Source organism: Berghia stephanieae, chromosome 2 (assembly GCF_034508935.2).
Source record: "Berghia stephanieae isolate SIO BIC M18660-M18661 chromosome 2, UCSD_Bste_1.3, whole genome shotgun sequence".
Classification (NCBI taxonomy): Eukaryota; Metazoa; Mollusca; class Gastropoda; order Nudibranchia; family Aeolidiidae; genus Berghia; species Berghia stephanieae.
In genome coordinates, this window is record NC_088361.1 from 88,900,563 (window position 1) to 88,972,651 (window position 72,089).

General features: G+C 36.4%; 3 protein-coding genes across 6 annotated transcripts; 1 reads left to right on the top strand and 2 right to left on the bottom strand.

Moving 5' to 3' along the window:
• Positions 1 to 4,111: 4,111 nt before the first annotated feature.
• LOC144965770 (uncharacterized) lies at positions 4,112 to 8,125 on the bottom strand. Its single transcript, XM_078901454.1, has 2 exons — positions 7,101 to 8,125; positions 4,112 to 4,618 (listed from the first exon to the last, which is right to left on the bottom strand). Exons 1-2 carry the CDS (start codon positions 7,479 to 7,481, stop codon positions 4,439 to 4,441), a joined length of 561 nt encoding a protein of 186 aa, XP_078757580.1. The 5' UTR covers positions 7,482 to 8,125; the 3' UTR covers positions 4,112 to 4,438.
• A 669-nt stretch (positions 8,126 to 8,794) lies between these two features.
• On the top strand, positions 8,795 to 29,426 carry LOC144965771 (uncharacterized). Of its 2 annotated transcripts, XM_078901455.1 has the most exons (11): positions 8,795 to 8,989; positions 15,412 to 15,521; positions 17,159 to 17,305; positions 17,624 to 17,776; positions 18,867 to 18,961; positions 19,406 to 19,529; positions 20,538 to 20,639; positions 21,456 to 21,524; positions 26,663 to 26,803; positions 27,228 to 27,303; positions 29,270 to 29,426. In XM_078901455.1, exons 1-11 carry the CDS (start codon positions 8,947 to 8,949, stop codon positions 29,344 to 29,346), a joined length of 1,137 nt encoding a protein of 378 aa, XP_078757581.1. In that variant the 5' UTR covers positions 8,795 to 8,946; the 3' UTR covers positions 29,347 to 29,426. The 2 variants fall into 2 exon arrangements, with proteins under 2 accessions (XP_078757581.1, XP_078757583.1); XM_078901457.1 differs by lacking the exon at positions 17,624 to 17,776 and having other exon boundaries at positions 8,829 to 8,989.
• A 5,927-nt stretch (positions 29,427 to 35,353) lies between these two features.
• On the bottom strand, positions 35,354 to 52,646 carry LOC144965772 (succinyl-CoA:glutarate CoA-transferase-like). 3 transcript variants are annotated; one of them, XM_078901458.1, is made up of 14 exons: positions 52,502 to 52,646; positions 51,104 to 51,200; positions 50,321 to 50,387; positions 49,687 to 49,760; positions 49,150 to 49,235; positions 48,054 to 48,104; positions 46,454 to 46,574; positions 44,593 to 44,684; positions 43,324 to 43,467; positions 42,275 to 42,370; positions 40,126 to 40,197; positions 39,309 to 39,412; positions 38,066 to 38,168; positions 35,354 to 37,237 (listed from the first exon to the last, which is right to left on the bottom strand). In XM_078901458.1, exons 2-14 carry the CDS (start codon positions 51,192 to 51,194, stop codon positions 37,013 to 37,015), a joined length of 1,326 nt encoding a protein of 441 aa, XP_078757584.1. In that variant the 5' UTR covers positions 51,195 to 51,200; positions 52,502 to 52,646; the 3' UTR covers positions 35,354 to 37,012. The 3 variants fall into 3 exon arrangements, with proteins under 3 accessions (XP_078757584.1, XP_078757585.1, XP_078757586.1); XM_078901459.1 differs by having other exon boundaries at positions 52,584 to 52,625; XM_078901460.1 differs by lacking the exon at positions 35,354 to 37,237 and having other exon boundaries at positions 37,850 to 38,168; positions 52,502 to 52,636.
• Between the last annotated feature and the right edge of the window lie 19,443 nt (positions 52,647 to 72,089).

Here is a 72,089-nt window from a genome sequence, read left to right on the forward strand (position 1 = left end):
TGGAGGCCAAGAATTGCTTCTCTTAAACATGAAGACATTGATGATGCTAGACTTGACATATCTATTTGGCGTCGATTGTTTCGTGTTCCAGTGTCAAAAATGAGAGTTTTATTAATCTTGTCAGCAAATGACTGAAGGAGGAGAAAGATGCCTGTATCAGGGGATTTGATAATTATTCTTTTTATAGCGTCCTGATTTGAAATATATGAACAATGGAGAATTATTCGAGTATCTGCTGCCTCTTGTGAAGAAAACAGATCTTGAATTGGTCTTGAAATCACTGATCTTCCATCTTCACTTGTGATAAATTCGCACCTATTTTCACATACATAAAAAATTTCTCTGTCTAAGTCGGGGGCATAAAGATCCTTTTGAATTTCCGAGAGAAGAAAATTGGTCAGTGTCTTCTTATTTGCATCACTAGCCAAAAATGCTTTCCAATTCGATGGTATTTTCATGGCAGGTCATTTGTTCGCCCCCTTCTGTCTCATTCACTGCTCTTTATAGAGTCTGATTTGTATGTGTCTGTAATAAAATGTACTGGTGTTCTCTGGGGTAAAGTGTGTAAAAATTTCTTTGGGAGTTCTCCAAATGTGCTAGGTATATCTGTAAGACTATGAAAAAAAGCCATTCCGTCTATGACATGAACTGTGCCTTGCATCTTTGAGAGGTCTTCCGTGACAAGAAACTCCTGTTTTTTAATGACACTTAAGAGCTGTGCTTTATTTGTCTTGAGTGGTAAGCCATCGGGCGAGGCCAAGGACCATGGAGTTGGACTCAGTGGATAGCTTAGAACCTTTTCCATGTCTATGTCATGCTCGTGTGACAAAACCAGTAGCTGCCCAAAAAGGTTTCGTTGAACTTTCATTTTTACTTCCTTGGTTTTACTTTTGACCGTGACAACATTTGCGGCAGAGGCAAAAGTTTTAATTCCTGATTTTGGTAGGGGATGTTTGAACGCAACAGATTTATCTTTTAGTCTTGTGTCAACAAAGCTCTCGAATCTTTCCTTTCCATATTTATCTACTTTCATTGGGTCATTTGTAACATCTTCTGACACTTTCTTCCCAGATGACAAGCAAACCAATGTATCAGCACTCAATTCAAAAGGGTTGGTGAATGCTGAAAATGCCCTTACAGTACTCCTAACACGTTTCTCACTCAGCTGCCTTTCTGAAACATTCATGTCTTTGTGACTATCAAGGACTTTGAATCCATGTTGGTAATCTTTTGCAAAGCCGAAACATACTGAGATCTATTGTGACGTGTCACACACCACCTGTAATATGTGGGAAGGCTTCTGCTAAACCCAACTATGCCTCCTCTTGTTTTTGCATCCTTGTTTATGGTTTGTTCTATCGTCATATCAATAGCACATCTTCCAGCAGGTACATATGACCTGGACACACTGAATCCTTTGTTTTTAATCAAACATTTTGCCTCGTCTGGTAGATTGAGAAGCCTTACATAAGACTGAGGTATTTTGCATAATTCTGGTTATTCATGCAAAACAGGAGGGGGCACAGCTTCTGCAAGGATGAGACATGCATGTCAAAGTTGTTGGTACTTGTTGCCACTGAAAAGTGGAATACATTCCATACCTTTTCCATGTAGTCAAACCAAAACTTTGCTGTATTTCCATATTTTCCACACTTTACTTGTTCCTTGAAAAACTCATATTGTGCAAAAAGAAGGTTAAAATTTTCCGATCTGACAGCATTGTCAAATGCACCATGGCATACATTAGATTAAAGGCTTTTTATTTCCGATGTTAGTTCTACAACCAATTGATTTGAACATGTTTGAACAAAAGAGGTAAAAAGCAATCTTTCCACAGCCTCTACCATACACGCATGAATCCTCATTGCTCGATTGTAATGTCTACCCAGTGTGTCTACCTTTTAAAACACTGTCCAAAGAACCACTTGCACAAAATTTCTATCTATGACGACGTATACATCTGTAATAAATATGTATGTTGCTGAACACTTGGAATACATTTCAATCAATTGTGTCCTATCTCTCTCACACACATTCAAGTAAAAGTTGAAAACACTGTTGAATTCCCGTTCATTGTGAGGGGGCTATGCCTTTATATATATATATATTTATATATATATATATATATATATATATATATATATATATATATATATATATATATATATATATATATATATATATATATATATATATATATATATATATACAAACCATACATAACTGCTTCAGCAATTAATATTAAGAGGTATTCGTGAAATAAATATGTTTCTTAATGGTTGAGGTATGCACAGTCGATTGAAGAGACTAAATATTTGTAAACAACAGGTAAACAGCAGCCATTTTGTATCGCACAAATTGCACGTGATTCAGTATCGATACCAAGTTACTAGCATAGTATCGAGTGAAGAAATTAACTAAACCAAAGGAAAGGATAAAACCATGGGGAATTATATTCTGTATTTATATTATTTGCCTGGAAATACTTTGATTATACCACAAAGCCAAGGTTTCAAAAAATATTCTAATTGTACTAAATCTTCCGAGTCCCTCAATTAACCTACCAAGGCAACACTGGATATTAACTGTCTACTCCATGCCCAATTTTGATAACACTCTTTTTTACAATAACAGAAGATCAAATTCAACAATAACTACAGTTGAAATAACTTGCCAATGCTATCAAACTGGGTTTAGATAGTATTCATTATACTTTTGAGAAAACTGCTGTTGAAGTTTGTTTTTTCTTATGTAAGCCATGTAAATTAATAAAATAAAATGCTCATAAAACATAAACTTGATTATTTTTATAACTAAAAATGACTGGGAATGATTTTGTCAATACTGTGCATTGCTTATGACCTAAAAAAAAAAAATTCAAAATTTTAAAAAAATTCTGCACTCAATGACCTTCAAAGGGCCATAACTCGGGCAGGCGACACTGGATTTTTGCATAACAAGTGGATTTAGGATCGGGCTAAGATACACTTCAATCTGGTATAGGTTTAAAATTTCCCCCAGGGGGGGGGAGGGTTTCGAACCGTGGCCCATCGACTAAACAATGGGGCCAGTAGAGCCGAAGTTTATATCTCGGTTTCAATAGCACTAAATGGACAAAAGCAATTGTTTTGTTTGTTTGTTTTTAAGGGTTTTACGGTGCTTGCGACACGTTTAGGTCATATCAGCGCCAATTAAAAAAAAAAAGAGGGCAATGGGATAGTAATAAAACTATTCCAGATTTACAATCTAAGCACCCAAGAAAAAGTAAGACAAAGGGGAATTGGTTCAAATAGGGAACAGATGTAGATTCCAAGAACACACCATAAATGTACTTAGTTTGCGGTCACATCAAAGTCTCATCCAGACACCAGCACAGGTACCCGCTAAGAGGAACACACTAAAATGTTTACAGAATACATAACAGAGATGATTTCCTAGGAAAAAATACTCCCAAAACTATACATAGTTTGACTGTTTCCCTCCAAGTAAAGGACTCCAGCCAGGGCAGCGACAAAAGGAAGTAATCCCATTCCAAGACAAAGACAGAAAGCAACTCGGGAAAACAGATATAAGGGGATAGAAAACACAGCGTGACCTCAAATTACCCCGCCCAGCCCACGGCTTTCAACTCTCTGGAGAGAGAGAGGGGGGAGAGAGAGAGGAGAGAGAGAGAGAGAGAGAGAGAGAGAGAGAGAGAGAGAGAGAGAGAGAGAGAGAGAGAGTTTTATTTTTTTAACATGAAATCAAATGTAACTGGTTATGAAATGAAAAAGTCTGGGAATGGGTTAATAATTTGTTACTTTTATATTTAATAACAATAATAATATCAACAACAACACCATCAACAATGATGATAATAATAATAATAATAATAATGATAATAATAATAATGATAATAATAATAATAATAATAATAATAATAATAATAATAATGATTAAAGACAACATTAATGTTAATGTTACTACTAAAATAACAGTGCTAACTAAATTTCTCATCGGTAAGAGTTAACTTTTTAATAAGAAAATCTATGTATATTAAAATGAACCAGGTCCTGATCAATCTTCAGGTGGTCATTTGTAATGTGTTACCTTTATCTTTAATTGTAATAACAACAACAACAACAACAATAATAATAATAATAATAATAATAATAATAATAATAATAATAATAATAATAATAATAATAATAATAATAATAATACGGTAATAATGATAATAATAATAATAAGAAGAAGAAGAAGAGGAAGAAAAAGAGGAATAATAATAATAATAATAATAATAATAATAATAATAATAATAATAATAATAATAATAATAATAATAATAATAATAATAATAATAATAACAACAACAATTTAAAGACAACATAAGCATGGTGGGGTTACTAAAATAGCTGTGTTAACACAATTTCTCATCGGTAAGGGTAAATAACTGTTTCTAAGAAAAAGATTCACTCTCTGCATCAAAATGAACGAGGTCATAATCTATCTGCAGATGGTCAAGAAGCTCCTTGAATGAGGGACGGGGAGATGGGAGGAGTTCCAGGAGATCTTGAAGCGATTGTTGGCAGACATCGCGCCACTTATCAATTAGGACTCCTAGTTCCTCAAGGTTATTCTGGAATAATATAAATAATTAAACAAATAAATCAAATTAAAAAAAATAAAAATTAAGAAAGAAGTTCTTAGTGATGTGATACACAACCGCATGCACATATTAATACATATTTACAACATTCATGCATATCGCCTACCCACTTGCGTGCGCACACACACTCACAGACACTCATAATTCACAGCTAAACACAATGCCTGAGCGTGAGAGAGAGAGAGAGGGAGAGAGAGAGAGAGAGAGAGAGAGAGAGAGAGAGAGAGAGAGAGAGAGAGAGAGAGAGAGAGAGAGAGAGAAGAGAGTTGGTTTCTTTAAGTGTAAGAAAACTAAAACTTCCTAATTATTTTTTAAACTTTAATTTGGCGTGACATCAGTTTGAGGCGGGCTGATCTAATGAAAAACTACCTACTGACATCATTCATGACACAGTTCTGAAGCTGAACACTCAAAAATAAAATGGTGAAAAAAAAGCAATAGAGAAATAGATAAAAAACAAAACAAAACATTACAAGTTTTTATAAAGAACAATAAAAGGAAGGACATTGACGTCACTTGGATCTTTGTTATTATTTTCAGACAGCCTGTTAATGATTCGTTCTCACTAATTTATATATCATTCAGATTATAAATGTTAAAGACTACAAAATAGTTTTGTGTGTTAGTATTTTTAATATGGCTGACATATGTTGTGAGTATTTTACCTGAATGCCTAGCATCAATATGAATGAAATATATATGGTGCTTTACAAGAGACTCTATGCCAACAGTCATATTTAACATGTCATTGCAGGACGAGACCTGACACTTGTCTAAAGTGCTGTGACAAGTTTTTTTCAACAGAGACTTTGCAATTACCAGTCAGGTACTCATTTTATATCTGAGTATTGTGAGACTGTGAGTGTGAGTAAAGATCATTTTCAAACTTTGCACTGCCCACAATGGGACAAACTGGGGACTAGAGGTCAGGAGACAAGTGTCATAGTAACAAACAACAAAAGCAATGTTTTTTCAAGTATGAACACAATAAAAATAACAAATCCACAACAAGATATAAAGATACCTAAGATATTGCCATGGAGATAAGATTAAACTATATGAAGATACAGTGAAATCCGCATGAAGTTATAATTCTTAAAGTCAACTTCTGCTTAAAGTTAAAGTCAATATCATTTTCTGGTCCCATCTTGTCCATTCTTTATCTAAGTGTGTTCCATTGATAATGGATAAAAACAACCTTACTTAAAGTCAACCAATATTTCTAGTCCGGTGGTGTTGGTTTTATCAGGATTCCACTGCAATGGTAAAAGTCATTCTCAGTCATTTGGGGGAAACATGCATACATCAATGATAAGTAAGTATGATTCACTCTTTTTACTTTTTACAACGACTGAGCTTGAGTCTAGCACCAACTGTAGATAAGAATGAGGCCTAAATCTATATTCAAATTCAAAACGAAAAAATAGAATTTAAATGTATAAAAGAATAACTCCCCTTTCAAAAAAACAACCCCAAAAAAGTTGAACATATATACCGCTCAAAGCACTTTACAAGGGGCCCTAGAATACAACATAAATCATGTCACAAATGACAATTCACTAATTAGTGACAAAACAGATGTTAAACTAGGATGATTACAGACTACATTATAAAGTACAACTGTTGCTTTACTTTTTTACGCGGTGAAGGAGTTAGTTTGTAGGTAGTTTCTATTTCTAGACTATTTGAAGTTATGGAGTTCAATTTTTGTTTTAAAAAAATGGAAATGGTAAAATTGCAATTACTTAACTTAAAAAAACCTACTTTATGAAAACCATGATTTCCACTTTATCAAGGTTAGGAGGAGGGGGTTTTATCTACTCACGCTATATAAATCAATATAAGAGAGTGCTGTTACTGTGAATGCCAACCTGGTTTCAAATGTATTATTAAAAAGATAATCAAAGCCTTGCATACATTGTGGCTTTGTGATCTTGTTTTATGACACTTGCCTTCAGACCTGTGGGCTTCGGGTAAAAGTCCCTCTCTGAGCAGAGTCACTAACTAGAAAAGGACTTTTATTCATATTGTCTCACCAGATGTAAAATGAGTACCTGGCTGTTAACAGTGTCGTCTCTATCAACAACAAATTATAAAATCGCCTTACAGGTGTCTCATCTCGTCATATGTGCCATATGTTGCCGTTGGCCAAGGACTCTCCTTGATAACTCTAAGGTTTAGTGGGTATTGCGGAACATACATGCTCAAATTTTATTTTTTTTTACAAATGAAACAACACACCACTATTACAAGACTCTTGATGATTAATCAGTCTAGAGTAAAATCAAAATGTTTGTAAATGTACGTTAGCTAGGGACCCCTTGTAAAGCGCTTTTTGAGCACATTTAGTAGATATTGTGTTTTCCAAATGCCCATGTTTTTAAAAAATGTAAGATGGTGGTAAGGATTGGACACATACATGACATTATCATTGACTAATATAAAATCATACTTTCTCTCTATACATCTTGACCATGCTCAGCTTTCGCAAACGTTCCTCTTCTTTTCGTAAGTCTGACTGTAACTGTTGTATTACAGAACCACGATCATTATGACTGAATTTAGGTCTATGCAACAAGGAATCATTGTCATTGGTTTTAGGAACTTTTGCTGTCTTGGCTATAGTCTCATCATGAAAAGGAGCATCCGACCTTGATAATGTATGGTTATCCTCTGGCGAGTCTGTTAAATAATCTTTAAGTCTATTTCCATCATTGTCATAATTCAGCTTTCGTTTTTTAGACTTAGTATCTGTTGGATTATCATTTGAACTTCCCCTATTTTCAGACGATGCCAATGGTTGAACAGACGAAGAAGTTGATGCAGAGGTCATTTCAATTCTTTCCTCAGAAAAAGCTCTAATAAGTCCAAATCAATTTTTTTCCTTGCACCCTTTTGTCTAAGTAAAGGGAATGAATGTAAGCAAGTAAAAGTACATCAATACATTTCATTATCAATTATCACTAACTGATAATTGTCAAGACTGGAACTCTCGCTCTACTCCTACCCATCAATCACAGACAGTGGTTTTTCACATTATGGAAACCTTCACCCTATGACTATGAAAATCGGAAATTATTCATAATGAATTTGTTGACGAAAACGTTAAAAATATCAAAAGTCCTCTATTAATATGAAAATATAACTTTCAATATTGGACAGACATAACTGAAATGAAACTAAGACCTAAATGAAGTGAAGTTGAAGAGTGCAGACGTGAGTGTGACTTGAAGTTGAGTATTGTTGAAACTCAATCAATGGGTCTACTATAACGACAGTCTTTATTATTCAGAAGATTGGAATTGGAGCCGTTGCGAATATTTAGACCAATCGTATACAGTTTACAACTTCTCTTGAAAATAATAATCATCAAATGTATTTTTTAAAATCAGTTTCAGTCTAGACGTCTGAGTTAAATTTCGTGCCCATTTCTCACATTCATTTATTTTCTGCTTCTTCCTCTTTCACTTTCAGTTCAGGGTTGCCAGATTATTTTTCAACAAAATGCCAGGGGAAGACTCAAAAAATGCCAAAACACTCCAAAAAATGCCAAAGTCTGTTGACTCCCACCCCCACTAAGAAAACTACTCACTTTTGATAGACAATTTACTATCATACCCTGGTGGCTTGCGTGTTTTCTTTTCTTTTTTTTCTTTTTTTTTTTTTGAATTATACTAAATTTCCTGTTGGGGTAATTTTTTTACCTACTGACTACTAAGTGGAGTGCTAAACCACTACACCACGGTTGAGAAAAGGTGTCATTTGAAGTATAATATACAAGAAAAGAAAATGCCAAATGAAAATGCCAAATGCCAAATGATTTTTCTAATGCCAAACGGTTTTCTAAAATGCCAGATTTTTGGAATCTGGCATTTAAAATGCCAAACTGGCAACCCTGTTTCAGTTCAATGTTTATTTGCATTGAGAGTGTTCCGCACGCTTTTATTATACACGTGATCAATGTCGTTAACTACCTATCATTTTACTGACCGACTGTAAGGTTATTGAGATACAATAGATGATTTATTGTGTGTAGTTTTCCTCTTCATCAGTAATAATCTTAGATATGTCATATTTCTTACAGCAATTTTGAGTTATTCCAACTGTTGCAAGTATACCTTATATACGATTTAGATGCTAATAATCACTTTTAAGGATTTGTGGGGGAGTTCCAGAAAGTTGTAAAGGCTCTACTTTCATTTTCGAACTCATTTCATCATTCCAACTCTTAACACATGGAGATGTTAAAATATTGATAATTTGACAGTTTGCAAACAACTGTCGCATTAGTATTTACAATGGGAAGGAGATCTGCAAAAAAGAGGAATGCTAAACGATCTGGTAAGTTTTAAAATTAGACTTATTTATTTTTCGGAAGTGTCTAGGGCTCTAACTCTAGGCAGGGAGACTAGGGAGTTTAATAGAAATTCTAAATGTACCTCACACACTTGAAACCAATGTCATATGAAAGAGCTGGCAACACAGATTACAAAACAGTTTGAATTTTGTTTCTATCTTGATTAGAAATGGAGTTACGGCAGTTCAAAGTCTGAAATTTCAGACCATTTTTACCCCAAAATTACCATTGCAAAGTTGTGACCGAAAACGCGTGATGTTAATAAAAAATGGTTAAAACAGTCAATATGGAGTTCTTATCATATATTGTATACCAAAATGTTCGTCTTATCGAGGACAATGCATTTACATTAATAAAGAGGAAGATAAACATTTCAAATTAACACATTATTACATAATATGACGCAAATGTTACATAATCAAAAACTCGGCTAGACGTAAAAAAGAATTTGCTCTATCACTTTTGGATTTATCCCCAATATCTCACTGAAACAATTGCAAATAATTACCCTCTTTTAATTAATACATAGAGAATAAAAAAGGGCTTGAGAGTATTTAAATGAAAAGATATAAACATGTTGTGTAATGACATAATGAGTTTATTTTTACCTATGGCAATTTAATTGCATATAAATAAAATGGTAGATTGAAAAAGTTCAAATAAATTGAAACAGATTCCCTATTATGATTAGAAGGAAAGTTCTGGCTTTTAATACTTTAAAAAATTCTGCTAAACCACTTTGGGTTTATTGCTATTACATCATTTGAACTGACAATTAATATAATTTTATCCCCCCCCCCCTTCTCTCTCAATGTATGGGGGTGTCAAAACAAATAGAACTTCTTACCATAATAATTATTAAGGCTAAGACCTTTAAAATATGGATACAAATGATAAACATACCTAAACATATGGGAAAGAAACTTGATGACTTGATGGCAAAGTAAAATAAAATAAAATTAAAGCAATTGGTAATTTTAAAATATCGATATTATTAATATCGAATTTCACAAAGAGAAGAAATATACGAACTTTTAAAACAAAAACTGTAAAATGCCTATAAATAAAGTTGGAAAGTATGTATTCAAAATAAAAACATAGTAAATAATAGTACTGAAAATATTATGGACTAAATTTAACAAATACATAACTAAATTTAAAATATCGATATGAATATCGATATCGCCTGGCAGCCATGATGAGAAGATAATGTAAACAAGGCATTTCGGCGCAGAGTTAAAAGGTGTCTGCGCATCGATATAGAGCCCTGAAATTTGGCATGAATAAAGTTTAGATGCTATTCTAAAAACAAGCGTTTAAATTTTAAAAACACACGCGGTAAATAAAAAAATAAATGCATTTGAAAATTGCCAAATTTTAACTTCATATAACTTCTGGAATTATTAATGGATTTTTCCTTAATTGGCACCATTTAAAAGGAAATTGAAAGACGAAAATAATGATACCAAAATATCTGCGATATTCCTCTTTATAACGAAGTTATGCATCTTTAATTGAACCCCCCAAAATGCGAACGGCAATTTCCAGTCACAACTTTCCTATGGGCGAGTTGGGTCAAAATTTGACTGCCACTGCTGCTGCTCACTAAACTGCCTAGGGAGACCAAAATCTTGGTCTCCCTGGCCAAAATCGGCCAATTTGGCTAGGGAGACCAAGATTTTGGTATTATCACGTCAACAAATGTCAGAAAAGAGATGCAAGTTATCGGCCGGTCGCACACACAATTTTTTTAAAAAATATAAATTTATATAAAATTAATAATAATTTAAAAAATCGAAATATAAAACCAGAAAATAGAAGTTGCATTGAAGGTAAAATAATGTTTTAGAAAGACCTTATTAAATGTGATGAACAGTCAGGTGGCTCCGTAGCAAGCTGTCAGACTCCAACCTTGAAATTACCGGGTTCGATTCCCATTGTTGACATTTTTTTTTTTTTTTTTTGATTTACTTTGTTTTTGTTTGCTTTTCTTCTTTCTTTTTTTTTTTTTTTTTCAAAAACTTTTTATCATGTTTTTAAAAAGCTTCGATTTTAATTTTCTAAAATTATTTATTCGAGATCAGTATTTTTGTGTGCCATGTGTCTTTTTACTTTTGATTTTAAAAATTATTGTTATTATTCTTTAATTTTTTATCATTGACATTGTACATCGGTAATCACTAAGCAGCATGCTAAACTACAATCTAAAACTCTTTAAACCTCATGGACATATGCAGCAACATTTTCATTAATTTACCATCACCGCCAACAGAGGTGAATAAAAACGGTGCGTTGTATAAAAACGCCACCTATTATTTTCTCTCCGTGTCCAAAGAGGGCTCAGCATGCATTGTTATCTAATAAAAAACAAACTTGACAGTAATTATCTCAAGGTTTTGTTCTTGTTGCTTGGTCGTATCTTTGATTTCCATTTCGTATTAAAATAGCGTCATGATTTTTTCCGTTTTTACATAATTCTCCCACCATATCTGGCCCCGCAGTTTTATGCATCTTGGTCTCCCTAGCCAAATTGGCCGATTTTGGCTAGGGAGACCAAAATCTTGGTCTCCCTAGCCTCTACTTTTTTTTTTTTTATGCCATCCGAGCCAAAGGCCCAGCGCCAACAATGTTTGAGTTTGAAGGCTTGGGCTTGCCTAAAAATAAAAAAAAGGGGAGGCTGAGAATCAAAACAATGGTCAAATTAGGAAATTTTAAACTTTCACTTTCACAAATCTATCAAGGTTTGTTCTATAGTTTTTAAAACGCTTCTATAAGATGAAAAATTGAATAAATAAACGCATGAAAAAGGTCCAAGGTGAAAATGCAACAAATTGAATAAATACTAGAGAGGTGGGCCTTTGGCTTACCAACCTCCGCTGAATGTCCAATTCGTCTTGAGCATGCATTCACGTAAAAGAGAAATTTTTTTTTTTAAAAAACCTACCTCTGTTTCAAAAACTAGCATCTTTGAACTTTCTAAGAAACATTTTGATCTTTCGGAACTTTAGTTCGTTAAAAAATACCGGCCAATCTGACCCGTTGAGTCGAATGGAAACGAAATGTTATTGTTTACACGGTTTAAAGGATATGCCGTAAATAAGCATTCATGGACTTCCTGTGTTGTTTTTACAGTGTCACGTGGCCGTTTTGAGAAATTTGTCGTCTGCTACAAATAATTAGACGGTGGGGAGTAGATATTTTCGTTGGAGCAGAAAAAAAGTGAGTATTATTTCTTGTACTTGTAGATAGGACTCGGTTCCAACAGCAGTCAAGTTGATTGAATGAAAGAAAAAAGGCCTTTTTTATCCGCCGCCACCACCACCGTGAGAGTGGAGGGGGGGGGGGGTTTGCATGAAGACGAAAGGGAGACGTGTCACTTGGTGATGTAGAGCATGTCAAGGATGCTCGCAGGTGTTCTTAACCTCTTAACAGCGAAGCTAAATTTTTGCTTTCAGATAATAGTTTGCTTTTATCTTTATTATTGTTAACGGAGAATACAGCGTTTCCACCAAGAGAGTAGTCAGACTATCGCAACTCTGACTTCAATTGTCTATAATCGTTTTGTCGTTACTTGTCTTTTGATGAAAGAAGATTTGGTGTTAGGCCAAAGATCGAATTTCGCAGCTAAAAGGTTGCATTGCTACTGGGTTTGCTCTCTCCCTCCGCCCCTCCTTTATTATTTTTTCAACTTAGTATTGTTGATTGCTATTTCCTTTTTTATGATTAGCAAGTGCCGTAGGAGTCTCACAGGATGCAGGAGTACTGCAATTAACCATTTGCCAGTGACACTGATTTTTTTGTTTTCAAATAAGTCTCCATTTATATTATTTTATTAATGCAGAAAAAAAAAAAAGTTTCCACCATAAGAGTAGTAAGAATATTGATTAAAAGCGCTTTGAGCACGTTGGGTGGATATTGCCCTATATAAAAGCTCAAGTTTTTAAATTGTATTTTGTTTTTTGTCTTTTGATGAAAACGTTAAGATTTTATTTTTGGTCCAAGTAAGATTGACATTCGCCTTTAAAAGGTTAAGTTGTTTTGTTTTTTTCAGGGTTTTTTTTTTTTTTCAAATGCCTAGTGAGAGAGAAAAAACAAAACAATCATACATGTATCTGCAAACAGCAGAACGTTTTCATTTTACAATGAGATGGGAAGGGGAAGGGATACCACTATGCACTAGGACAAGAGAGAGAGAGAGAGAGAGAGAGAGAGAGAGAGAGAGAGAGAGAGAGAGAGAGAGAGAGAGAGAGAGAGAGAGAGAGAGAGAGAGAGATGGGCGGGGGGATAGTGCGGGGGAATGGGAAAAGATGAAAGAAACAATGGGTTGCCTGATGACGTAGGTCAAAGGATTGTTACAACGGTGTTCACGGAGCGTACTTCGTGAAATTTTAACCTTTTACAGTGACACTGATTTTTTTCTGCAGATTGCTAATGCAGAATAAATCGTTTCCACCAAGAGAGCAGTAGTAAGAGTATATTTCGACTCGGGCTTCAATTAAACTATAAATTGCAAAGTTTGTCTTTTAATGATAACATTAAGACTAAGATCTGGAGTTTGGGGAGTGTAAGATGGAATCTCGCCATTAATGGTTAAAATTGTTTTGATTTTTAAAAAAATAACACACACACACACATACACACATGAGCGCTCGCGGTCACGACAGCGAGGACCATCTATTGCTTGTGTTACAACCATTGTCTACTGATAGTACATCTAAGAAGTCACTGGTTGCAACGGTAAACCAGTTTACGTGTACGTTGATCCTGAGGCTAGATTCCCCATTACCGTGTACGTAGGTACTCCCAAAAAAAAAAAAAAAAAAAAGAGACACACACGCATACACACACACACACACACATCTGCTACGAACTAATTTTGCGCACCAATTTTTACTGCACTTATGCACCAAATTGCATACCTATCTAGGGATACTTTTTTCCATAGCTTTTTCTCAATAAACTTTTTAAAAAACCTTTGTTTTTTGTTTTTTGTGACAATGTCATTGAAACAGACGTAAGCCTCCACGATTTCGCGAGGAATGAATCATGAAAAAATTTACGATACAATTTCAAACACAACTTTTGAAATTCATCAAGGATTGTCTAGTACCGAATGTTTTTTTTATAGAAAACAAATGCATCTTCAAATCTAAACTGCTTTTGACGGTAAGCGTTAAGTTTTTAAAAAAAATTTTCTGTCCAAACGAATGATTGGTAAGGATTAAGAAGCTAAGTATTGGAAACCCCGGTTCGCCTCTCTACGCTTTGTGATTATTCACAGTCAGACAGGATCTGTCAATAACGAAATTTGGTTATTCCCAGACAGGTGGCTAAATACTAACAAAAAGTCTACAGCGAAAATATAAATTGAAAGAAATGCTAGAACGAGGAGCTTTCATTTGTTGTATTTTCACCGTGGACCTTTTGTCAGGCGTTTATTTATTCAATTTGTCATCATATAGTATTAGTATTAGTATTAGTATGATATAGAGGAGGCCCTCCGAAAGCTCCTCATGCTGAGAAATAACCCAAATATTCCCTGAACTAATTCTAATCCTAAGAAAAAATCCAACCTAGAACTAACCCTAATAGGAAAAACAAACACCCTATCACATTTACTAAGACTTATAACTAACCTCATAATAGAAAAAAAATCCTCCAACCTCGAACTAACCCTAATAGAAAAAAAAAACTAGGACTGCTTTGTACTATCTTTCAATATTTCACAAATCAAAATGACGGCCGAGAATCAAAACAATGGTCGAATTAGGAAATTTTAAACTTTCACAAATCTATCAAGGTTTGTTCTAGAGTTTTTAAGCAAATGAATAAATAAACACCTGACAAAAGGTCTACGGTGAAAATACAAATTGAAAGAAATGCTAGAACTAGAACAAGGAGCTTTCGTAAGGCCTCCCTCATATAGAAGCATTTTAAAAACTCTAGAACAAACCTTGATAGATTTGTGAAAGTTTAAAATTTCCTAATTTGACCATTGTTTTGATTCTCGGCCTCCCTCTTAATGTCAATAAAGCAACGAACTGATTTTCTCAGTCCACATCTGTGTCGTTATTTTCACTATGAATGATATTTTGATTTTTTGAAGATAGAGGCTAGGAAGATCAAGCTTTTGGTCTCCCTAGCTATATTGGTCGATTTTGACTGGCTAGGGAGACCACAATCTTGGTCTCTCTAGCCAAAATGGCCTGTTTTGGCTAGGGAGACTAAGATTTTGGCTCCCGGCGTAAAATCGTATTTTCGTTTATGGAACTGTTCCTTAATGTTGAAGAGGCGAGTTTTTTAAATTTTATTTATTTATTGCTTGTTTGTTTTTGTTGCTGTTCTTGCTTCTTTTTTTTTTCTTATTGTGTTTATCTCCATGATTATTCCCCTGTATTGATTTCAGAGAAAAAGAAAGGGTCGCAAGATGCTGCTTTTTTCAGACAAGGTCAGGAACTACCCAGTGCAGAAGAGAAAACAAAAGACTTCGGCAACATTGATAAACTTCTTGACAAGGTAATCACAGCTATCTAAAAAGATTTTCAAAGGATGGTCTCAACATATAGGCCTACATCAGGCTTGCAGACCATTATAGAAGTGTGCATTTTTATAAGCAATTTTGTTTAAAGTATGCTGAAATAATGGGAAAGTCTATTAGGACAAATTTTTCTTAAAGCAAAGGGGAAAAAAAGTGAAATTGATCGAAACTTGGCAGCTATAGTCTTCTTGTGTTTTGTCATCCGAACCATTTTCAAGGGATGAGGAATGATCCATTTTAATCATAAAATGATAATAATAATAATAATAAGTATAGATTTTTATTGTTCATAATTCTGGCAACTTGTCATTTAGTTAAACTTGCTGTAACGTTATCTGATAATGATGACATAAGATATGCAAAGAGAAAATATATCATACAGACAATTCTCTTCTATCTCCTCTCTTTGTCTTGTCTGTCTCTCGCTCGCTCGCTCACACACACACACACACCCTACAGATAGGTTCAAATAGTTTTCAATTTATTTGTGGTGGTTTGGCATTAAATATTGTCATCATTAGCTTTAGAGTTCAATTTATCTATCAATAAATCAGTCAGTCAAGCAATCAATTTTGAGAAACAGGACATGATTTGAGCTATGATATGAAATTCTTGCCCTCTTACAATTTGCGAATATGATTCAGTGAATGACAATTACATATTGGTAAATTATTGCATTGAACATTTGGGGGGGGGGGGGGGGGATTGAGATTGCCTAACTCTGGGTCAAAATATGAAAAAAATGGGAGTCACATGTTGTGGGGGCTGCTGAGTCTGCTATATAGAGAAAACTTTTCTAGAATTTGTTAGTCCATGTACAAAGGAAAATAAAAATGGTGGTTTATTTTATTCCCCATCTCCTTCTTTATGTAAACCAGCTAAGATAGTGTGATTGGTATTGCGTATATGAAGGAAACAGAAAATTTATGGTACTTATCTGATAAACTATATTTTGTTACGAATCTATCACCTGAAAGTGTTGTTTTCTTATTAAAATTCATCTGTTGAAGTGTAGAAAGATTCGTTATGATTTAAGCAAGTGTATGTGCTTTGAAAGATTTGCCTCATTTGCAAGAGTGAGAGAAGGATCTCTAATGTCACTCAATGATCATTTACTGACATTGTAATTCACAAATCACTTGGTGGGGGGGAGGTGGTTGATTTTTTTTGTGTTTTTTTTTTTGTTCCGTTTTTCTTTATCGTTTTCATTGAACTGTTTGCAATGGACATCATCATTAAACTTGTTATTTAAAAGGAACAAATGATTAAGAAATGATCAGTTCTTCCACATCTAGATTTATATTATTACATTATCAGTGAATTAGTTTTGAAAGAAAACCTTGGTTTCAACGTTGTCAAGTGGACAAGGACATTTGAAATTGTTAGAGTAATTAAATGTACGGAAAAAATAATTTCAGACTACTCGACCTCTGTATCATAATTTGGTATATTTTTTTATTTTGACTTTTCTTTATATTTAAATCTTGTGTTGATCCAAGGTAACATTTCATATTTTCTTTACCATATAAACATGACCAATTGAAGCAAAATTTATTCTCTCTAATTAATGTTCATGGTGTTTTTCCCTTCCTTTTTTCTCTCTCTCTCTTTGAAGGCTGAACAATTGATTGACGAATTTAACTTTGAGTTGGGCCAGAAGTTTTGTCAGCGGGCTCTCGAGATTGAACCCGACAATGTCAGGGCTTTGGAAACATCTGCATCATTACTCATGGAACTTGGGAACACAGAATCAGCTAAGCATGTAATAATTTGTAGTAAAAAGATTTTGTTGTGTTAATTAAAAACATTTACAGATTTGTTTAATAATATTTTGTCTTTTTATGTCGTTTGTTGACAACATTTTTTAAATAAAGGCTTTGATTTGTCCTCGAAGGAAAAACTGATACTGATATATGATTGATAATATATTATCAATATGATATAGCAAAACCTGGTTACAAAAATAGAGATGTATGGGGGATTTGTATTTAAATATTGTTTTCATTATTAGTAAGAATTGTTTGATGAAAATTGGAAAAAGCACTAAATAATCAATGAAAATTTAAAAAAATTTTATCAGTGTCTAGGTCGAGCTGTGGAAGTATGTCCTGAATCCGGTTTCTCAAAGTATATGAACTTGGGACAGCTGATGGTTGGAGCAACAGCTGTCCAGTGTTATCAGAAAGGCATTGAGTTGATGATAAAAGAAAAAGAAACGCAGCAAGCCGAGGAGGTTTTACAACATTTCCATTTTGAATCATAAATTTTTATGTACAAAATAGACCAAATATTGTTCTGATTTTTAAAAAAATTGTCTTTATAATCAATGTTTGTCCTCTCTCTCTCTCTCTTTCTCTTTTTTATTTTATTTATTTATTTTTTTTTTTTAATTGATTTTGTAAAATGATGTTCATTAATTATTTTTTTTAGTTCTTGTTAAAGGTTTTTAGATAACATATTTTTGTATTCTGATACTTCATATCCTAATACTATTTTCAAAACAATTGCTGCCGTAAACTAGACTTTGGCCTCTAATGGATGATATAAATTTGTACTGATTTTATTAATTACTTATGTCTTACAAAACATCTAAAGGCAGGTCTCTTTGCCAGAAAATATAAATATCGACTTATACAGAACACGCCTAAATCTAAGTTTAATTCTCAGTTTATTTTAATTTTTACCTTGAGTTTAAATAGTTTATTTATATCTGAACCTTTTGTAAAATTCAAAACTTCATTATAAATTTAGAAGTATGCAATTCTATTTTTTATGAAAGGATGTGGGGGGAGGGGGGGTGGGGGGGGGGGTAATTTGGTTATTTATCTTTTTATTTATTTTTTCTACAAATGTTTTTAGTTAGAGTATATTATTGATATTAGTGAAGGGAATGAGTGTAGTGTGTGTGCGTGTTTGTGTATTCTTAAAATAGACAAGTGGTATTTTGAGTAATCTGATTACTGAAATTGGAAAAAGCCACAGGTTTAAGACCAGTTTTGGGTAATTTAAAGTTGAATCCTTGGAGAATGCGTTTTAATTTACGTAGATTGTTTTCACTATATGTAGGTGTAAAATAATACCTGGCCTGTAACAGCATTGTCTCAGTCAAAAAGAATTGTAAGAATGCCTTACCGGCATCACGTCTCATCCTCAGTGTTAAGTGTTGCTGTTAGCCTTTTACCCCTTGTAACGTGCTTAGAGAACATGTAACATATGTTGTAATTTTGAAAAGCTCACATTAAAAAATTACATCTTCTTTACTTTTTTGTTTTCCAACTTTTATGGTTAATCATAAACTATTATTCAAATGCAATATATTTTAGGTTGCTGCTGCCTGTAGTAATGAGAGAAACATCACAGATCAAGACATAGCCAGTGGTTATTGTGCCATTGCTGAAATATACCTGACAGATTGTTGGTGGGTCTTGTTGTTGAAATAAATGTTTTTTTTTGTTGTTATTTTTTGCATTTAATGTAGAAATAGAGTTGTTTTGTGTATAACAAATCAAAACATTTGTAAGTGAAATATACCTGGAAAACTGCTAGCGAGTCTATATAGCTGGATACTATTATCAATGCTCATGGAAAAGTAATTGCCTTCTTGTATTTCCTTCTAAAATAAAATAAGATAATTGTCTAATCATGAACTAATCATTCAACATTATGGATTGTTTATTTGTTTTTTCTTTTTGTGGGGTGGGAAAGGTGGGGGGGGGGTGATAATAAATATTTTTATCGCGCTCATTGAGGTGACTATTTTCCCATTTTTAATGAATTTCTTAGAATATATCGTTTACCGTTTAGAAAGCCAACAGCATTGAACATTGATAAAAATCTGTCTGCTTTATTTTCATATTTTTAGTTTTGATGAAGAAGCTGAGGTGAAATGCAAAGAATTTATAGACAAAGCATTAGAATATGACAGTGACAACGTGGAAGCGTTACAGTTAAAAGCAAGTTTCTTGTTGTCAAAAGATAAAAAAGAAGTAAGTCAGATACATCTTCTTAGAGAATATAGATTATGGTAAATAACTTGCTTTTTTTTTTTCTCCCCTCTCTCTTCAATGAAGTGTATTTCTATAATCTCCTTGCTATTAAAGAGGATAAATACTTATTTTCGATAAAAGTCATTTTAATTTATTAATAATAATACTATTTTTTAAAAACAAAAAACTTGAGCATTTATATAGTGCAATATCCACTAAACATGCTCAAAGCACTTTAGTCCCTAGCATTGACAACACTTGACATGTGAGACGAGACATGATACCTGTTAGGCCAAATTACAATTTTTATTTTTTTTGAGAGAGGTTAACGGCCCATACTCATTTTACACTTGAGTGTTTGAGAGAATGTGAGTAAAGAGCCTTTTCTAAGGATTCAACTGTGCGTCGCTCAAAGAGGGACTTGAACCCTGAACCTTCGAGTCGGAGGGCAAGTGTCATACCACATAACCTGTTTACAGCACCAGCATGTGAAATTAAGATCATAGAATGGCAATTAATGTGTTGTATTGGTGTACTGTAACCCACTACAGTAGCTCTTTTTTTTTTTTTTTTGGTACAATTTTTTTATGATTAAGCAGTGGTGCCAACCTTACATAATAACATTTTTTACACTCTTTCATTCATTGTACACATTTTGCTGAGGATTTTATGGATAATTAAATTTCTATTTAACCATTATTAGCATTCATACAGTTTTTTGGTGTACTTAAACACTATCTGTTTCTTGGCCTAGAAGTTCATTGGCCGGGTCATATCAGATTTATACATGGATTCTGGAAGTTGATACCATTTCTATAGTCTATAAAGTGTAAGCTTATTTAAATATTGATATTATTGCTAGTATGGTCTAATTGCCTTTTATCAGATTTAGCGCTAATTATCGTTTTTGCAGAATTGTTCGCATTTTTTCAAAATTTTACTCATTTTGGCTCTTCATTGTACGTATTTACATGGGCTAAATAAGTATCTTTTTTTTTCTCCTATTAGGAAGCCAAAGAAATAGTAAAAAAAAGTGTTTCCCTCTGGTTGCCTAATCTAGAGGTGGCTGATACGGAGAATACACCTGATGAACAATTTGACCCAGTTGAAGTAAGTCTTGTTCTTTGATATTTTCAATTTTATCTCTTACTCTATCATGTGCATTTATAAACATGCATCCTAAGTGCATATGATCAGGTCTCCTTTTCTTATATTCACTGATGTTACGGTTAGCCAAATGTAAAGTTTTAAGTGATGTGCCAGCTAAGTTTCTACAGAATGACTGTAACAGAAGAAAAAAATTTAAAAAACAAGACCACATTGTTTACATTAGGTCTTGATACGTACATCTTAAATGTTAATATTTAGATAAAAGACCGAAGAGTGTTGTTTTTTGTTGTATATTTTCTTATGTTGGTTGTTATTTTTCCTTTTTTTTCTCTTTTTTTTTTCTTTTTAAATTTGAAAGTTAACCTGCTTCACGGAGGAGAGAAAATAATTTCACCATTTGACAGTCAATATGTTACAATAAACTTTTTTTATAAAATGCAGTGCAAACCACAGTCATCGAGATGTTGTTTTTAAGAAAATGTTTTATTTAACACCCCTTACAAAACTTAAAATAGTGTTTTCCAATTTACTGTACTATGTCCTTAGTTAGCAATCGTTTCCATATTATTGTGGGGTAAAATTTCTCTTCTTAATTCTCAGTCATTTGTATTTTTATTGTGGGGTAAAATTTCTCTTCTTAATTATCGGTCATTCATATTTTTATTGTGGGGTAAAATTTCTCTTCTTGATTAAGAGTCATTTGTATTTTTATTGTGGGGTAAAATTTCTCTTCTTAATTATCGGTCATTTGGACTGTTAGTTTGGGGTAAAATTACATCTAATTCAATCTTTCTTTTTTTTTCTCCCACTTTCAAGGTGTGCCCTGTCCCATATGCTTCTCGGATGCAATGCGGGAAACTTTTGATTGAAGTAGAGGAATATGAGGTTATTATCTGTCGTTATTTTTAAGTCATTTGTATTGAATATGTGTGATACAGCACTACTGCATCTGCTACATAATTTTGTTGAATAGCATCACTTTGATGTTTATGTCTTTTGTTCTTACTTACTTACTTACTTATCCGAACCAGCGACCACCTGAGCTCTAGCCCTTCGGTCTTGTGCCATGACGTAGAAGTTAGACGTCTTTTGTAGTTGTTCCAGGTGACTATAAAGTGTGTTACTGATGCTTGGATTTGGTGGGAGGAATGTGCATCTCAGATCTTCAAGAGGTTGACATTCAAGCAAGTGGTGTGTTACTGTTTCATTGGGGTGTTGACATAAGGGGCAGGAGGGGGATGTGTCTTTTGTAATTTTGCTTAAATGGTTGTTGAGCGGTATGTGTTGTGTTCTTAGTTGAAAGATGATGCTTTGCTGGTGTCTTCTGAGCTTATTTAGGCAATCAGTCTTTACAGGAGTGGTCATATGGGAAAACATACATCTACCCGTGGTGCTCATTGCCCAACTGTTCATCCATTCTTCTCTCTTATTTGTTTTGATTATTTGTTTCGCTGTGTCTAAGGATACTGGAAATGATGGTTGTAAAAGTGTTGATCCGAGTCTGGCTAGTCTGTCTGCATTGTCATTTCCTGGTATATTTGAATGTCCCGGTATCCACTGGAGAGATAAGTCTACTCTGTGTGTTGTAAGGAATTCATCTAGTTGAGATCTTAAACTATTGAACGTTGAGGAGAGTTTATCTAAATCGAGAGCTTGGAGAACCGATTTGGAGTCTGTGAAGATGACAGTGTTTTGAAGTTTTGAAGGGTTTAGCTGGAAAACAGAAGAGAGGTGTCGCAGTGAGGCTTCTATTGCAACTGCCTCTGCCTCGTAGTTTGAGCAAGAGCTTCCGCAAGAATTGTGGATTTTATCACAGGTTTTATCTGGGTATTCTACTACAAACCCATACCCAGCATTTTTAGTTCCTTTGTGGGCAGATCCATCTGTGTAAACATGTATCCAGTTGTCTGGGTATTCTTGTATTGTCTTCATTGCTAATGTTTGTATATCTGATTTGTTTCTATTTCTTGTTGTTTCTTCTACGAGGTAAGTCTTTATTTTTGGAAGTTTTAGTTCGGCGTGTGGAGGTTTTTGACTGATTAAAATAGATTTTTCTCTGTTTTCTGGGAGTCTGTGTCTTTCATTCAAGTTGTTAGCAATGTGTAGCAGGGATTTTTGTTTTAATCTTGTTCTTGGTTTCCATTTCTCTGCCAGAATTCTGTTTGGATGGTTTTCCTCTTTTCGTTTGTATCTTTCAACCATTTCAAGCACTGCTGATTCTCTGCGAAGTCCAAGTGGTTCCACATTAGTATGTATTTCACATGCTGCTGTGGGTGTCGATCTCAGGGCACCGGAGATGAAGCGAAGGGCTTGGTTTTGTACTCTGTCCAAGGTTTTGTGTGTGTTTTTACTACCTACATTTTGGAGGGCTAAATTGTAGTCCATGACGGAACGCACATAGCCTAAATAGAGTTGTCGAAGCGAGTTTTTGTCTGCTCCCCAATTAGTACTGGCTAGTCGTTTTAGTAACTGGAGTCTCCTTGTGGCTTTGATTTTTACATTCTGAGTGTGTTTGTTCAGAGATAGTTGTCTGTCTAACTGTATGCCCAAATATGTGGGGTTTTCTTCTTTCGCGAGTCGATGGCCTTGGATGGAGAGTGTTATTTCTTTCTTGGAAACAGGATGGCTCTTAGTAAATATAGAGTAGACTGTTTTATTGCAATTTACTTTTAATTTCCATTTATCACAGAAGGTGTTTAAGCTTTCTAAATCTTCATTTATTCTATTGGAGGCTATTGGTAGGTGCTTTGTAGTATACCACATAACTAAATCGTCAGCATATAGGGCCTTTTCTGTCTGTAATACTTCTGGTAGATCATTTATAAAAATAAGAAAGAGAGTACAGCTGAGGCAGGATCCTTGTGGGAGACCTTCCTCTAATACTTCTCTGTTTGACAGTCCGTTATTAATTTTTGTTTGGATTGTTCTGTTACTGAGAAATTGTTTAATCCAGAAGTAGAGATTTCCATCAATTCCGTAGTCCATCATTTTTGATAACAACCCTTTCCTCCATACTTTGTCATAGGCCTGTTGGAGATCAACAAAAACCGCGACTGTATGTTTTCCATCTTGAAAGCCATCAATTATTTTTTGACTTAATCTAAACAATTGATCTTCTGTTCTTTGCCCTATCCTAAAGCCTGCCTGATATTTATTTAGTAGGCCACATGTCTCCAGCCACCAGTATAATCGGTTATTTACCATTCTCTCAGCGATCTTTCCAACACATGAGGTGAGAGATATTGGTCGGTAACTTTTCGTTTCGTCGGGTGGTTTATCTTTCTTTAAGATTGGAATTATAATAGCATTTTTCCATCCCCTTGGTACTATTCCTGTCTCCCATGTTAGATTTATAAGTTTGAGAAGCATCTGTTTACCTCTCACGCTAAGATGCAGGAGCATTTCATTGTGTATCTTATCTGGTCCAGGGGATTTCCTTAACTTGAGTTTTTTCATAGCTCTGTGAAGTTCTGACATGGTAAAGCCCTCTTTGAACAGGTATGAGATAGCTTTTGGGGCCTTTTCTTGATGTTTAAGGTCTTTAATCAATTTTTTGTCCTTTTCACTTCTTTTTGATGCCTTGTTTACTGAAGCAAAATGTTTGTTGAAGATCATGGCTTTTTTTTGGTCATCTACGATTGTTCCTTCTGTAGTTTTCATGGGCTTTGGGTTGGTTTTCGGGGTTTCATTGTTAAGATTATTAAGTAAGGCCCATGCTTTTTTCCCATTTTGATTGAGGTCAATATTAGCGCATGTGTCTGCCCATTTCTTTCTTTTAGCGTTGTTAATAGTTCTTTTGACAATTGCCGATGCTTTATTGTACTCAATCTTGTTTTTAATGGTTTTGTTTTCCTCTAAGTTTTTCCTTGTTTCCTTTCTTGCATTTACTGCTTTTTCAATTTCTTTGCTCCAGAAGGGTTTGTAGTTCTGTCGACTACCTCTTGGAATTCCTGCTTTTGCAGCTGCAAGAATGGCTTTGGTGAGGGCTTCGTTTAAATGTTCTACACTTGATGTATCTGTAATTTTTGGAAGCTGGTCATCTAATGTTGCTGTGAAAACATCCCAGTTTGCTTTCTTGAAATTCCATTTGGATTTCTGCTCAAATGTTTTCTTCTGTGTTTGAACTGTTATTTGTGTTAAAATTGGTTTATGGTCACTGCCTATTTCATCCAGGACTTTAATGTGACAAGAATTCAGAAGGTCAGAGGAGATGATGGTTAGATCGGGATGACTCAGGGACATATGAGCTCTGTGAAGAAGGGTCGGGACTGAGTCTGCATTTTGTAAAATGGTGAGGTTGGTTGTATTGCAAAGCTTTTCTAGTTCTTTTCCTGTGTTGTTTAGATTTTTGTATCCCCATAGTGGAGAGTGGCCATTGAAGTCACCAGCAATTATTGTGTTGTTGTATTGGGAACTGTTTAGATCTGTTAGGTTTATAGTACACCGTGGAGGGTTGTAAATGTTGTAAATGGTAAATTTCTTATTTAGGTGCCATAAGGTGACTTTCTGTACATCAGTTGAGTTCTGTGATGGTTTAGAAGTAACATCTCCCGTGATGTCATTTCTTATATAAGTAATAACACCACGGCAGTCGTCACATTTGCAGGTATAGTATGTATAACCAGCAATATATGGATCGCTATTTTTATACAGGGTTTCCTGAAGTAAAGCAATGTGAACTTCCTTTTCATTTAATAATTTCTTCAGCTCTGTCTTTTTATTCCTGATTCCACAAATGTTAATTTGTAAAATATTCAAATGTTTGTGGAATTTCTTTGTCCCAGTAGCTGACTTTTCGCGCAGATCAGCCTGGGTACTCACTGTCTGGCGCGGACCTTTTTCGAGGCGACGTCCGAGCTCGTATGCTTTCCTTTTGTTTGTCATGGCATGCTGGGGAGTCTCTGGTCTGTCTTCCCACCCTAACCTGTATTCCTTGTCAGCTGCATAACATCAGGAATTGAACTGCAGATGCATGTTCCTCATATAATTAATTTTTATAGGGTTTAGTCAAGTAGCCTTCATTTTGTCTTTCCCACAGTCTCTTTCATGATTGACGGTCGCCCATTCCCCGCCACCTACTGTTTCCTGGCTTGCAGTTATCTATTTCAGTTATTCTTTCTGCTTAAAGGGCCATATTTCATAAACAGAGGATCGTCACGTCCTGGGTCATTTGTGTCGATGAGAGATTCTGTGGGCCTAAAACAAAGGGATACCAGCCCTTTCCCCTAAAAATCTCAATTTTTTAAGAAGGATACATGATTACAATCAATCACAGATAGTCATACAGAAGACATGGGCCACAGGTCGACCAAAGAGGGAGTATAGAAGTGTTAAAGTTACAGCACTAGGAAACAAGTATGAGCTATAGGGGTAGATTAAGAAAAGTAAGGACATACAGAGGACACCACACTACAGAATGAGTGTGAGGTGGGTGGGTGAGGAGCAGAGCGTGTACCACTCATCGGTGGGTTCTGTCTCCTGCACCTTAAGAGGAAGGGGTCCCACCTACTCCCTAGCCCGGTTATACCGCCGGGGACTCGGTCGCGCCCATAACAAACTCAGTAGAAACGGGGAACACCACGGGAAGGTGCTGTTATGGACACAATAATGCATGAGAGGCCATATGCAATAATCTCTGTCAGACAGGATTACGCGGCAATCAATGCACCTGGAAATGAGAGGTGTTGGGTTCGAAATGCACATCAATTTCCTTTCAGCAAGCGGGACGTCCGGCCCAGACCTTGCAGCTCCCCTGTCTTTTGTTCTAAATTAGCAGTTTGAATCTCTTTTAGAATCTTACAAATTTCATAGTTGAAAATGTTTTAAATGCTGTATATTTACCACCACCCCCTCCCCCGCTCTCTCTCTCTCACACACACACACACACACACACACACACACATACAACATCGCACGACTTTTAATAATAATAAAAGAATGCAGTGAGAAAATTGCTGGGATGTCATAAAATAGAGCTCATTCATCTAACATGCATAATTGGATATGTACACTTTACATTGCAGATGGCAATTGATGTCCTAGAAACACTTTTAGATGAAGACGATGAAGTACCAGACACATGGTACCTACTTGGGTGGGCAAACTATTTGCAAGGGGAAGAATATTACAGCAATTCAAGACATTATTTGACAAGAGCAAAGGAGGTATGAGTGACAAACTTATTTTTAGCTTATTGCCCTTGATCGGACCTTAATCCCAAATAAATTCTTTCATTAATTTCTATAAATTTTAAGTTGGAAGACTACTTGCATTGAACACTTGAGTATGGTTTCCTCAAACTCATTCGACTATCCCGAAATTTTTCTTCACTATTTTTTGTACATGGTATCCTCAAAAACTATGGTTCCCTTGAACATTTTAGCATGTCCAAGTTGCTCTGAGGATACTGTGCTCAAATGTACTTTTAAAAAGTGCTAGAGTTAGAAAGGGAGTGTTATCCATTTTCTATGTGGTCCTTGACTCCGAAAGTTTTGCGCATTATTTATGAAAGATAATTATCATTTTTATAAATCTAAATTCTTGGAAATATGTGTAACAGATGTTTCTTTTCTATTTAAAAATAAACAGGTATATGTAAAAATAAAGCATGATGACCTGGAACTTATGAAACACATTGACGAACTTTTGGAAGAACTTGGACCAGGTAATAGACTAGTTCCCCATTACTTTTTTGTTATTTCTCTTCCTTTCACTTTCAATATTATTTATGTATACAGAGAAAGCCAGTAGAATCCAAAAGGGGCTAAAACAAAAATGTGGATAAAATGAAAACGAATTGAGATCTTGTATTAGTTATGGAAAACCCTCTTATCGAGTCATGGCTTTATTGGCAAACCGAGAACTTTAAATCAAATCATCACTCTCTTTTTCTCATTTTGTCAAATAAAATGTGTTTGGTGTCAAATTAAATCTCAAATCTTCATCTTTTAAAAAATGTTCATGCTTTTTTCATAGGATTTGCCATTATTTCATAGCTTTGAATTGAAGAAGAGGACTAAACTCCAATTTTGGAACCGGCGCTCTGCTACTCGAACACCATAACTGACAGTCGTCTTTTCTCTCCATTCGGCTGATCGCGTCAGTGCTATTAATAGTAATGTCAATGGCAGCATCAGAAAGAAAATTGAAGCTTTCATTCAATACCAGATTTGCATTTTTATGAATTTTTTCAAAGTTTGAAATTTCAAGTTAAAAAAATTAAAGAAAAATTTAAAAATTTGGACGATTCTGGTATCAAAAATTTTTTTTTAATCTCAGCTTTAAAATGATGTACACGAAAGCAAGATTTATAGCTTTGCATTCACCAGCCAACCAAAAACAAAGCTAAAACTACAACATTTGCCCTGTTCACTTCACTCATACGCTGGCTCAGGCAAGGGGCACGATCACTGATATTTTGTAACTTTGTGTTGAAATTGACAATTTTGGCTTTGTCGGGTAAAAATTATTTCTATTTTAGTTGAGCTCAGGAAAAAAATACACATATTGTTTATAAAAAGATGTGTGTTGTTAGAAAGTGTCCGAGGTCTGGCTTTATTATTTATGAAAATATGGCATTTTGAAAACGGACAAAAGGTTGCTTTCAAAGTAGACTACATTTGGGGGATTTTCTACAAATTTCGAAATAGCATATCAACCGATTTTAATAATTTTTTGTACCATTTTAATCAGGAAAAAAAATTCTACCTATTGTTGGGTTTTCCGTACCTACTTGTATTTTTAACTTCTTCGTTATTGTTAACAATCTGATCTACAATCTGAATCCATAATCCTTTGATAAACCTAAAAGAATTACTGAACCAAATTTGTACAGTAACCAGTAATAATGCCAACAATGGTAGCCAACAAAACATTTATTTTTGTTTTGTTTTTAAGGGTTTTACAGCGCTTGCAACACTTTAAGGTTATATCAGCGCCAGTAAAAAGGAGAAAATGGGATAGTTAAAAGTTCTAGAATTACAATTAAAGCACACAAGAAAAGGTAAGACAAAGGAGAATTGGTTCAAATAGGAAACAGATGTAGATTCCAAGAGCAAACCATCAAAGTACTAAGTTTGAGACCACCTAAAAGTCTTACCCAGACACCAGCACAAGACCCAACTAAGAGGAATACACTCAAATGTTTACAAATCATGTTAAAAATAAAAAAAATAATAATACATAACACAGAGATGATTTACAAGGAAAAAAATATAATCTCCCAAAACTATAACTACTATACATTCGACTGTTTTCCTCCCAGCCACCTATCCGACCAGGGCCAGGACAAAACTAATTAATCTCATTCCAAGACAAAGATAGAAAGCATGTTGGAAAACCGATACAGGGGGATAGAAGACACAGTATGTACCTCCCTGCCCACTATGGGAGGTAGGAACCCCACCCAGAACAAAACATTTGTGTAATGACGGTTGGGGAGAATTGATTCAGTGTTTCTCTGCATCTGCCCATTAGCAGCAATAGAGAGCTCGTTGATATCTCTATAAATATTGTGTTCTAATGTTTGTTGATTCTTTTAAATCAAAAGAGGCATTCTGATTATTTAATCACAGAAAAATAAATATGAAACATCAGGCATAAATACATTTTCATTTGTTTTATTCATCTAGATCCAACAAACATCACAGAGAAGAGTCTTGAAGATGAGATTGCAAGTTCAGAAGAGGAAGACATGGATGTCAAATAAATTCATTAATGAAATATTAAAAATTATAATTGTTTAGAAAAAAGGAGCAATGTGATGGATTAAATGCATACTATAAATCATATTTCTGAGTTGTTTTAATTCTTTCTCTCTTATTGTAGAAAACACTACAAAGATCAGTTCCAAGACCTTCCAGATAAAAATTCTTCAGTAAACTGGCAAATAATAAAATCAACTTAACAAGAATAATGAAGTAATGTAGTGGACAAATGGAAAGGATAAAATAGGAAAATTCACTGACCTAAATAGCTTTAAATTCTTTTGTCCAATTTTTGTTTACAACAACACTGTTTCTATTTTAAAAAATTTTGATGACTTTAATTTATCAAAGCACCAATAGCAATATGCAAGAGAAAAAATAAATAAACAGCTTTCCTTTTGAAGTGGGAAAAAAAAAAAAGTTTCAATTAGCTGTCCCTCCAGGAAAATGCGGGCGTATCCTTTGGCCTTCCGCATCGGTCAGCAAAAAAGCTAAATAATTCCCACTACAACTACTGCTACTCCTCCTCCTCCTACTACTACTACAGTACATGCCGGCATAAAGCACTTTTCGGACTCAAGCACGTTAAACTGCTCTTACCTAATTTTTACTATAAAAATTGCACGCCTTCAAGCACAGTAACTTCGGCTTCGGGCACGCTTCATTTACAAGACAGTGAATACAATCACCGGGCCGACATACTACGTTTCAACAATGACCCATTAAAATTCGAACAGCGCAGCGGTGAGTGTGTTAAGACAAACACAAAGAACGTAAGTAATAGTAATAGAGCTACACATCTAAGTATGCGTGATGCACGAGTGCTGCATTGCCCTGTGCTGTGTGGGTAGTGTGTGTGTAGCTTTGACACCCGTACACAGCGCTGAGCATAGCCGAGTCTCGTGCGTGCTACACACACTTCCCGTCGTTTATAAACGGACAGTGTTGCCAACCTGGCGTATTTTTGCCATCGAGTAACGGTGAAAAATGGATGGCGGACTGATGAAGAAGTAGAAGAATCAGCGGTCAAAATGCCTTCTTCCTCTGAGCTGTTGCAAAGCCTGAACACTATTTGTTTGTTCATGGAGTTTGCTGGCCTCGCATCTCAAAGTAAATTTGAGGCAATTACAAGAGCTGTACAGTAGAGTGTTATTTCAAATCGAAAGCAAAGCACTCTTACTGATTATTTCCCCTCAAAATGAAACAGCCCTGATCCTTCCCAACACCCAACTTTTCCACCATGTCAAATTATTCCATGTTTTTATTTTCACTACCTTTTCCATACCTTTTGATTTCTTCATTACTCTTTCCTTATTGTTATTGCAATGATAAATAAATAAATAAAACAAAAAAAACAACAAACAAACCAAAAAGAAAAAACCCAAAAATATAGATGACACCGTAGACTTGTGCGCGATCACGAGTTCCATACAAAGCTGTCCTGTCAGAAATTTGCGATTGCAACTTTGATGCGAGTTCGCGTTTTTTGCAACTTTTGCCGCTTTTTGCAACCGTGGTGCAACTTTGATGCTTTTTTGCAACATTGGTGCAACTTTTGCGGAAAGTCCACTAAAAAAAGGCTATTTTTCTCCAAATCTCGTAAAAATATTGTGTACCGGTGCCGGTAACTTAACCCTATTTACATACTTGGGGGCCAAAAAGGAGGGGTGTTTTTTATTAATAAAACAGTCAATTTTTGACACAGGGACCTGAAATTTGGTGACTTTTCCTAAAATGATAAGGTCCATGACCATGCCAAATTTCATGCTTCTCACGTGCATAATTTACTCACACTCACACTGAGCATGCTCATCTGGAATTTGAGATTTTCCGATTTGGGGTCCAAAAATACTAGAAAGTATGATTTCCTGATTTGGGGTCCATTGGCCCCCAGGGCTTTATAGAGAAAAATACTAAAGATTTCAACAGAGGAATGCTATTTCTTTCATTTCATTCCACAATTTTCTATAATAGTAATAATAATAACAATAGTCATTTTATTATGACAATAATAAATATAATAATAATAATAGTAATAATAATAATTATTATTATTATTAGGATGATGATAATAAATAATAATAATAATAATAATAATAGATAATTTTAATTATTGTTATTATCATTATCATTTTTTCCTTATTAGTTTAAATTTCATGCTTGTAGTGAACAAATGATAATGAACTGTGTTGAATGTGGTCTTTGTGCATGGTAGTAGTCAATTCTGTCATCAGTGTGATCATCATGTTGCCCGGTGTTGTCCTGTTATGCGAATACATTCATTTTTATCTATCCCCTTTGCAGTTTTTGATTTAGTGCAACTTTTGCCATTTTTTGCAACTTTTGGTGCAACTTCCTTGATTTTCTGGTGCAACTTTGCACACTTTTCAGTGCAACTTTCTGACAGGACAAAGGGAAAAAACTGTGGAAATTCTCTACATGGAAATCTCTACTTCACACTCAAGCACGGTTCGGCATTAAGTACGCTTATGCCCTCTCCCGATGACTGTGCTTAAAGCCGACATGTACTGTACTACTTCATTACTACAACAACTACTACTACTACTATTACTACTACTACACCACTACTACTACTACTATCACTACTACTGCTATTACTACTACTACTACTATTACTACTACTAATGCTACTACTATTACTACTACTTCTACTACTACTACAACAATGTCTACAACGACTAATACCACTGCTACGACCACTACTACTCCTACCATTACCTCTACCACTACTACTATTACAACTATTGTTATTATTACTACTACAGTAAAGAATAAAATATTGTTGTTGGAATTTCGTTTCTTTTTATTTATCATTGTCATTCATGTGCATCTTTGTTTGTTTTGTTTTTTCCCTAATCATTTGACCATGTAAACGTTAGCTATTTTAGGTGACATTTTTTAAATTAACCCATTCTTAACACGCTTCTCTGCCACCGAGGTTGGTGTAGCATGCTAAGGGCTTAAAATCAATGTTCTTTCAAATAGTGTACCTACTTCTTTCTACATTGTCAAGTAGTCTGGTATATATTTCTGCTTTTTAGTTGTTTTTAATGAAACGAAACAACTTAATGTAGCTTTTAAACCTATAAGAATTCATATTTATTGTGAAAATTAGGTTTTGGGGGTTACAAAAGCACGCAAGAACATGCATAAATGTCGATTTTATGGCATAATCTACCTTTTTTTTTTGGCATAATATTAGCATAATTTCGCAAAAAAAATGGCATAATTCCACGGGGACAGAATTAGTGTCTCTTAGAATAGGTATGGCAAACCCTCTTATCGAGTCATGGCTTTATTGGCAAACCGAGAATTTTAACTCAAATCGTCTCTCTCTTTTTCTCATTTTCAGTCCGTCAAATAAAACGTTTTTGGTATCAAATTAAATCTCAAATCTTCATCTTTAAAAAAACGTTCATGCTTTTTTCATATGATTTGCCGTTATTTCATGGCTTTGAGTTGAAGAAGAGGAGTAAACTTCGATTTTGGAACCGGCGCTCCGCTACTCGATCACCGTAACTGACGGTTGTCTTTTCTCTCCGCTCGGCTGGTCGCGTCAGCGCTATTAATAGTAACGTCAATGGCTGCATCCGAAAGAAAATTGAACAAGCTTTCATTCGATACCAGATTCGCATTTTTTCAAAGGTTGAAGTTTCAAGTTAAAAACTTTAAATTGATAAAAAAATTGAGAAAAATTTGAAAATTTGGACGATTCTGGTATCAAAAGAAAGTTTAAAATCTCAGCTTTAAAATGATGTATACGAAAGCAAGATTAATAGCTTTGCGTTCACCAGCCAACTGAAAACGAAACTACAACTACAACATTTGCCGTATTCACTTCACTCATATGCCGGCTCAGGCAAGGGGCACAATCGCTGATATTTCGTAACTTTACGTTGAAATTGACAATTTTGGCTTTGTCAGCTACTTTAGGGGCAAATTATTTCTATTTTACTTAGAGTTGAGCTCAGAAAAAAAATACACATATTGTTTATAAAAAGATGTGTATTGTTAGAAAGTTACAGAGGTCTGGTTTGAATATTTATGAAAATACGGCATTTTGAAAACGGACAAAAGGTTGCTTTCAAAGAAGGACAAATTTTGGCGATTTTCTACAAATTTCGAAATAACATATCTTTTTTAATTTTTAACCAATTTTAATAATTTTTATACCATTTTAATCAGGAAAAAAAGTTCTACCTGTTGAATGCAACTTAAAGACAACAATTATATAATCTAAATTTGGGTTTTCCGTACCTACTTAGAATTTCTTTGAATAGCTTACAGATCTGAACAAGCAATAAATTAATAAGGCAATAGTTATCACAAGGATTGCTTTAATTATATATATATATATATATATATATATATATATATATATATATATATATATACAGTGGAACCTCCCGATAACGACATGCCACGGGACCGAGTTTTTATGTCGTTATCCGGAGGTGTTGTTATTTAGAGGTTTCCAAGATGGCGGACAAAGTGGGCGTGGTTAGGCCCGCGGGACCAGTTTTTATTAACATTGACAAAACAAACAAAACATTGTAGTGTATTCCTCTTAAAGGTTTCTTGTGCGTGTGTCTGGATGAGACTTTTAGGTGATCTGAACTGAATACACTGATAGTGTGCTCCTGGAATCTACATCTGTTCCCCATTTAAACCATTCCCCTTTGTCTTACTTTTTCTTATGTCATTTCAATTGTAAATCTAGAATGTTTTTTACTATCCAATTTTCTTCCTTTTTACTGGCGCTGATATGACATAGATGTGTCACAGGCGCTGTAAAACCCTTTAAAACAAACAAAATTCCTCCCCCTCCTCCCACAAAAACACTACTACACTACTACTACTACTACTACTACTACTACTACTACTACTACTACTACTTCTATCACCACATAATATCACATTTTCCAAGATTTTGTGTTTACTTGCTTACACTTACATTTATACCTTGGTTTTTATTAATGCATATCAGCCAAGATTCGTCAAAAAAAAAAAAAAAGCTGCGTTCTCATTGGTTCAAGCAGGAATCGTTTTTATAAACTTTGAGTACTCATACTCGGTAATTTTAGTATCAGATATCTACGAAAACTGCCGAAAATCGCCAAACTGATGTCGTTATTCGGAGGTTTTATCAAAAAGTGCGTCGTTATTTGGAGGTTATTTTTACTGATCTTATATAGAAAAAAAATCGGGACCACGGGTCAATGTCGTTATCAGGAGGTTGTCGTTATTCGGAGGTGTCGTAATCGGGAGGTTCCACTGTATATATATATATATAAACTAGAAACTGTCAGTATGGTTTTTATAAATTAAATGTGGGTTATAAAATTAACTCATCGCACCGGGAGAAACAACTCACTTGTCAACATTAAAATTGATCATGGATATATTAATTCAGTTCATATGAAAATGATTCACTGACTGCAGTGCTGAAAAAAGTCTTACTTCCATATAACTGGAATTTAAATTAATCAAACTAGCAGACGTCAGTCAATCAGTTGGGAGAGAAAATAAACAAATAGTTGGTTTATGAGAGTGCTCCACACGGACAAAGCACAATCTAAAAGATATAATATAGTATATAATAAATTTGGGCTTGTGAAACAGCATTTTCAAAAAGTCAATTTCGGTTGAATGAATTTTTTTTTCTTCAAATCTACAGTGAAAACCGCATAAAGCCATCACTCTTATAGTCAACTTTTGCTTAAAGTCAGTAACTCTTGTTGGTCCCAAAATTTCTGTTTTCCATTGATAATGGATAAAGTCAACCTTGCTTAAAGCCAACTAATCTTTCTGGTCCAGCAGTGTTGGCTTCATCGGGATTCCACTTTAATTTTATTTTTATTTTTTTAAAATATAAAAATGTCCTTTCAAAAATCCACAGTGACAATAATCAGAGGCATTGAAAGAACTTTGTCAAATTTGATATAATCCAGAGGACTAAATCATAGAGAGTTGAAGAAATGTCCTATATTTTTTTTTTGTATTAACCCATTGCTGCCCGGGCATAATCTGAAAAAATGTCTCTCACTGACCATGCAAGGGGAGATAACTCTTCCAAATGTCATAGTACACTTCATTAAAAAATTAATTGCAAGAATGTGAGGCATGCTAGAAACAAAATAAAAGCTGTTTTGGAAAGAAGAATGAATGGCCTTTAATTTGATGTATTGTTTTTGACTATTGATTCATATTTTGATTTGAAAAAAAAATGTTAAAGTGAAAAATATGTAATAATATTAAAACACATGAAACCCATTGTCAATGTCATCAAAATGCGCATCCAACTCAACCTCAATGTCTGATTCAGTGTCTGAATGAGTACTATCATCATTACTATCCATTAAAAAACGTTGATCACGACCGAGAATTGAGTAATTCAAACGCCATTCCAGCAAAAAAAAAAAAAAAAAAGGACGTTACCACAACCGATTTGGTCGACGAACTTAAAAAAATCGCAGCAGACAAACGAATTGAGATAAAAACAATCGGGAAACGGCTAGTTTCGCTTTTACTCTTTCTCTACTTTCGTTTTTCAATTAAAAAGAAGTGGTTCTACACACATTTTTAATATATGGATTCAATGACACTGGGTACCTGGCGGGCGATATCGGGCGATCCGGACATATGCAGATGTTTTCTGAGCGGGCGATTACGGGCGATTTGGGCGGCAATGGGTTAAATTGGTTAACACGACACTGATACAAAAAAGAAACTGTATCAAAGTGAAAAATCTTGAAAATGCACCCATCTCATTTTTGTAAAGAAACCGGTCCATCATTCAGGGGACAAAATTTTTTTAAAATCATCTTCCTTGGTCCCTATTACATCCACCTATATGGAATATGCTCAGATTTCTGGACATTGCACATATGTAATATTCCTCAAAAAAATAAAAATATTTTAAAGTTGATATGCAAATAATGTCTGATTATTCAGTATTGTCTGGTTATTGTTGTTCTTTACAAGACAAAAAGAACAGGATAAATACAATTCACCGGCAGTATATTTGTAAAGTCAGCAAAACATGAGATGACTATTATTGTAAATCTTAAATATCTGTGATGTGTCATTCTTTTATATTTCCAAATAAAGAATTTATAAAATGTGTATAGCAAACAACAGTAACCTTAATATCGAGAACAAATTTACTTGATTCTTTCCCTTACATTGAGTTTGCTTGCATGTATATGCTGAGATCTTTTTTTTTCTCCTATTAGGTATCCCAAACTACTGCTGTTAATAGGTATGGTCTTTGGTTGGTAACCGAAAGGTACCGAGTTCGAATACCCACTGTGCTAGTGTGGCCTTGAGCAAGTCACCTCGCCCTAGCTCAGTTTGCGCGCTGCACTGCAGCAGATGCCTAGGTTATTTCAGTCTTCCCTTGGTGTAGAGCCTAAAGACAAATTTCCCCTATGGGATGAATGAAGGGAAATTTTATTTTTATTTATATATTTTTAACCTTGGTTCTAAAGCATTGTTTGAAAGTCGACATTAAATTTGAAAGATAACCTCGATGTAAACTCAAAATTAAATATGTATCAAAAATCATATAACTTTTTTTCTTCCATTTAATTTCTAACATTCATTTTTTTAATTTACAAAATTGACTATGGGTGATAACAAAAGTCCCTATGAAGCCAATTCCTCAATTATATTTCGTTTATTTAAATCTGAAATAAGTTCATCTGAATAGCCCAATACTTCTTTAAGTGTCTGACTTGTGTGTTGCCCTAAGAGAGGTGGTGGTGTTGGTTTCACAGTCTTTGTATCACTGTATCTTACTGCTGGCCCAGGCACCCGAATCGTGTGGCCATTTGGATGCATCATCTCTTGTATAAGACCATTGTGAACAACCTGTTGGATTTCAGTGTAAAATCGTAAAAGTATAGATTAAAAGTCAAATAATTAACAGTAGTGCTTATTTATCAACAAAAGAAATACATAACACTCAAAACTTAAAAAGACTTCATACTTCATACTCTGAGGGTATCGAGTTCGATTCCATGACTGTATGACTTTGAGCAAGTCATCTCGGCATACCTTATATTGGGCAACTAAATAAAGGCTGATGCCTGGGTTATTCCATTCTTCCAATAGAATATTCCCCACTGTTAAATTTTCCCATGGAGATGAATGAGAGGAATTTTATTTATTTAAAAAGAATCCTACTTCTCTTCGGATGAGCAGTAAAACATTTATTTGCCCAAGGAATGTTAATGTTAGACATTAATTATTTTTTTTAGAAATGTAAAAATGGAAGAAAACAAATCATTATTTATCATCCACATCCCTTTTTATTTTTGTAACTTGAAAGGGAAGAAGTAAATGGTTTAAAATTTGCATGTATGGTAATTGGTAATTTTCAAAATATCAGCGAAAAGTACAACAAAAATACAACAGAGGTGATTTATTATTCCTATATATATCCTGGAAAAGTTAGGAAAACGTTTATGAAAAATGTAAAGCATAGGACATTAGAACAAAGCTATACCATATCTAAAGCATCAGCCTCTGAAGAATGAATAAACAATCGTCTTCAGTTTCAACAAAAAAAATTTTTCACAAGAACAATGTGCCAATTTCGTCAATCAAAGCAACTGGACATCATAATGAACATGAAGTTGATGAGAGAGACAACTTCAGGAAATGAAAAGTGAGAAATGGAAGGAATAAAATCCCAACCTGAGGATAAGAGAAAGTTTGCTGCATGTTGTTAATGGGTCCATATGGTATTCCAGATCCGTCTAATATTTTTGACCAATCATCTGTTGATTTTTTACTAAATCTGTAAAAAAAAAAAGATATAAAATAAAAAATTAATATCGCCTATACTCTTACTTTCATCCTTGGAAATTAAGAATAGAGTAATAGAATTTAAGGTAAAATGAAAGAAATAAATTAGTGATACAGCCCATCCTCCCTTTTATCGAAACCATTAAGACTTCTGTAAAGTCTATAATATCATAATTTGGATTTATCAGAGTAGCCGTTTAACAGTGACAAGAGTAATAACAAGATAACTTAATACAGTGTAATGCAGTTGTCGAACATGCATTTGACAAATTCACCGGTTCAACTAACAAGGACAGAATTCCCGAATTATGTCTTTCATTGTCTAAGTAAAATTTTCACCAAAAAAGTTGATTACTGTGAGTGGAATCATTCATTTCCTTGTGCACCACTAACAACTCACTTTTCATTATTTTTTTAAAATGTAATGTGACATAAATGTGTGGTCAGTCCCAGGCATAGCCGTCTTAAGTACCACAATTTGTGAGTATTTATCACAATATGCTGACACACTAATGAAAGAATTGCATTTTGGCACCTGACAATGCCATGCTTATCTTTCAATTTCATGTGTAAACAAAAGCCTCCCCCCCTCCTCCATTATTGCTGTTTCCCCCCACATCTTACCATGCTATCCCGCGTGTCATGTTGTATGGCATGGTGGTGTGTGTTTTGTTATTCTAAGCAAATAACTTAGGAGTGAATGATATTAAATATTTTGCCAACAAAAAGACATGAATCTATGAGATCAGGATATGCTAACATTCAGCTCATATTCTTGTACAGAAGGCTACATCACAGTTTGTGTCTCTTGTCTTACAGCTGTGTTCACGTATTCGACAAACTTTTCTCGCTGTCCCATGAAGTTCATGAAGGTCCTTGAATGTGTGTTGCACTGTATTAATACAATTGAGCTGAATTACATTAAAAAAATAATGGTTGTATCCAGCAGTAAAAACTTAATTTATTCCGGGGGGGTTTTTTTAACTAAAAGAAAGTTTATGTTAAATATATTTGTTGTTTTTCCATTTTAAGTTAGGTTATTTTCACGTGTAATATCATTTTTTTAAAAATCTCAGCATGTAAATAAACTTAAATACTGGAAAGAAATCACTCAATCATGGCAACAACTCACATATCGTATAATGTGCTGAGGAGACTTTCTCGATGCTCAACCCTCAGCTCATTTGTTGCATACTTTTCATCATTAAGCTCTTTCTCTTTCTCTTCCCCGATGAGCTGGTGATAAAAAAACATTTTTAAAATGAATATTTTATAAATGAGACATGTGAGGTTTAAAGTGGAATCTCGATAAAGCCAGCATCGCCAGACCAGAAAGATTGGTTAGCTTTATCCTTTATCAATGGAACACACTCTGATAAAGAACAGACAATTTAGGACAATGAAGAGGTGTTGATATTAAGCAAAAGTTGACTTAATGTCCATTCTGCTGCATTTTCAATTATATTCACAGATTTTCTCCCCCAAATTCAAAGAACATTTTCTGCTAATTCTCACTTCTAAGTGTGACTATTGTAGGAAAAACTGGATTGTTTGTATGTGTGAGGTAAGGGTGTATTTGTGGGTGTGCATACCTATATGAGATAAGATCTGCTGTAGCTCAAAGTGGAATACAGTTAACTTTACAAACTTAATTACCTGTGGGGTTAAAAATCCTTTGATCTATCTGACACAATTTAGACAATTGAATTTTATTCCATTGCAGGCCTGGATACAACAAAGTCATCAGGACTGATTTATAACCTCTATCTAGGTTGCAGTGTATGTGGCTCATAGACCCGAGTGACATCAACTTCATTCCATCTATACCTGAATGAAATTTAACATATGACACTTTAATTCAACATTTTCTATGGAAATGCTTATTTCTTAAAGACAGTGTTGATTGATCAGTTCAAATACCCTCCTCACTGATAAAATCTGATATTTACCTTAGTTAAGATGCGGTATTGAGTGTCATTCCCAGCTCCAACAAGGATGTAGCCATCTTTTGTTTTAAATGCCTGAAATATGTAAAAATAAAGGCAATAAGGGGCAAGAGAATATAAAACGTTGCACTTCCACCAAGAGGGAGCAGGGGCAGCTTTGAGTCCCACTGTCAGTATTTTCTTGAGCTAGAAACGTATCCTCTATTGCTACCTTTGCAGCACGGCATTGCTGTCGACCCCTGGGTTATCATGGTATTTTCAAAGTGTTGTCAAAGAGTAAATTCCACGGATCTTTCTCAAAAATCTTAATACCTCCTCCGCTAATATCTAAAATCTAAAAAAGATTTCACATACAGTGCAACCTCGATATAACGACATCGTCGGGACCGGGAAAACGTGTCGTTATAGAGGGATGTCGTTACAGAGAGGTTTCCTATGTGTGTATATCAGGAGGCGTTTTGGGTCTTGTGTAGTGAATGTATACACCCATTTTCCCTCTGTAGTTTATCCGGGCTTGGGACCGGGCAATGAATGGAGAGTGCACAAAGGATTTATAAACAGTCCAGTGTTGACCTGTCACAGGCATTCATTGGGTGAAAGGCGAGCCTTCTGATTGGTGAAAGGCGAGCCTTCTGATTGGCTGCGGTGTTGTACAAATGTGACTATTGATTGGCTGAAAAAGAAGCGTTTTCATTGGCTTCAATAAGAACTAGCTCTGGGCTTATTACGAGTAGACAACATACATAGAATGGAAGATACCACTTGTAATAGTGACGAACAATTTCATGGTAGACAAACACCTTCAAGGTTTGTCGGATCAGAAATGTCGTTATACAGGGGTTTTGCTGAAATGTACGTCGCTATAGAGGGGTTTTTATTACTAATGATATATAGTAAAATAAAATGGGACCTGAGTACCATGTCGTTATACAGGGAATGTCGCTATAACGGATGTCGTTACATCGGGGTTGCACTGTAGCTTACATAGAGGTAAACAGGAAGTCAGATGGTTATCCAATGAAATTTCATAAAAATAGAAATTAATTCAAAAGTGAACCTAATGCAGTAAGTATTTGATCTTTTAAAAGGCAAAAATACATATTTTATTACTGTGGAAAACTCCCAACTTCAATTCAAGTATAATCAAATTATGCAGGTGGAAAATAAGATGTAGACAATTTTGATCTAAGAAAGATAATCACAGACAATTTCTCCGTCACAACTGATACCTCTACCCCTTCCCCACTGAGTCACAATCTTCAACATGTCTAATATGAGGTTAAACAAAATAAGCATATCTTTATCTCTACATTTGAATTCAAACCAATTGCTTTTTAAAACTTACCTATCGTTAATTTATTTAAACTGAAAACTTATAGAAATGTTGTCAGTTGGCTCTGATGGAACTCCAATTAATGATAGCGAGCATGAAGCCCTTTTTTGGAGAAGCAATATTTAGGAACACCACGGGGCCAGACTGTCCTCTAAATTTTGTAAACAAAGAGTGGCTATGCCTTACTTAGCCAGATATTCTTTAATGTAATAGGATTGCCACGAAAGTGGCCTTGAGAAGTGAGCAAAATATATACTTCTTTGTGAAGAATAAAATATCAAATCAAACTTCCATCTGGTAGTTAGACAAGAGACTATCAAATGTCTCTGTCATGTAAACAAATGAATGTTGTTGATTTTATTATGAACTGCTTACGAAATGTGAGCTGAAATTGAAAGATCTATAAGATGTAGCACAGAATCAGTTTAAAGAAGGTCTAGAAAACACTTTACAAAAGCATAAAAACGAAAAAAAGAAGGAAATGATACAGCTATGCATAAACTCCTTGTTGGCCTAAGTGGCAAAGAATGTAAAAATATGTGACCCATCGCCTCAATTAAAAAAAAATATATATGAACCTGCTGCCAGAATGGGATTTTATTGTAAAGATGACCAGAAATGATAAGTTTTCAATTTTGTCACTTTAAGAAACTATAATTCTCCTCAATAAATCATATAAACTTAACCTGTCTCAATTTTGTGGACCACGTATTCAGCAATAAGCATCTAGCTAACCCCAACGTAATACCAATTTTAGGTGGCAGGTTAAATATTCATAAAAAACAAAGGGATCATCAGCATTGTAAATTGTAAACCTACCTGATACGGTACAATGCTGGCGTGCGCTGTCCCATATCTCTCAGCTTCAATACCACAATTCAGGTAATTAGATGCAATATTTACAAGAGATGCAACCTATCAACAAAAGATAAATAAACATTAAACAAAGTCACTGACGATGTCAGTGTCAGCAGAGACCAGTTTACCTATATTTTCAAACTACAACTGAAGGTATTATTGAGAACAGTCCACTTCAGCAGTTGAGTTCAACAAACGTGTCATTTCATTAATTGCAGTAATATACTTTTATCTTTAAGCTGATGGCATCCTACATGAATGCATATATCCACATACAGGAACAGATCCCTAAAAATTCAGTTTTTATCCTGGAACCATTAGAGACTCAATATTGCTACCAACGAAAAAAAATGTATACAGCACACGTTTAGTACGTTCAAAACATCATGAGAAATATAAATGCTAAAGATAATTGATCATTTTTAAAAAATCGTTTCCTCAGAATATATATATGGGATTAAAGGTGTTATATGTGAAACTGTTATTGTGTTATTGTTTAGTTGCAGTGATAGTACTAGGACAACACATTATATTTTTAAAGATTTTTAAAAGGACAGGAAAAAAAAAGAAGTGGAGACAAACAAGAAGCAACGAAACAGGAAATGAAATTAGAGATCAAATGTTATATAAAATGTAAATGCCTTAATGCTCACAGTTTTTAAAAAAATTAAACATTAACATTTTTAAAAAATGGATTGTTACTTATTGTTAACGCTTCATAGTTAAATAGTTGATGAATTTCACAAAATTTGACCAATTAGAATGAAGGTAATATAAGATTTATTAAAAATCTATTTTGAATATGAAGTTTTTAAAAAATTGTGAATTGGTTGTTTGTATAATTTCTCAGTTACTGTTATAACACTTACGATAAATAACATTATATCACTGATAACTGGATATGCCACTTCTTCTTCATCGCATGACTATTGCCAGTAGTGTCGAAACAAATTTGAGCCATTGTATTAATAATAACTTGCATTTATCCAAACAGACATTTACATACATACATTTGTGGAGAGAAGATTGCAGTCAATGTGCTGACCCCGTCCAGTTTTCTGCCGTGAGATGACAGAAGCCAAAATGGCTCCCACTGCATACAATCCAGTGGACAAATCTGTCATTGCCACGCCCACTTTACAAGGTTCGCCATCCTGTTTGGATGATGACACAAGCAAAAGATGTTTTTAAAAAGAAAAAAATTTATCATATGGATACTTTTCTTGGGCAAATAAATTATATGAGCGTTAATAAAAGTTTATACGATCTTTGAAAATACAGAAAACTTGAAATTTGTTGCAACAAACAAAACCAATGCAAATAAAGACTTAATGCAATTATCATTCAGATTATTTTAAAAAATATGCATGTGATTTCACAACTATTTATTTCATATTCAATCCATCTTTTTTTAACCACACGTGTAGAATAGAAAAGTGTTTGGTTTATATTCTTCTTCAAGTTTGATGTCAACCCCAGGCTTCGGAGGCTTCATGAGTCATATCTCTCCACAGATCTCTATCTCCCGCTGTTTCTGTCACTTCACCAGGTGACTTTCCAGTAAAAATCTTCTTCATTGTCTTCCCCTAGAATATTTACCTTGGATTTTGCTGCCAAAATATCATACTTTCTCTTCCGCGCAACGTGTCCAAAGAAACTCAGCTGTCTTTCTTCTATAATCCATAGCAACATTCTTTCCTTATACATTTGTTTCAGGACATCTTCGTTTGTTTTATGTGCAGTGTATGGAATTCTTTGCATGCACTACATTTCAAATAACTCAATGTTTTGCCTCACTTCTTTGCTGATGTTCCAACTCTCATGTTCAAACATCACTGACCAAGCATAAAATTACAATACCATGATTCTTTTGAATCGCATGGTTTTACTACCAAGTACATTACTCACAAACCATAGCTTTTATGGTTCATACTATGGTGTGACAAATGGCGAGTCTTCCTGTATTTGTCAATATAAATGAAGTGTGCTTGGCTAAGAAGCTCACAACATTGCCATCCGGAAATATAACGGACCAGCACACAAAACTATGTGTAACCTTGAGCGTTTATAGAATGATAAATACCGTTTAGTGAGAACTACTCATACAAATGGATGGCAATAAAACAATAACAAAGACCTGAATGACCTCAACTTCATTCTATCTATACCAACCTCATTTCGAGAGGAAAACATTAAACGCACATGAGGGTAAAATAAACTCCTGTCTCAAATGGTGAAGATCTCTTATTGTTTTTCTACTTGTCCATAAATATAGTTACCTTGTTGCCTGTGATATGCATGAGACCCCCTGTGCCTGATATGATGACGTCATAGCCAGGTCGAGTTGCATCCTTTCCTGTTTGACCATATCCTGTGAATTGATTTAACCTTATTTAGTTTTATACTTGTGTTATCTTTATTGATTAAAAGTAAAACATCTTCCGAAAATGACATAATCTATGACCTAAATGACTGTTCTTGACTTTTAAAAACATTTTGTATGTCATTTACTGATGTCAAGTGGATTAAGCGATTAATGAAAATGTCATTTTTATTGAGCTTAATTTTTTGTGAGCAATATCCACTAAACATGCTCAAAGCACTTTACACGGGGTCGATGGCCAACAGCAACACTTAACATGTAGGATGAGACGTGATGCCTGTTAGGCGATATTACATTTTTTTTTCAGACAGACAATGCTGTTGATGGCCAGGTACTCATTTTACACCTGAGTATGGTGAGAGAATGTGAGTAAAGAACCTTTTCCAAGGACTCAACTATGCACTGAATGAGGCTCCGATCCAAAAGCGAGTGTCAAACCACAAGACCACATAGCTGCATTGTTTTATTACCATAAAAATAATTTTGGGGTTGCTTGAAATAGTATAACAATAGATATTATTTAAATAGTACTTAACAGTGTTGAAAAAAGCTCATAGCATTTATAGTTTATCTCTTCCCTGGTGGACAACGGACATGTAATACATTGGACGACACAAGTAGCCAGTGAGGTGCTTATAGATTTTTTAGACAAACACATTGATGTAAAAAAAAAACAAAAAAAAACAGGGGCTCCTCCAAATTTTTACACCCGTCTTCGATAGTACAAGGAGAAATGCCTTTAACAAAGACATAATCCCCGACAAACTGTTGAGCGAGACAACTCATAAAACCCATTGATCCCTTGGCGAGCTTTGCCATTCTTGAATTCTGTTCACTGGGGGGGGGGGGGGGGGGGGGGGGGGGGGGGGGTTGAATGTGATAATGTGAAATGTCACTAAATCTAAACTTCATTAATACTAGTTTCCATGTAATTTTTGTACAGTATAACCTTTCAAAGGAACAGCAGTTTTCAAATACAAGAGGAGCATAATCAAAATGACATAATTATTAATTTGTCCTCTCCACTCTGACTTCCCGGTTGTGGGCTATCTATCAATAATATTGCTATTCACCTCATGCCAGGAAAAGAAATTCCACACTTTGCCTCACTGGAGAAATACTTGAAAATTTTCCTCATTGTGACAAATTTGCATGTTTAATCCATATTGTTATCAGTTTTTTTTTAATGAATTTAGAAATCTAAACAGGCAGCTACGCTTCTGGCTTTCAACTATTAAAATGTAACAATTGTTTATGTCAAGTATGTACAAAGTGTACAATTTGCTGTATCATTTTGAATTCAGGGTGGCAATGTTAGTGAGTAGTGCATATGAATCTTGTGAAAAGTAAACCCCTGATCAAGTCTGTGGGAAGTTAAGTGATCGTAATTCAAACATAATTCACTGTGTATAATACTGTTATTATAAACCATGTACTTGTTCACTCATCCCAGACCCTTCGTTTTTTATAAACCGTAGAGAAAAATCCCAAAGTATGGTACTGTAACCAGTGAAAAAAAAAATCGGCTTAATGTCACTAACAATTCAATGTTCGAGACAATTTTCAATAAAATCCATCAGATAGTTGTGAAGATATGAAGCATGAGTTGTGGAACAGACCATAGTGCTGAGCCATTGATGACACAAAATAAAAAACAACAACATAAACAAAGTTGACTTTTTTAAACGATAAGGCAAAACACTAATATAAGACCCAAAATCTTTGACAGTTTATTCTATAATATTAAATCCACACACCAGTGATAGAGCAATAGATGAGATGAGGAAACTCGGCACTCAACTCAGGATATCCTAATCCCATTTCAGCCATTTTTCCCGGGAGGTAGTTTTCTATTAGGACATCACTCACTTTGGCCAACTAGGAGAATGATTTGAAATAAGACAATTCGATTAAAAAAAAACAAAAAACGAAACAAAAAAAAAAAACAACAACAAAAAATAATAATAAAATTTAAAATCTCTGTCGTTTTTCACAATTCATCATAAGATACAATCACTTAATCTTATATTATACTATCAATAACCCATCAAACAAATGCCTGAAGTTGACAGGAGTTACTCAAGTTATCGGAATAAAGTGGGTTAATAATCTTGTCCCCAGAAAAAAAGAGTCTTTAAGGGAATAAAAAAACCAGGCTTCCCTGGACTACAGTGAAATACACCATCCATTTGGATCTTTCAATAAAATGGAGAATTAAGTCTTTGAATTGGAGCACGGAGCCAAACCTCCCTGGACTTCAGTGAATCCACTTGGTTATCTCAATAAAATGGGGATTGTAGTGAGCAAATCACATCTTGTTAAAGAGATGAAACAGTACTAATATTTTCAAGAAGGCAAAATCAGGTCTTAAGAGAGATAAATAGTCTTAAATACCACCTACTCTAATAATAATAATGGTCCTTATTATTGTTAAAACAATCGTCAATTTTCATCACAAAGTTTCCACAGCGGAGATAAATCAAACAAAAAAGTCTAGACAGGAAAAAAAGTTTGTTGTAGCAAATGTTCTTTTTATCAGTTATCAGTAGTTCTTTACTTCAGTCGACCTCCCGGGAAAACATATTTTTCTGTCCAAAGAATCAACTTTTGTAGCCCCCCCTAGTAGGACTCTCACCTCATGAATCATACTGCTTAAACCATAGGCATGTCTGGTAAAAATATATGTCTAATGTAGGTCGCTGGATAGTCTCTACTCTATTGGATGAGTCAGGCTGGTTGGTCACATCAGTGTAAATAAAAAAGGTAGATACATTAGTGAGTATACCCACGAGTTATTATAACTGTCAGTTTGCTATCGCTTGTTTCTTATATATTTTAAAATTTTCTTGAAATAATGAGAAGAATAACAAAAATTGAGACAGTCATGTATTTATTATTTCCCTCAATTCGTTACAAGTCTGCTCGTTATGAGGGTGTTCCATTGTATTCCCAGAATAAAAGAGCAATTTAACAATTACTCCTTAAAGTTTGAACATGATCACAAAGGTCAATTATTCACTATTGTTTCATATCAACTCAATCAAAGTAGCTAAGAACTTTACTTTTACAATTTATTATATGTTTGGTTAACTTTTTTAAATTTAAGGTAAACTATGATGTCAACTGATTCATTAAGAAACTAATTATCTAAAATCCATCCACTGTTAGAAATCTGAATGATTAAATTATGTAAGATTAACTACAAATTTTTGATAAGTAATCCGACAGACAGTGAAACTTTGATAAAGTCAACACCGTCAGACCAGAAAAATTCGTTGACTTTATCCCTTATCAATGGAGTGTTGACTTTAAACAGAATCCACAGTATTTCATAATTCATCATTTGAGTCTGTTTACCTCTTTAATAATTTTGATTCCTTCTGGCTTTTTCAAATCAACAGCAATACTCTGTAAAAAGGAAAAACAAAAACAAACAAAAATAACGAAAACTCTTGAAAGATAAAAAGAGTCAATACTGGAATTTTTCTTTAAACATCCTTTGTCGAATGATTACCATCCTTCTACAATATTAAAGACAGTGGAAAACAAAATCACGTAAAAAGCTTAAATTATACTGACATTCAATCATCTCCAAGTGACAAATTTCAATAAATCATATTTTCAACAACAAAAAAATCACTCAAATATAGTTAAACTTTGTGGCTGCAGCAATGGTGCTAAGATTATTGTGTGTTCTGCTGTGTTAAAACAAAAAAAAGTAAACAAATTTATTACATTGCACCAGAACACAATGAAAAAAAACATGTATTGAAAAGTAAAAACAAGCTTTCAGAAACAGAATCCCCCCCCCCCCCCCCCCCCCCCCCCCCCCCCCCCAAACCAAAATAAAACAAAGAAAACCCTCGAGCATTTATATAGCACAATTTCCTCAAAACATGCTCAAAGCGCTTTTTGCTTTTTAAGGGATCCTTAGCCACACAACACTTTACATGTAGGACAAGACATGAGGCCTATAGGGTGATAATCTATTACAAAGACAATACTGGTAATGGCCTGGTACTCATTTTACACCTGAGAACAATGAGAAAATGTGAGTAAAGAGGAATTTCAAAGGACTTAATCATGCACCGCTCTGTAGTCCTTCAGAGTCATTCAGCCCATGGAGCCGGAGTTTATCCTGGTTTCTGTAGCATGAAATGGACAATAGCAATTACTTGTATTCCTTTGGATAGGACGCCAATCTATCACAAAGCTGGGTGAACAGGGGGGTCCGAAAAAATATCAACTGCACCCGGGGTCGATCTCTGTCCCTTTATGTGTGAAGCGAGTGCTCTACCAACTGAGCTATCGGGACCCCCAATGCACCGCTCAGAGCGGGACTTAACCCTTGGACCTCTGATGGCAAGTATCATATCACTAGATTACATAGCCACACTATAACAGAATCATTTTTTTAAAATTACGATAAATTGCATAATAATTTGACGTATACCTTTTTATTTCTATTCACACACAAAAAATAACAACTTTCACTCCCAACAAATGGAGGTCCCCAAGTCCTGGTGTCATCCCCATGACCTGGAAACAAAGACAGTCGTTATGACTTGATTAATTATGAGAAAGACCTTATGGCAATTTGAGGATAACTGAGGCTAGTAACTGTTTTACAACTTAAATACTGGGGATCAATTCATGTTAGAGTGTTTCAATTCAACTTTTTGACATTTTTTATTGCGGAACAAAAGTAAATGTAAAAGAAGTCATTTCATTTTCAATTCCGCCTGCAATAGATTATATGAGATATTTTGGTTCTTCATAGAAAAAATCAATACTCTGATTTGAAACCCTTGACCTTCATGGAAGTGATGTATCAGATGATTTTATAACTTAATTATCAAGACAAACAGAGCAGGAAATGTGATTTGACAAAAATGATTAATTAAAGTCAATCTCAATAGTATTATGCGAATAAAGGGTTCCCGGTTAAAAGTGAACGAGAAAAAAAAAAAGTTTGTAAATTAAACATTACCTGGTCGCTCTACTTTAATGACTTCTGCCCCCATGTCACCGAGAATCATTGTACAATAAGGGCCAGCCAGCACTCTGAGAAGAAATGAGAGCAAAAACCAATAAGATCAAAAACAAATAGAACTGTTCTGTCCAGGGAAATGGGAATTCAATTTGGGTTACAATGTGAAATTGAATATAAGCTTTAATTCAAGAAATGAAAACAGATAGTGTGGATGTTTCGGGTTTCCCCTTTGTCAACAAAACAGGATGAATGAAATACTACAGACGAATGAGATAATATTGAAGTGTTTCATTCATCCTGTTTTGTCGATAAAAGGGAAACCTGAAACGTCCATATTATCTGTTGTAGTTTATGAAATTGAAGCTTACATTCATTTTCACATTGTTATTTATTTCTTCGAGCTTCAAGCAGCAACATTTACATTTCACAATGATGCCAAAATAAAATACAACACTTATAGTATAGTGGGTGTATACACAGAGACATGCCACACATACACACACACACACACACATACACATTCATTTGACCCTTGCTACTTTGAAAATTATACACAATCATACTCGTATCAAATATGTTCAATACATTAAAAATCTGACGGTTATCAAATATTTATCAATATATCATTTACCTTGTAATGTCAAGAACTCGAATGCCTTCCAGTGGTCCAGTTGTTGCGTTTGATGAATATGTCTTGGCTAGGTTTTGAAAAGATAAAAATAAAGCAATGAATAATTTCAAATAGACTGATGGGATTTTTTAAAAAATCATATCTAATAAATATAAAAAACGAGATAGGTGAGTTCAGAATGTATACTGATGATCTATTAAAATGACAAATTATGAGCAAGTACATCTATAAGTTAAAATTTTGAAAAAGGGTTTGTGAAACAGTACCGCCACAAGCAGAATGGGATAGGTGGGTTCAGAAGGTATAGTGATGATCTATCAAAATGGCAAATTACGAGCAGGTACATTTATAAGTTAAAATTTTGAAAAAGAGTTTGTGAAACAGTACCACAAGCAGAGAGAAAAATAGATAGGGAAGCATCCCAAAAACATCAGCCTACATCGACTTCAGACCTCCTAATTACTGGTCAGACATGCTCCTGTTACACCACAGAGACTACCCAAATAATTTAATGGTCCCAGCTGTTGATGTAACCTCTATGATGTAGCCTAATGGTGGAACGTCTGACCAGTAATCAGAAGGCAAGCTGATGTTTTATTTTTTTTGGATAACATATGATAATACTTATCGTTTGATTCTTTCTAATTAACCAGTCTCAAATAAAAGTAAAAGATATCTGGACTTAGGCCTCCCTTCCTTTTCATCCATGATATTAATCAGGCGTGTAAAAAGAAATTAAAATTTATTGCAAAAATAATATATTTATTTCAAAAATGGACATACCAGGCCATGCATTCTTTAAAGTCTTGAAGACATGGGTTTGATGAAGATATGGTCTGGTTTTGCAAAGACTCCACAGCTGCTTCCCTAACATAATCACCTGATGAGAAATTGAATGATGCTGTAAAAAGTTATTATTATTATTATTATTATTATTATTATTATTATTATTATTATTAAAACAGCTACATTGGTTTCCTGTCGAGTGGAGAGCTGGGTTCAAGATGGCCTGTATAATTCTCAAATGTATTCATTATGGCTTACCACCACAATTCCTAATGTCATTGATATTGGAGTACAGGCCACGCCCAGCTCTCCACTCCTCACAACAGACCACTTTAGAAGGAAAAATGTCCCCCCAAAAAATTCTCGGAATATGCATATTACTTTGCAGCACCTTCAATTTGGAATTCTCTCTCAGTCTTCACCGGAAGCGCTCATACTATTGAGTGCTTCAAGTCTCGTCTGAAGACAGAATATTTTAGATTAACTTTCCCTTAATATGTCAAAATATGATCTTTAATTTTCTTAAAATTCTCATATCAACCTTTGTCGAGTAAAGCTCCATTGAACACGTTAGGTGGATATTGGTGATATATAAATTACATTTGTTTATATATATTTATTATTTTTTGATTATTATTATTATTTTGATTATTATCTCATTATTATTATCAAACTTATTATTTATTGTTATTATTATTATTAATATTAGTATTATTACGATATTATTATCATTATTATTATTATTATTATTATTATTATTATTATATAATTATTATAATTATTACTATTATTATCATTATTATTATTATTAATTATTATTATTATTATTATTTTTTTTTTTTTAAATTATTATTATTATCATTATTATCATCATTATTATTTTATTATTATGATCATCATCATCGTCATCACCATAACCATCATTAATACTTTTATCATCACCATCATCATCATTAGGCTGTCGTAATTGCCAGACATGTATGTCAATAACGATGAATGATTATTGCCAGGCTTTTTATTATAAGCAGAGAGTGTCTGGCAATAAGAAAAGGCCAGTCTTTTTATTATCGTAGTGTTTTTATACACCTCCCATGAATATAAAATCTTCTCCCCAAACTTGAGGTGTTTCTGTCCGGATTGTATCCAGTGGGTAGAAAGAAGACCAAAACAAACAAAAAGGTGGCGGAGCCAGGATTCGAACACACAGCGTCGACTTTGACAAGCCTTCTAAGACAGACGACTTACCAATTCCGCCACGACATCCACATGAATGTCGTATATAAATATAAAAAGTAAAAATTTTAAAAAGCAAAAGAATGGCTCAGAATGGCGTTGCCGTTGTTATTAATTTATTAATAGACAATAGACGTTAGATATCTATCTGTGACGACTCACTCGAAGCCGAGTCCGTACCAACAAGGCAACCTCGTCTCTTTTGCTGTCAATCAATCTAAACTACCAAAGGAATTATAATTACAGGATACAGGAGTTTTCCTACAACCTCCGTTCTTTTTCTTTTTGCTTGGTGAAGAATGAAGGTGAAAAAATGTTGATTTTAGCCGAATTGCTTTCTTTTAGTAAGATAGTTTCAACCGTTAAAAAATGCGATCGTTATTTCATTTATTAACCAAGTCGCACATTTGTAAATTTATCATAGAATTAAACGAATGAGAATACGTACGAAGCCTAAAAAGTGTCCACCAATGAAAGCATTCAGCGCCATTTTGTTGTTGGCTGAGAATGTAGTAATTACCATTCATTCGGTATCTGTGTCAACATAACGACACAAGAAAAACATATCAAAATCCACAATAAAATGTTTCAGAACTGTTGCGTATATTTATGGCACAACGAAGCTGTCAAAAAATGAAGTTAGAGAATGTGTGTAATCATGTATTATAATAACCTGTAATGTGTTTTCCAACCCTCACATCATCTACTACTACAACCACCACCACAATATCATCACTAACACTACTACTACAACCACCAGCCCCACATCATTATCACTACCACTACTACTACACCACCACCAGCACATCATCATCACTACCACTACTACAATCACCACAACCACATCGTCATCACTACCACTACTACTGCAACCACCACCACCATATCATCATCATTACCACTACTACCACAACCACCACCACCACTACTACTACAACCACCACCACATCACTACCTCAACTACTACAACCACCACCACAATAGCATCACTACCACTACTACTACAACCACCACAACCACATCGTCATCATGACCACTACTACTACAACCACCACCATATCATTACCATTACCACTACTACTACAACCACCACTACCACCATATCATCACCATTACAACTACTACTACAACCACCACAACCACATCATCATCACTACCACTACTACTACAACCACCACCACATCATCATCACTATCACTACTTCTACAACTACAACCACCACCACATTATCATCACTACCACTACTACTACTGCAACCACCACCACCATATCATCATCATTGAAATATTTTTTTTTAGATTGAGCTTTATATAGTGCAATATCTACTAAATGTGCTCAAAGCGCTTTACAAGGGGTCCCTGGTCAACATTTAACATGTAGGACGGGACATGACGCCTGTTAGGCGATATTACAATTTTTCGGACAAAGACAACTCTGTTAACGGCCAGGTACTCATTTTACACCTGAGTACGGTGAGAGAATGTGAGTAAAGAGCCTTTTCCAAGGACTCAACTATGCGCCGAGCGCGAGGCTCGAACCAGGACCTTCCGATCCGGAAGCGAGTGTCATACTACTAGACCACATAGCCGCATCATTACCACTACTACTACAAACACCACCACCACATCATCATCACGACCACTACTACTACAACCACCACCACCACCATATCATTACCACTCTTACTACAACCACCACCACATCATCATCACTACCACTACTACTACAACTACAATCATCACCACCACCACATCATCATCACTATTACTACTACAACTACAACCACCACCAACACCACATCACCTCACTAACACTCAGTACTACAATCACTACCATTAGGTTTTGGAGCTTTACTTCATTTGAAATAAGGAAACTTCGGAATTGTATTTGGCATTGTGTTTATATATCATAATATAATTCTAATCAGTTATCTATTTAGAACTAGATACTATCCAATATGTATGCCAAATACCACCCCAATTCCCCTTTCTTGTGTGCGGGAATTCCTCTTTCGGCATTGAAATTGAGTGTGAGAGAGTCATCACTACACACATAAACAACAGAAACAATTTAAAAACAAGACTATGACACGCAACCACTCACACACGAGGCTATACTATTTATCCTTTTCTCTATATAGAATAGGACAAGACAAACAATTGCTTGACTCTCGCTACACTTCGCATTGATGTTTGTCGTCTCACGAGTTCAACTCTCGGTCGACCTGTCAATATTCCTTTTTGCCTCGGACGTAATCATTAATAGAATGTTGTGTGGTTTTGACCGTGAAGAAAACCTTAAGAAGTCACATTTATATCATTTTAGAGAGATCGTTTTGAATAATTTTGAGTTAAACGAGCGAGCAGCAACTTGTTTTCATGAACGGCCGATCAGCGCTTGTTTACTATAGTAACGCGATTCCCAGCCAACATCAAAATGGCGGATAGTTTTCTCATCGAGGCCGCTGGTTGGTTAGCCAATAAGAGCACCGTACGGTTTCCATTGGGTAAATTCCTTGAAATTTATTCAGATGAGAATTAAATAATAATTAACTCGCAAAAGCGTTTTTCTAGTAATTTGCTCCGCCTTTTCTTAATCAATCGGTTAACGAGGCAGTCGACTAAAGTACTTTGTCAAATTTTATGGTTATTGATATTATATTTAAACTTTTGATAGTTAGATATTAACACTAATTAACTTGTCACACATTTTAGACTTGGCTCCATTGATCGGGTTTATAATTTTATTTGATTGATTGATTGATTGATTTATGTTATTGATTATATATATATATATATATATATATATATATATATATATATATATATATATATATATATATATATATATATATATATATATATGCCATACATGTTTATGGATATGACTAGATCAACAAATTTTAATTATCAATGGAGGGTTGGGACGAGCTAATAACAAAGGATAAGTCATCTATTGTTGGATCATTGAATCACATATTGAATCCTGATAGAGGCACTGGATTTTTGTTTCAATTTGTTTGTTTTTTTCCAGAATTTAAATGACCTTGTCCACAATGTACAATTGCAAATGGACTTCGAAATGGAGGCGTGCCTTTTAATTAACCTTAAATATATTAAAAGTGATTAATATATATACAATGCAACCTCTGGATAACAACAACCCCTTGATAGCGAAATTGACCTCTAGACCCTATTTTTTTCGATAATGCTATAAGTAATAAAAATCCTAAATTTTTGTGAAACCCCAGTTTAGCGACATCATTTTAACAATAACTGGCAGTTGATACTGATGCTTGATACCCAACCATCGTCATCTCGTAGTCTTAACCAATAAAGTCTTATCAGAACACATGTTTACTACACTGTGTGGAATCAGCGCTAGTTCATAAGGAACCACAGCAAAAGAAAAAGAAGTTTATCAGAGGATGGAACTCTCAACCTTCCCTCTTAGCTACCTGTCAGGTTTATGATGATAAACCAAATTAGACATATTAAACTACACTTTTACTTGTACATTTTAGACTTGGCTCCATTGATCGGGTTTATATTAATAACAATGGTAGCAATAGAAATCAAACATACATCGACAAATAGACAAAGGAGAGAGAGAGGGACTTGTTTACTTGGATCAATCTATCTATCTATCTGTCTATCTAAGCCACGCTGATTATTTATGACATGTGTCAAATTAAATTTACCATCCCTGGAACGACAGCGGTTCACACCATTCTTTTACGACTCTACGCATATTAATGAGTGTTGACAATGTGAATAGTTAATTCCACTATTACGAATTGTTATTTAGACTGCTTAAACTACAACCCAAGTGTTCGGTTGTCTTTTATCTGTTCTGAAGCTATGGCACGAGATGTCTAGAAATAAAACACTTCATTTGTTAATCAACTGTCTTCAATCTCAGTGATTTATTAACGAAGTTAACATGGTGGCAGCGGAAAACATGACCTAAATCCAAGTATGTACATGATAATTGCTATCTAGTCGGATTGTGGCACAATTTGTCACGATCACGCGTTCGACGCAGACGGCTGGTAGAGCAAGGGAGATATCGTGGAAGTTTTACTCGATTGCATCCCTTAGACCTGAACTACTATGGCAGAAGCTAATTTCAGACTACCGAATATACTCAGATTGAATGACGGTAATATAGCCGAACAATTCAAAAAATGGAGAAGGCAGATGGAGATCTACCTCGAAGCATCAGGTGCATCGACAAAGTCAACAAAGGCACAAGCTGCTATAATACTCCATTGCTCAGGTTCGGATGCGATCGAAGTATTTGATCAAATGGACTTCCTAGAAGGAGAAGATAGGGATAGTCCAGATACTGTACTGAATAAACTAGAGAAGTACTGTCTACCGAGAAACAATGAAGTACTCCAAAGATATAGATTTTGGAATATTCCATACGATCACCCTTTCGATAAATTCGTCACGGAATTAAAGGCTCAGGCTGAGCAATGCAATTTCGAGGAGAAGGACAAGATGATCCGAGATAAGATTGTATTTTGTGCACCGAAACACCTTAAAGAAAAGCTGCTCAAAGATACAGAATTGTCTCTGAAAAAGACCATTGAAACCTGCCAGGCCCATGAGCAAACAGCTTCCCAGATAGAGGAAATGCAACCGACAAAGGCAAGATCCTCCCAACAGAGAATAGATAGAATAGGGGCCGCCCAAGGAACAGGGAATTTTAAGAACAAAAGAACAGCAAATGAGTGCAGATACTGCGGACTCAAACATGACTTTGATGACAAAAAGAAATGTCCAGCTTGGGGAAAATCTTGTTCCAGGTGCAAGTTAAAGAACCATTTTAAAGCAAAATGTAGGTCTAAAATCAATGCAGTACAAGTAGATGACGACTCTGATGAACAGTATGACGACAAATGGCTGTTGGCAATGGGAAATTCAGGCAACACCAAACAGTCGACATGCGTGTTGAATATCAATGACAACAAAGTTCGTTTCAAAATTGATACCGCCGCAGATGTGAACACTATCTGTCAACAACACGTCAGACGTGACCAAGTGGTTCCAACGAAAACGAGACTAGTGATGTGGAACAAAAGCAAAATGGTACCTAAAGGAGAAACAACACTTGATGTCATCAACCCTAAGACAAAATCACACCACAAGGTTAAATTCATGGTGGTAAAGAATGAATTCAGTTGCCTATTAGGATTGAAAACACTACAAGATCTGAATTTCATGATGACAAATATGTTGCCAATGTAACTGCGAATGACAATTTAGGTGATTTAGGTGAAGCCCGACTCAAGGTAGACACCACCAAACAACCAAGAAGATTGCCGTGCAGAAAAGTGCCATTTGCACTACAAGACAAAGTAAAATCCGAGCTCAACAGGCTTATTGAAAGGGATATTCTTTGTCCAGTTGACGAGCCGACAGAGTGGGTAAACCAAATGGCAGTGGTTGAGAAAGCCAATGGAGATTTGAGAATATGTATTGATCCCAGACCACTAAATGGCGCCCTCATGCGAGAACACCACAAGCTACTGACGCTTGATGACGTGTTACCTAAATTTCAGAATGCAAAAGTATTCACAAAACTCGATGTCAAGGAAGCGTTCTGGCATATAAAACTAGATAGAAAATCCAGTTTCCTCACGACTATGATAACACCAATTGGTAGATTAAGATGGACCAGACTACCTTTCGGTTTGAATGTTTCAAGCGAAATCTTCTCAAAGCACCTGTCTAGCGCACTTGAAGGACTTGATGGAACCATAAATGTAGCAGATGATATCATAGTAGTCGGTTGTGGAGAAACCAAAGAAGATGCGATGAGGAATCATGATCACAACTATGGAAAGTTGAAAGAGAGATGTCAACAAAAGAACATACGCTTGAATGACCAGAAGGCAAGAGAACGACAAGATGAAGTCACATTCATGGGCCATAGAATTAGTGACAAAGAAATAGAGCCCGACCAAAAGAAAGTTGAAGCGATCGTTAACATGCCTACACCAAGGGACGTGCATGATGTCAAACGATTTTGTGGAATGGTACAGTACCTAGCCCGATTTCTCACAAAATTATCAGACATGTTAAGGCCATTAAGAGAACTGACAAAGAAAGATCAGAACTTTTCATGGACTGAAGAATGTGACAGATCATTTAAGAAAGTAAAGGAAGCAATAAGCAAAACTCCTGTCCTGAAATATTATGATGAGAACAAGGGATTAGAACTGCAGGTAGATAGCAGCAAGGACGGACTTGGGGCTGTTTTGATGCAAGAAGGTCAACCCATTGAGTTTGCTTCCAGAACATTGACAGAAACAGAACAGCGATGGGCACAGATAGAAAAAGAGATGCTTGCAATCGTTTTCGGTTTAGAAAGATTTGACCAATATACCTATGGTAGGAGGATATTCGTCATTACTGATCATAAACCTCTAGAGACAACAATCAGAAAACCTTTGAGCGAGGCGCCACGGAGATTACAAAGACTCCTAATGAGAAGCAATCGGTACGATATCGAGTTGAAATGGGCTAAAGGTTCATCACTGCTCATAGCCGACAGACACACTGTCAAGAGCAACAATAAGTTGCACGTCAACAGAGAACGGCGAAGAACCAAAGGAAAAAGCATATCTGCCTGATGAGATACTGAAAAAAAATTAAAATAGCAACACAGGAAGACACGTCTCTACAAGCCCTCAAACATGTCATTGTGAATGGATGGTCAATACACAAGGACAGCATGCCAACTGAGATATGGCCGTATTTTGATTTTAGAGACACCATCAGCATTGAGGATGGCGTAATTGTTAAAGGAGAGAGAGTTCTTATACCAAGAAGTCTCAGAAATGAAATAAAAGAGAAACTGCATTCAGCACACATGGCTACTGAGAGTATGCTAAGAAGAGCCAGAAGAACAGTATTTTGGCCAGGGATGACTGCAGAAATAAAGAAAATGGCAGATGCATGTGAAGCATGTTAAGAATCGAAGAGAAGCAACCAAAAAGAATCCTTACAACAACATGAAAGAGGAAATCATTGCTGGGAGAAAGTAGGAACAGATCTTTTTCACATTCAAGGACGTGACTACGTAGTTCTGGTCGACTACTATTCAAACTTCATAGAAGTAGATTATTTGCCAACACTAACTGCAAAGACTGTGATTGCAAAACTAAAAGCAAATTTCTGCAGATATGGATCACCAAAAGTACTAATATCAGATTGTGGTGCTCAATACACGTCAAGAGAATTTAAAGAGTTCACAAAGAGATGGGGCATAAACCATGCGACATCATCTCCAGGACACCAGCAGGCAAATGGGAAAGCAGAGTCTGCAGTGAAAATTGTGAAACAAATGATGGAGCGCTGTACCAGAGAAGGAGGAGATCAATATGAAGCACTTCTTGAGCTCAGAAATACGCCAAGACAAAATGGTCTTAGTCCTGCAGAAATGCTGTTTCAAACAGAACCACGAACGCTCATACCAAAATTCTCCAAACCTCAACAACGATATGACACACCGCACAAACGAGATAGAATCGTGAAGAACAATTACGACAGACTACACGAGACATGACCCAACTCGACACTGACCAACCAGTATGGTATCAAAACCCAGAGAGTACCAAATGGCATCCCGGTATCGTCAGAGACCAATTAAAACAACGATCGTACCCCGTCGAAGGAGAAAATGGAGGTACATACCGACGTAATAGGGTATACTTACGACCAAAGACAACACCTTTCGAACAACGTAACGTCAACAACGACGAATGTTGCGACGACGCTGAGACTCCTGCAACTCCGGTTTCGACGTCAACGTCAGTAGGACTCGCCTCTTTGAACCTGCTGTTCGGACTTCCTTTTTCATTTCACACGCACCTGTTTATGACACAATGGTGTTATTATGAGGAATGGATTAAAAGTGAGGAGAACGTGGGAATTCCTTTCAACATTTAGGACCCGTTGATTTCAAACAATGACAGTACCATGTTAACACGTAGTTAGTTCATTATATATGTACAACGAGTATACCTCTCTCTCTCTCTCTCTCTCTCTCTCTCTCTCTCTCTCTCTCTCTCTCTCTCTCTCTCTCTCAATCAGAGCAGTATTAAGTGTGGTCAACGACAGAGTGAGTGACAATGATTGGGAACTCACAAAGATAGTGTCTTTTTATAACGCATTTGAACAAATTAACCCCAACCGTCGTCAGTGTGAATAAATAACTGGCGATAGGCATTGATGGATACTGTAAAACTACTACTACTACTTCTACAACTACCATTACTATTATTACTCTACAACCAATATTTCTACTTCTGTAACATAAAACTCAAACATTTATATAGTGTAATATCTACTAAACGTAGTCAAAGCGCTGTACAAACTGGCCCATACCCAAGAGCAACACTTAGCATGTAAGAGGAAACATGATGCCTTTTAGGCGTTATTACACGTTTTCCGCCAAGGTACCTATTTATTTAACGCCTGAGAATTGTGAGAGACTGTGAATAAAGAGAGCCTTTTCCAAGCACTCAACTATGCCCTGCTCAGATTGAGACTCGAACCCTGGAGCTCCCGGTCATACCACATGACCACATAGGCGCACAACAGCAATAGTTATAATAATAATAATAATAATAATAATAATAATAATAATAATAATAATAATAATAATAATAATAATAATAATAATAATAATAATAATAATAGTAGAAAAAAACTTGTCCTATCAGTCCATGTGAGAAGTTCTTTTTGCCATTGTAATTGTATCTACAAACATGCAAACGCATTCCTTACTTAGTCATATGTAATATTCTTCCCCCTCTCTCTCTCTCTCTCTCTCTCTCTCTCTCTCTCTCTCTCTCTCTCTCTCTCTCTCTCCTTTCTTTTCTAAACCCATCAACATTCAAATATGAATTATGAGAATTTCATATGGAATATAAAAGTAATGCTACAATTTCATAACGCTACATTAACAGCACAGTGGTTTACAAGAAAGACACGTAATAAGACTTGTTTCATACAAAACAAGCCATCAGCACAGAGTAATTTTTAGACAATAACAGGTAGAACAATTGCAGTGCCTTACACAAGGACACAACCGTACAGATAGAACATGCTCCCATTGTCACCATGCGGTCAGTAACGTAACGTAAATAGCTTGACACAATACTGCATCATAACGATTGATGGTTATCATGATGATGATGGTGGTGGTGACGATAATTATAATACAATTTTATAGGTATGCAGATTCCATGCTGTCATCAAAAAGTAGTAGTCCTTCAGAGCCACTCGGTCCATGGAGCCGGAGTTTATCCCGTTTTCTATCGCGTGAAATGGACAATAGCAATTTCTTGATACCCTTTTCATAGGACGCTAGTCTATCGCAAAGTACTTTCCGCCAGATATAACAGACCCAGCTACCCAATCACTGCAGGGTGGACTGGGAGGTCAGGAAAAATACAATCGACTGCACCCGGGATCGACCTCGGTCCCTTTGCGTGTGAAGCGAGTGCTCTACCAACTGAGTTATCTTGACCCAAACTACCATCAAGTCTGACTAAAATAGGCTATAAAGCACGTAACATGATTGTCGCAGTATTTTGGAAAGAAAAAAATAATTAGGGGGAGGGGGGAAAGGAGCACTGTCTGTGTTAAAACCGGTTGCCGACATTTAATTTAATCCAGCTGCGTTCTGCGAGTATGTTAGTCTGCCCATCTTTATTAGTGTAGCTGATTATACTTGCTAAATCAGATACATAGAAATCTCTTATTATAGAATTTTGCATGTCCCTCAAAACTAATAATCGTTATGATACAGTATTGTGTCAAGCTATTGACGGTACGTTATTGACCGCTTGTCCTATCGGTGCAATGTACGTGTTTGTATGCTGGGTTGTGTAACTGGAGAGCCAGTTTTTTCCTCCTGAGATGGAGGAGTGGCTCATCTGCCTCAGAATAAAGGCTTGCCATAAGGGTTCGGTCCTCCAGGTTGGGGGTTGGCAAAGGGTTACCACCCCTTTCCGTAAAACCCAAACCGTTACAGAAAGGCAGACCGACAAACCAAATCCCCTTTTTTTAGCTTGGGCGACCGAAGAGTTTCTGGAGTGACAGAATTTATGAAGGACAACAGACAAAGCCGAAAGGAATCTGCTGACCCGATGACGTCTTCGCCAAACAAGCAGCTTCGAATTGATAAAGGTTCGGACACTAACACTCTTTTAAATATATACCGAACCCTTATTCGACCAGACGCATATTCATCTTTTTTTCTTTGGGATGGGGCTTGTTGGGGCGAGTTTGTATTTAAAGTTAAGGCCATGATAAAGTGATAAGTTTATTCCACCTGGCTATATTGTGCCCACTAGCACGGCTCAGCCCCCGACCTGGGGCAAGGCACTCACACAGGCTATACTCCTCCACTCCGGCCTCCTCTTGTTCCTTTTCCGTGGTCCTTATGAAAAAAAAAGGACTTGAGGGATAGAGTTGGGGGACATCCCACCTCCAGGCCATTCTTTCAGAGTGACCCTAATCTTTGCGTTGCACAAAGACTGACTGCCGATGACAAACCATGATCAGAAAAAAAGTTTCACGGGGGACAGGAACTAGATTTAATTTTTAATCTAGTCCTTCCAATATCTTTGCCTAATGGGAGGGGAGTGCCAAAAAGTAGATTTGGCATCCCTGCATTCGGTAGCTCGGGTCATCTACAAGGTAGGCTTCCCGTTCATCTTTATAGAAGCGTCAAGCCAAAGAGGAGTGTTAGGGAAGAAACACCTCGCAAAGTGAACCCCCTCAGCCTCCAGGATCAATAACTCATACTTATCAGGGTCCTCTCGGAACTGCGCACAGTGCCTGCCATGCAGGATTTGGAAAGAAATATCTCCTCGTTGAACCTATTTCAACAGTACAGGGAAGAGAGAAACTGGGGGATAGAAGACATTTTAAAGAAAACTACTTCGATTTATTTTTTCTGCCCTGGCAACTCAAATTTGATGAGGAAGGGAAATGTGGAATCATTTGGGAAATGGGGCATGGAATTGAAATCATTGCACAAATATGGTAAAAGGGGGGTAGGATTTGTGCTATGCCATTGTCTCACCAGGTCTCTGAAAAAATTCTCATGGGTTTGGGGGGGGGGGGGGGAAGAGAGAGAGTTTGGGGATGATTGCCAGGACAAGAAAGAAAAAACAAAACAAGTGAATGAAACAATATTTAGAAAAAATGGCCGTTTGGGACGGGGGAGCCACCATGTCTCTCCATATGTTTGTTTTTCGAGTATTTTTTTAGTTGGTTACCACCAAACGTTCGACAAATGGATGATGCCAAGTCTGCAAAGATAGAACATCATCAAGCCCTACTGCAAACTCCTCGTGGTGTCGAACGGTAACAGGTCAAGCTGGCCAACTGCAGAGGGCGACAAGAATAGGCAATGGCAAACCATTCTTGTAACTTTGCCGAGTTAACTGCATGAATAAGTCCAAAAAGTTAAACGGTGACAGCGTAAAGGGGAGCATGTTTTCAAGGAAGACTGCTGCCTCGCTCGGTTGGGAGCGTGATGTTCGTCAGGTCACACCGAACCGTCAGCCAGTTACTAGGCGAAATAAATTTAACAAATGTGACAAAACCAAAATTGGGACATGGAATGTCAGGACCTGTGCCCAAAAAGGAAAACTAAACAACATTCTAAAAGAAATGAAACGGCTCCAAATAAATATTCTTGGCCTGGCAGAGATGAGATGGAAAGAGCAGGGAACCATGTCAAAACAAGAAAACAACACGACATATAAGATCACATGGAGTGGTGGAACCTCTTTCCAAAAAGGAGTAGGGATGATCTTAGACCAACAATCAACCAAATTTTACAAAGGGCACGTAGCAATCTCAGACAGAGTTTTGCTAAGAGGACCTGTAGTTGACACTAATATTATTCAAGTTTATGCACCAACAGAAGAGGCGACAGATGCAGATATGACCGCGTTTTACCATTCACTAGACAAAGCAAAACGAATGTGTAAATCACAAGAAGTCCTTATGGTAATGGGGGACCTAAATGCTAAGATTGGCAGAGGCAGAGATGGTGACATAATCGGACCACATGGACTCGGAGACAGAAATGAACGAGGAAACATCTGGGCAGATTGGTGTAGAACAAATAAATTAATGATTTCAAACACCTGGTTTCAACAACACCCAAGAAGAACCTGGACATGGCAATCACCAGGGGACAGAGCAAGGAACCAGATAGACTTTATAGCAGTATCATCAAGATTCAGAAATGGCATATTAAATTGCAAAACCTACCCAGGCGCCGATGTAGACAGTGACCATGTCCCAGTTGTTTGTACAGTAAGGATAAAGTTTAAAGCTATTCAGAGAACAGCTGGTAGAATAAAGAGGGATTACAGGTTATGCAAAGACAATGGCATACAAACAAACTGAGAGAAGAATTTGAAAATGCACTCATGATACAAAGCCAAAATGAACCTGATAACGAAAAATGTGAAAAACAATTTGATATATTCCAAAAGTGTGTCAAAGCAACTGCAGAAAAGCATTTACCAATAGCTCAAATAAACAGCAAAAAGGAATGGATAACAAATGAAATTCTAAACCTATTTCAAGAAAGACGAAAATGCAACAGAGGGTCCGCAGAATACCAAACATTGAACAACCACATTAAATCCAAATGCATCGAGGCACACGAGAACTATCTAGACTGGAAATGCTGCGAAATCGAAAGAGAATACAAACCCAACCCCCAACAAGCTCACCAAAGAATAAAAGAACTATCAGGGAAAAGGAAAAGCAAAGCAGCAGGAAGTTGTATCCAAAACAAACAAGGGGAACTGCTATTTGAAGAACAACATATAGAAAGCCGATGGGTAGAATTGTTGTTTGTTTTTGTTTTTAGGTGTTTAACGGCGCTTTCGACACTATTTAGGTCATTTAAGCGCCCGTTTCTGTCTTTTATCAATCTTTTATCGGCCCTGAGGGGCCATAGCTGATCAAAACGTGTACTGTTGTAATAAAATCTTTATAAAATCATAATAGTTACATGTTTGTTGAGTAAAAATATCTATTTACAATTTCTGCAGGAGTTCACATTCCTGCAGATACTTTAAAATTGTAAGCGGATCGACCGACTGGAACAGAGACTTCAAGTCTCTGTTATCATAATGTTGTGACCTTATCTGTTCTAATTCTGTACATTCAATTAAAATGTGTTGAACTGTCAGGTCACAGTTACATGTTCTGCAGAGGGGTTTTTCATCCCTCTCCAGAAGGAAACGGTGAGTGAGGGCAGTATGTCCGATCCGGAGTCGAGTTATTTTTACCTCGTCTCTTCTTTTTAGCCCCGAGTTGGGTCTGGGGCCGAGGTCACTTTTAATTTGTTTTAATTTGTTATGTACATCTCGACTCCAGGATCGTTCCCATTCCTTTCGGACATGTTTTTTTATATTGATCTTTAAATCCGCGTGTGGGATTTTACTGCCCTCTTGTAATTCTTGGCTCACCGCCTCTTTTGCCAGTCGATCCGCTTCTTCGTTCCCCTGGATACCCACATGACTAGGTACCCAGAGAAAACAAACTTTCTTTTTCTTAATAAATAATTTATTTGCACCTTCCAAGATACTTATGAGTCTTGGATCGGTGCAATAAAAATTTGAGATCCCCTTAAGTACGGACAGCGAGTCAGACAAGATCAAGAATTTATTTTTATTCGATCTCTCAGCCAAACGGAGAGCATTTAGGATTGCTCTCGATTCAGCTGTAAAGATCGAAACATTTCTATCCAGGCGAAGTGATCCTGTGCCTTCCGATGAGTGATAGGCACATCCTACTGCATCTGCGCTCTTTGAACCATCCGTAAATATGTGAGTATGGTTTTTGTATGTTTGTAATATTGCTTTTAGTGTCTGTTTGTAAATATGTGGGTCTGTTTGTGATTTTTCCAGTTTTGTTAGGTCCAAATTTATGTTTGGTCTATGTATGGACCATGGTGGTGTCTTTGCCTGGACGTATGGATGTATCCTATCTAGACTAATGTTCATGTCTGCGATGTCTTTTTTTATTCTGCAACCTAATGGTGGTGTCATTTTTGGGTGCTTGCGAAATTTTTCTTCTAGTGTCCTATCCGTGTAGTGTACATGTTTGTGTGCTGGGTTGTCGTGCAGCGATGTGACCTTAGTAACATACTGGAGAGCCAGTTTTTTCCTCCTGAGATGGAGAGGTGGCTCATCTGCCTCAGCATAAAGGCTTGCCACTGGAGAAGTGCGGAAAGCCCGAGTGCCAAGCGCAGTCCCTGATGATGAATTGGGTCCAGCATGCCTAAGTAGGATGGTTTTGCAGAGCCGTATACAAAAGATGCGTAGTCCAGTTTTGATCGAATAAGGGTTCGGTATATCTTTAGAAGAGTGTTTGTGTCCGAACCCCATTCCATGCTCGACAGAACTCTCATTATTCTCATTGCTTTCATGCATCGCAGTCTGAGATCTTTGATATGGGCGAGGAAATTTAGTTTCCTATCAAAGATCAAACCAGGAATCGGGCTTCGTCCTTTACCTCAATTCTGGAATTGTTGAGATAAAGGTCAGGCTGTCTAATGCAGGTGCGTTTTCGGCAGAAGTGGACAGCTACTGTTTTTGATGGGGAGAAGGAGAAACCATTGAGATTTGCCCACTCCGACAGTTTGTTTAGTTGGAGTTGTAACTGTCTCTCAATGGTGTCCATACTCGATTTACTTCGATAGCATACAAGAAAGTCATCAACATATAAGGAACAGTCAACATTCTGTCTCATTGCATTCACTATTGAGTTTATTTTAATCTCAAACAGAATGGGAGACAGAATGCTACCCTGTGGAACTCCCTCTTCCTGATCAAATGGATCAGAAAAGGTGGATCCTGCTTTGACCTGAAAGGATCTGTTGTTTAAAAATGCTCTGACAAACATTGGAAGGTTTCCTCGCAGACCAAGATTGTGCAGATCCCTGAGGATTCCGAATTTCCAAGTTGTGTCAAAGGCCTTCTCAAGGTCAAAGAAGATTGCTACCAAGTGCTCACCTTTGGCAAAGGCCTCACGAATGAAGCTCTCTAGTCGAACAAGGTGATCAACAGTTGATCTGTTCTTTCGAAAGCCACATTGGAGGTCGGAGAGGGAGTTGTTGTGTTCCAAGTAGAACATCAGACGCTTGTTGACCATTTTCTCCATCAGCTTGCATAGGCAGCTGGTGAGGGAGATTGGTCGGTAGTTCGAAGCGTCCGAATGGTCTTTCCCAGGTTTTGGGATTGGAATCACGGTGGCCAGATTCCAACTAGGTGGAAAAGTCTGTGTTGTCCATATCTTGTTATAGATATTCAAAAGGACAACCAGACTATCTTGTGGAAGATGTCTAAGTATTTCATAACTGATGTTGTCAGGACCCGGTGCTGTGACATTTGTGTCACGGAGGCAGGCACCCAACTCCTCAAGTGTAAATGGTTTGTTGTAGTCTTCAGTGTTTGTAGATGTAAAGTTTATTGGTGTGTTTTCTGCGTTTTGTTTATGGCGCAGAAATTGAGGTGTGTGGTGTGCAGACGAGGAGTTGTGCGCCAGCCTCTCGGCCAGAGTGTTGGCAATGTCTTGTTCTGTTTCAGCCACGGACCCATCGGGACGTGTCAAGTGATTTAGTGAATCACTATCAGATCCCTTCAGTTTCCGTAACATCTTCCACACCCTATTTAGGGGTGTCTGGCAATTTATTTTGGAGACAAAGTTTTGGAAGGATCTCCGTTTGTTTTCTCGGAAGATCTTCCTACACTTTGCTCGTAATTTCCTAAATGTTGTGAAATTCTCAGGGATTGGGAATCTCATCGCTTTCCTGTATGCTTTTTTCTTCTCCCGTAGGGCCGCTCGACATTCCTCTGTAAACCAGGGATTGTGTTTTCTCGGTCCACCAGAGGTTGTTGGTATTGTCGAGCTGCAGATATTTGTTAAAATATTTTTGAATTTGTCATAGCTGTCCACCTCTGTCGTAAGGAGTCTGTGACACTCCTGTGAGAAAGTTTCCCAATCTGCTCGCCGTACACTCCAACGTTTGGGCTGTGGGGCCCTTGAAGTCGGGGTGATGTCGAGGCAGACCGGAAAATGGTCAGAACCGTGATCGTCATCGATCACAGTCCAGGAGAGCTCTGGAGCTAGTGTGGGATCACAAAAAGTGAGATCAATGGCAGACGTGGTAAGATTGTGAATGTTTACCCGTGTTGCCTCGAGACCGTTTGCCAAGTATACATCCATTTTCATTATGAATGCCTCCACTGCCTTTCCCCTCTGGTTTGTGTCTGTGTTTCCCCAGAGAGGACTGTGAGCATTGAAATCTCCCATTATCACATAGGGAGGGGGGAGTTGGTTTAGAACTCCCTCTAGCTCGGCAGACTGGAGGCAATGATCTGGTGGGATGTACACAGAGCAGATGGTGATTGGTCTGTGCAATGTCACTCTCACTGCTATTGCCTGTAGATTTGTTGTTATTGGTATCAAGCGGTGGGGGGTGCTCTTCTTAGTGAGAATTGAAACTCCCCACACGCTATCTGGCCATCAGAGTGAATCAGATGATTGGCCGTATATCCTTTTACTGTGTAGTCGTCTGCTGGTAATTTTGTTTCCTGCAAACAGACTACATCAGGATTCCTCTGGAGGAGGAGGTCCAATTCTGTTCTATTTGATCTGATCCCTCTGATGTTCCAGGAAATTAATCCTGTCTGACTAGGTATCCTAATTTTTTGTGGGGAGGTTAGGCAGTATGCCTGCCTTCAACCCTTTTACTTTTATTCTCCTAGGAGGAGAGACTTCCATAGGAGAAGGAGGCCCTGTGGAGGGCCTCTCGGTTTTTTTAGGGCTGAGTTTTTTTTGAACCCTTGGGATTTTTAGGTCCCTCTGGGTTCTTAGATTTTTTGGGGCTTTGAGGCCCCTCAGGGGGATTTGTGGATCCCCTGACTGGTGTTGGTGGCTCCATATTCTGGGAAGGGGTGGAGTTTTGTTTTTGGGGGGATAGAGAGGGCTCAAGGGAGTGGAGATGGGGGGTGGGTCCAACATCCACGCCCATGAGGGGGAGAATTTTTTTGTTTGGGGAAGGAGGGGGGGTGGAGGTCGCCTTGGAGGTGGATGTGGAGGGGGCTGCAGGTTCCACATCTTGAACCTCCAATGTGTCAAAAAGATTTTTTGACACATTTGGGACCTTATTTTTAGGTCTTGATGGCTTTTTCTTTTGAGGACTGTCTTTTCTAGTCTGTGCGATTTTGCCATGGCTGTTTTGGTTATTACCAGCAGCCCTGGCAACTTCTGCATAGCTCTTGGCAGAAGCAGCGACCTGCCGAGGGGGGCAGATCACTGCTTTTGCCTGAGCAAACGTACCGCCGTAAGTGGCTCTGTATGTCAAGATTGCCTTTTCTTCTTGCCACTTAGGACAATCTTTCGAATGTGCTGCATGTTTGCCTTGGCAGTTCAGACAACAAGGGTCCACTTTGCAGTTTTCCTCATTGTGGTCTTCTTTGCCGCAGCGGGGGCATGTAGCTTTACGGCGGCAGTTTGTTTTAGTATGGCCGTACCGGTGGCAGTTAAAACATCTCATGGGGTTCGGGACGTAAGGCCGAACCTCCAAGTCGAGGTATTCAATTCTTATTCTCGACGGGGGTCTCGGGCTGTCAAAAGTCAGGATCCAGGTGTTGGTCTGGATTGTGTTGTCGCCGCGGCGGATGCTAACCGCCGAGCTTCGACAACACCCTCCAGTTCCTCAACATCTCCTGCTCCGAACAGCCTACCAGATCTCTGCTTCTTATGACACCTTTTGACCTATTGAGGCTCCTGTGAGCCTCAACGGTGACTGGGATGTCAGAGAATCTGGTACATTTCAAGAGGTTCTCACTCTCTTGTCGACCCTGCACTTGTATCATTAAAGTGCCAGAGTTGTTCCTGTTCACTGCCTTTGGTGTACCGGCGCCATTTGCTTTGAGTGCCTTGCTGATGGTGAAGATACTCAAAGTGTTCAGACTTATGTTTTCCTCATTCGGTTGAATTACCAGGAACGGCGAGAATTTTGGGGTTGCCATTCCTGGTAAGTCATCAAGAGTCATCGGGGCAGTTATCTTTCTTTTTTTACCTGTCTGGGGTGGGGCTTTAAGGGGAGAGTTTTTCATATTTTTGGCCATGATATATATAAATTTTTATTCAACCCGGCTATATTGTGCCCACTAGCACGGCTCAGTCCCACACTTGGGGGGTAAGGCACTCACCGAAGCTATACTCCTCAAGTCTGGCCTCCTCTTGTCCTTCCATGGTCCTTGGGGAAAAAAAAAAAAAAAAAAAAAAAAAAAAAGGACTCGAGGGGTGGAGTTGGGGGACGTCCCGCCTCCAGGCCTTTCTCTCGGATTGACCCTAATCTTTGCGTTGCACAAAGACTGACTGCTGATTCAGAGATGACAAACCATGATTAAGAAGAAATTTCATGGGGGACAGGAACTAGATATGGTTTTAAATCTAGTCCTTCCAATCTCTTTGCCTAAATGGAGGGGAGTGCCAAAAAATAGATTTGGCATCTCTGCGTTGGGTAGCTCGGGCCATCTACAAGGTAGGCTACCCACCCGTCTTTAGAGAAGCGTCAAGCCAAAGAGGAGTGTTGGGGTAGAAACACCTCGCAAGGTGAACCCCCTCAGCCTCCAGGATCAATAGCTCCTCCTTATCGGGGTCCTCTCGGAACTGCGCACCCTCAGCAGAAAGGTGCCTGCTGTGCAGGATTTGGAAAGGAATATCTCCTCGTTGAACCTATTTCAACGGTACAGGGTATAGAGATACTGGGGGATAGAAGACAGTTAAGAAGGCTTGTTTTCCTCCGTTCTTTCTCTCTCTCTGTCCTGGCAACTCAATTTTGATAAGGAAGGGAAATTTGGAATCATTGGGGAAATGGGGTATGGAATGGAAATCATAGCTCAAATATGGTAAAAGGGGGTGGGATTTGTGCTATGCCATCGCCTTCCCTTGCTCTCTTTAAACTGAAACCGTCATTCCTCAAAACATCTTTTATATACTACGTTCTTGGGATTTGGGGGGAGAAAAAGTTTGGGGATGATTGCCAGGACAAGAAAAATAGCAAAATGGGTGAATGAAGCCATTCTCATAAAAAGGGCTGGGGTGTGGGGGTCTGTGGAGCCACTGTGTCTCTCCATTTTTCTCTCACCAGTCGGGTGGTTTTTCGTTGGTTACCACCAAACCAGAATGGCTCTTTTAGTCGCCTTCTACGACACGCATGAGCTTACGGTGGCTCAATTCTTTTCCCTCTCAGTTGAGGGACCCCGGAGACCACACGGGGTGATGGGTAGAATACATAGGCAAACTGTACAATGATCCAAATAGAAATGAACCACCACTGAAATTCAAAGAACCATTAAGCGGACCAAACATCACCAAAAGTGAAATTGAACATGCCATGAAACGAATGAGGGATGGTAAAGCAACAGGCCCTGATGAAATATCTGTAGAGGTATTAAAAAGCCTAGGAGATCTAGCAATTGATGAACTTCACATATTATTCAACAATATATACAACACTGGGAAAATTCCAGAAGATCTCTGTAACTCTATTTTCATAGCAATACCAAAGAAAGCAGGTGCAGTCAGATGCGAAAATTTTAGAACTATTAGGTTAATAAGCCACATCAATAAAATACTGTTGCGTATAATTATCAACAGGCTAAGGAATAAGATTA

Excerpts from the sequence above, each read along its gene's own strand:
- LOC144965771 (XM_078901455.1), top strand. The coding sequence starts at position 8,947 with ATGGGAAGGAGATCTGCAAAAAAGAGGAATGCTAAACGATCTG. Across the intron at positions 17,306-17,623 it reads ACACAGAATCAGCTAAGCAT|TGTCTAGGTCGAGCTGTGGA; the intron begins GTAATAATTTGT and ends AAATTTTATCAG. Across the intron at positions 26,804-27,227 it reads ATTTGACAAGAGCAAAGGAG|GTATATGTAAAAATAAAGCA; the intron begins GTATGAGTGACA and ends AAAAATAAACAG.
- LOC144965770 (XM_078901454.1), bottom strand. The coding sequence starts at position 7,481 with ATGACCTCTGCATCAACTTCTTCGTCTGTTCAACCATTGGCATCGTCT. Across the intron at positions 4,619-7,100 it reads TCAAGATGTATAGAGAGAAA|AATAACCTTGAGGAACTAGG; the intron begins GTATGATTTTAT and ends ATATTATTCCAG.
- LOC144965772 (XM_078901458.1), bottom strand. The coding sequence starts at position 51,194 with ATGTTAGGGAAGCAGCTGTGGAGTCTTTGCAAAACCAGACCATATCTT. Across the intron at positions 49,761-50,320 it reads CGAGTTCTTGACATTACAAG|AGTGCTGGCTGGCCCTTATT; the intron begins GTAAATGATATA and ends ATTTCTTCTCAG. Across the intron at positions 37,238-38,065 it reads AAACTTTCTCTTATCCTCAG|GTTGTTCACAATGGTCTTAT; the intron begins GTTGGGATTTTA and ends GAAATCCAACAG.